We start from the raw sequence: 72,089 nt of genomic DNA, 5'->3' as shown, positions 1-72,089 counted from the left end.
ATTTAATGATGCAATTTTAAAAGTGTTTTTGTATGTTTCATTTCTGTTCATTTGAGAAAGGGAATTACCTCAGTTGTGTGGTGCTCTGTGTTGGCTCCCAAGATTTTCTCTGCCCTTGATTCACAGGAGTAGGCAGAAGCCTTCATGTCCTTTAGTCTGCACACCCCGTGGATCTGGCGTGGTCTCTCTCGTTTGGTCCGAGAATCAGATGCTATTTCTGGTCTGAAGACATTTGTTCTCAATTGCCTACACAGTTCAATAGGATTTTAAGGTACATTTGTTAGGGATTATAAAGCACCTAAAGATGTATCAAGTGGAAGGGTCAATACAAGATCAGGCTGTATTGTGTTACAGCGTGTTGCATTATGTGGTACGTCTCAATTCGCTGTTGGAAACCAGATGTGGCAGACAAGCCCAGCCTATTTTTTGAACATTTGTAGATATCTTTGAATTATGTCATCAGTGTTTAAAGATTTCCACAAAGATTTCAAGAAGTAGATTTTCTCAAGTCTTCCAATCACTATCAAAACCTCAAATTCTGGTGGGTAATTGAAACGCTCTATCCCAATTCAAAAAATAATAAGCGTAAAAAGAACGCTTTCATCTTTCATTTGTAATATATATGGAGCATGGTATGAATTTGCTACCTGTAAGGTGTATTGAATTTTTAATCATCTATATATTTATGGTAAAGAGTAACACATTACTTCTAGCACACAAAAGCTTATGGCATACGATTATCCTTAATTAATGGGTAAGTGCAAAGCTTTATTATTCAATGAAACTGATTTATTATCTTAATTCTCCGACGTTCTACTTCATGTTTCCATTGAAACCATTGTTTGCACCATGGTAACCAGTAACCACCATATGTACGTGATCCCTTTTATGACCTATACGTAATTAGATTTTATTATTTCCTTAAAGCTGAAGTGCTGCCTGTGCAAGTGGCCTGGCTCCCCACCCCTACAAACGAGGGCCGGGTCGCTTGCCGCTCTGCGATAACCAGGTGGGATTTTAGTGTGTCATTACAACCCCTGGTTGTTTTTCCCCAGCAGTCCTGCACATCCCTGCTCTCCCTCTCCCAGCACGACGGCGTGCCTGCCTCCTGTCCCTGTCTCCCGAGCCTGGCACAGCTAGTTAACTGAAAGGACGTGAGAGCAGCTGAAAGCCAGTGGGTGTCGAGCTGCCTGGTGGAGAGATCCCCAGCTAATTGCTAGTCCTAACAGGCACAATTAGCCGCTACAAGCCCTTTGAGATGGCCCTGGGCTTCTCTCAGGTAACAGCCATCACTAGATAAAGGCTGAAATACGCTGCATTTAGAGAGACACTTGCAGACAGGGATGTCACAGGCTGCCAATTATGCTCTGCCTGTACACAGTCACTTCCAAGAACCAGACAAGACACATACACCTGAAGTTAAAGGGACAAGATGTGTACTATTTTGAACTACACAAGTGTGGGGCACGTGAAGATATAACCCTTCTCAAATTAGGTCGTGTCATCTTTTCAATTATCAGTTCTTGATCAAGTTCTGCAGTGTTTTTCAACATTTACTGCAAGCAGTAAGTCCTGGAAAGCTCAGCAGGAGAGGGCTGCTTATGTTTTTTTGCTGTATGTGGTGTTACTTTAAGCAAAGTTTCACCATTACCACACAGATGAAATGGCTTGACAGGCCTCTCTTAACCAAACAGTGATGCTCTGCCCTGTTGGGACTGCAATCTGTCCATTCCTCACAGAGGAGGAGAGGCAGATTAGCATGTGTAAAGATTACTTTTGAAATTAATGAGTGTTCCCCATTTATCCATTAAAAAAATTACCTTCTCTGAGCATCAATACATTCTTCCTCTCAAAAAATGAACTTCTGTACAAAAACAGCAGCCTAGAAAGACAGCCTGAAAAAAACCAACAGATCAGATTTTGAGTATGATCAGAAGAAAATGGGCAGTTTGAGGTATCTATCACAACAGAGGACTCCAGCAACAGCATCCCACAGAAAATCATTATAGATCAGCACATAAAAATTCAAATGTTTCAAAGTTGGAGACTCTAAGAATTTCAAGACCTAAATCTAAGTTGTGGTCATTGGTATTAAAAAACAATTTCCAAGATATATATAATGAGCACAAATACTGGCTCCTGAGCCAACCTTAGTTAATCACTCACCTCTCACTTTTGCACCCATTTTAAAAGAAATTAAGAAAAACTGTACAGAAAACTTCCTCTGAAGAAAACTTTTTATTTTGTTGCTCTGAGAACTGAAATGATTCCACTGCTTACCTTCAGGTCATGTATCTCCTGCCCTTCTGATTGAACATCAGGTCTCCAACATGACTAACAGCACGTTCTCATGGTATTCATAAAAATCTGTAAAAACCACCCATAACAAATCAAATTAAAAATCAATATTAAGAGATTTTTATTTATTTCCTATTTAATATCTTTAAAATTTCATATTTATTAATTTTTCTTTTTAATAGCATCTTAAAGACCATCTTCTAAATCATATCACATCCAGTAAAGCAGGTTAATGTTCAGAAGTCAGCTTCCCCAGTTCCAACTGATACCACATAGGAATGGCTCTATATGTTTAGGAAGCTTGAAGGTTTTAAATATATATTTCTATATTTTAAGACTCACTTTAAATTTTCCCAAGAGCTTTTTGATCTTAATATGGAAAGTATGCAAAGACTCTAATTACTAATTATGGAATAGTTAAATTCTGTTAAAGGATAAAAATTGCTTGACACAGTTGGTTTCACCTCCCCAGAATTAACAATGAAGCTTCAAATGTAGGCTCATAGGTTTTGTTGAGACCTCTGTGCTCTTACCTATAAGGAAGGAAAAGGAAACCAGTGAATGGATCAGCAAAATACATTACCTGCTCTTAGGCTTTTCTGGTAATGATCTACTGATTGAAAATTCCAGTGGCAGAGTGTTTGACCAGATTCAAGGTAAAAGAACCCAGGGAACCTGTGTCATTTCCACTGCTCATTTCAGATTCTAGAGACATTTTATTAGTTTGTTACAAACAAGTTTGTTTTTCTTATAAAAAAAGAGTGGACGTCTTTGAAATATATGCAAAATCAACATACTAATATTTGATTGCAAACCATGGAACGACCAAAAAAAACTAAAAGGAAAGAATGAGTGCTCTATTATTAAAATAGTAAAATAAATAGACATACATTTTTTCCTTTTTACAGATACATTTGCAACCAAATTAGCAACAAGATCTCCTCCAGTATAAATAAAAAAGGCTTGCACTTACCTATTAATTAAGAATAATGGAATGCCATAAGCTTTTGTGTGCTAGTGGTACTGTAATTTGTTACTCTTCTCGACAATAAATATATAGCTGATTAAAAATGCAGCGTGGCTTACATACATTAAATTCATACTGCAGTGTGTATTGATCCCCTTTGCTCGTCCTGGTAGTCCACTGCACTCAGGGCAGGCGGGCTTTGACCCTCTCAGGTAATGAAGAAAAGCCTCTGGCAAGGCAGAGAGGAGCACAGATCTCCCAGGCCGAGCTCCTGGGGTGTCCTGATCCAACCCACCCAGGAGCCCCTGCAGCCTTTCTGTATCATGGGGGGACAACAGACCAGACCCTGATGCTCTCACCTGGGACAGTTTCCCAGCTCCCCCTTGAGCCATCAGCTTTGGGGCTTTTAGGGACCAAGCAGGGCTCACAGAAGTCAGATTCTCCTTCCCAGCTCAGAGGTTTGGACCATTGCTCTGGTGTCCCATCTCCACCTGTGAGTTATCAAAGGGAATGGCCAGCTGTAGCTTCTCTCCTTTCCTGCTTCCCATCCTCAAAAGTCAGGGACAAAAAGATACCAGATATATTCCATTGTAATTTGTACAGCAGAGGAGAACCAAATGTACCAAGGATAACATCCTGGTAAAAAAATGAATTAAATTTCCCAAACAAATTAACAGACATGGAACTTGTGAACTCCTCTGAAACAACAACAAAAAAATTATGAGGATCAGGTGACTTCTTATTCCTGTGAGAAACAGGATTATTGTGCACACCACTGTGTGTGCTCCTCAAACATTCTGCTGCCTATGGCTTCACACAGCATTGCAGCATTGGGGTCTTTTTACAAATTGACTAATTAGGCCCCAATCACTCCAAGTGTTGTCACATCAAAGTAAATATTCCAACTTTCCTTTTATGGTGATCACACCTGAACTCAGAAATTATTATTTACATGAGTAAATTAAAACAGATGAAATTTAAGTATACACTAATATATATATATATATATATATATATATACATGGCAACAATCTAAAATGCCATTGGACCAAATTAAGTCCATCCAATATCTTCACATTCCAGATTCTACAGAACTTGAATTTTTATTTTAAGAGGTCTAAGTCTTCACCCATGTGGCACAGAAACATCTAGATATTGGTTTTCCTATAAATGATTATTTACAGGGCTTCTTTTTCCTGCAAAACCAAATATTTAGAACACCACCTGTGAAAAACTGAACTTGTCACCCTTGCTGTAGCCTCTTTCATCTAATTTGGGTCAATTATCACTCTGTACATGTTAACACTACCTATTTAATTGCTAATAATCTTAGCAGATAAGAAGGAGAAGTGAAAAGTTGGTTCTCCTGAGAGAAATCAAAATTTGCTCCCTGAGGGAAATGTAGACGGGAAAAAGATAAAAATGGAACCAGAAAAAATTATGTCTAGAGAAGAAAACAAATGATGAACAACATGCAATATTGTCCCACAGAATGGTAAGAAATGTGATGACCAATGCCCCAGGATTAAGTCATGCTGATGCCCAGTTCAGTCCTCCCTGCCTGGGCAGTTCTGCTGTGGGCTGAGAGCATTGCCTGGCCCATGGGGCTGCCTCAACATGATCAGGGTGGCTGCTCTGACCATCACAGGGTCCTCTACTGTCACCTCCAGAGGACTGTGCCATCCAGACAAGGAACACTCAGCATGACTTGCTGTCACAGCACTGAACAGAGAATATTCACTCTGTGACTAAATAACTAACTAAATAACTAACTTTAGCACAGTAACTGCTGCATGGACAAATATTAGGTGGGGGGGGGGGGGAAACCCAAACCAACAAAACAAACCTTACATTCAGATGAAGCTAAGGTTTTCAGATTAACCATTTTCCCTTGGAAAACTGCTCATGTATCTTTACAAGTCCAAATGCCAGTTCTGTACATTAACTTCAATGCAGTGTCTGATACCAGGGTGGTGGAGCTTCTGCCCCTCACAAACTCAGAGAACTGATACCAACTCATCCACTAACAATATTTGCTGCCCTTGGACTTGACAGGTGTAATATTGACCACTCTGAATATGGTGTGGTTTGTGACACCTGATAGGATCTGAAACCAGAATGGTATGACTGTAGAACATAAAATAAGATATCAGAAAAGAGACAGCCAAGAGATAAATTCTGTGAGTCCACCTGATCAATCCAGCTGAGCAGAGTGCTGCTTTCCTGAACCCCAGGAAACAGGCATGTAAAATATCTGTTCCTTGATGGGCCTGGCAGATGTGATGCCAGAAATAATTCTACACTGATTTATTTTTTGTAGCTTTATCTAGTTCTCTATATTAAACCTACAATCCTAAAATAATTTTAGGGCCATTTATTTTTATGTCTACCAACAGTAGAGTTACCCAAATGTTAAAAGCCTATGCTCATAGGCCCATAAAAGCACTGTTGATTAGATTGCAGTATTTCAGTTTTTAGTTATCAACACTGACACTTTGGGAAAAAATTGAGTACAATATACTTCTGTACACATTGCAGTGTTTTTAACCATTTAGTCAGTACCACGTACATCAAATAGACACCATAATAAAACAGAAATGCATTAAACATACATCTGGAAGCACTTTGTAACTGACTTCTGCTTATGAAAATGACTGTACATAATTTCATCATTCACTTTAATTCAGTCACATGCTGCAGTCGGAGGAGTCAGATAACACACTGCAATAAGATTCAAGCATAGATTTCTCCTTGTGCTAAATTCCACGCTTTATCTGTCAGCCCACACTTGCCTTCAGTCGTGAGCCCATAACTTGGCACCAGACCTGCAGCAGTGGTGCTGGCACAGCAGAGACCTGCTGGGGGTCACAGGACTCACTTCCAGAGTGCCCCTGCCCTGGACAGCTCAGACCACAATTCCTGGGAGGGCACTCCTGGCAATTCCAGCAGCACAATGTGACCCTTAGGCAGCTTCACCAGGAGCTCTAAGGGGAATCCAGACCTTGCCTTCCATGACCAGGAAACAGCAAGATGTTTGCACTAGGTACCTGTTCTTCTCTCTGTTTTTTCTCTCTTTTTTTTTTCCCCTCACTGCTTGGTTTGAACCATTGCCTTACATGCACTGCAGGATGAAGAGGCACTGAGTGTGTACAGCTATTTTCATACTGTATGTTTGTCAGTTCCAGCCACACAAGGAATATTTGCAGCAATAACAGAGGCGACAGCAGGACATTGCAAAGAAGCCCCCACCTTCCTTCCATCCTTGCAGGGTGACCAGTGGGAAACTTGCTCCAAAAGGGTGTGCATCTAAAAACCACAGGCACTTTACCTGATCTACTTTTTTTTTTGTTTGCAAACACCAACTAAACCCCAGGAATGGGCCCAAGCACACTGAGGAAGTTTTAAACTGTAATGCTTGGCCCCTCTTGCAACTTTTTAACTCCCATGTCAATTCATCAGAGAATGGCTGAAATGATTAGCACAACAGATATATTATAGCTAAAAAAAAAAAAATTAGAATTTAACCGACACCAATCTACATTGTCAGTATCAACAACAAAACCCCAGCAAAATGTCTCTGGTCTCTATGACAGTGACACTTCTGTGGCTTAGTAACATTTCCAATTTTTTCTTTAACTTATTCAATTATAATATCAACTTCATATAGACTGATTTATAAAAACAAACCCACAAATGCTTCCTGGTTTAAAATGTGAAGAGACAGCTTTTGACAAAATCTAGAGATTTAGTTAAGATTCAGCACAATAGGAAAGGTTTCCAAATTGTCTACTACTCAATGATCTGAAAATACTTTAGAAATATTACATTATCTAAATTTCAGTGCAACAATCATTCATACAACAATCCAGGCAACTAAATAGAGGTATCTCTTTTGCAAGTTAAGGATTCTAAAGCACAGAAATACTAAAGTGTTAAAAGATATTACAAGACTTCTGTCCCAGTACTACAAACACACACAGATTTTTTTTTATTTATTTAGTCCAAGTCTGTTTTAACTTTCAGCTATTCTTACTTATTTCTTCCCTTTGCTTTGCTGGAGAAAACAGAATCTTCAGAGCCTTCAAGTGAAAATCCACTGCATTAAATGTAGTCTGGCAGGCTCTGGAACAGAAGAGCATTGTCCCTTACAGCCTGGCTGGCTGGCCAGTCCAGCTGGCCTGGCTGAAATCTCTTTCTTGATCATCTTGTTGATAGAATATATTTTGCTTTGGCACTTCTGCCACCTGCTCTTGTTTTCCATTGCTCCACGGCTGTGTAAGCGCTTGCCCACTTCAGTCTACACTTACTCTGACAGTGCAAAAATGTTCCCTTTTCATAGACTTCAAATCTCCTTTAGCAAATTAGTCAAATTTGCTAATTTGCATTTTTATGCTTTAAGATGAAGCCAGACAGATCACAGGGAAGCTGTGTAATGGGAAGGCTCTTACTGGGACAAAATCAGGGACATTTACCCCACAATCCACGAGCCCAAGTAGAAGTTATTTGCATTGTCACTAAAGATGCTCAGGATGACATGAATGGCAAATCCTCTTGAACTTGGGGTGGTGACTGAATGTAGACAGGCTGATAAACTCAGCAAGCAATGGAGCAATACCAGTGCCTTCAAACAGCACAGAGGACAAGAACATCCTTTACTCCACTCTCCTGCAGAGCACCTAGAAGTTGCTGCCCAGCACCAGGCAGGCAAAGCCCCATTACCTTCTCCCGGAGAGAAACAGGACACCTTCCTCTTCCTCTTCTCCAGGGTTCCAGGCCATGTGTTTCCAAAGGAAAATAACTGCAGTAAGGCTGGATGCAAATCAGCTGAGGGAGCCGCCTCGCTCTCCACAGCTGCAGCAGGAGTGCAGCAGCAGCAGGAAGACACTGGTTCAGTAAAACCACAGATTAAGAATGATTAACCTTTACTCGGGTTTGCAGTGATCAGCAAGGTTCTAGCCAAGGGGTGACATCCTTCCACCATCCCACAGCTCCCAGGGTGGGACTTGCCAACGCAGCAAACTCACACGCTCGTTTTCACGTGGCTCTGAGGTTTACTGAGCAATGCTGGTCAAAGCACCCTTATTGTTTGCCAACAGAAAAGAAAAGAAAGTTATTTTTTTCTTATCTTGAAATGCAGCTGTATTTTACTGCAAAGGAGGGGGAACTGAAAATAATTTTCTGCATCAGTATTATCAATTATCTAAAGCCCATTTGTACCATTATGACTTTAATGTTCTCCCAATAGAAATATAATTCTCATTATTTTTATTGGGTTTTATTTTTATATTGCTATTAAATGCATATCTCCAGATTTTCTGTTTTCTTAAACTGTGTGGGCCAAATATCCAGCCCAGTATGAAATTCTGGCTTTGAAACTGTGCCCCTGGGCTCAGGCATGGATGCAACATGCACAATGGTGATGCTGAAATTGCTTAGGCACGGGATCATTTGTACAAATCAAGCTATGCAAACAAACTTAGTGCTCTTGAATTTTACTGTAACCACCAAAGCATAATTGGTAGAAATCATATTTCTGAATAATCCTCTTTCTTGACCCAAAAGGACTAGTATTAGGGAGCAGGTAATGATGCCCTTCAGCACAATTCATTAAAACATACTAAGCTCTTAACAGAAAAAATCTGAAAGAACAGGAACTGTTTGAGAATATGGCTTATTTGATATTTTTCTATAGATGTTTTAGAATCAAGACACATTTAATCCTCGCTCCCTCTTCTCCAAAGGTGGAAAGGGAGAGGGTAAAATTGATGTATTCCAACAAGGGACAAATTACTGTCATGATTCTGTTGTAAGAGGTAGCAATTCTAGGCTTTTCATGCATATTTAGTAAGTAGGGACATCCTCTCTTTCACAATTCAGTTTCTATTTGTTATAGTTAATACTAAGACGACATTCTTTTTATATATTAGATCAAATGACTAGACATTACCAAAATAAACCACACTTTTTCTTTTGCAGGCATTCACACATCTCAAGCACGTACTGGATGAGCATGAAAAGTTTGCCAATGCACTTGGCTTTTTCTAAGCGTACACTCACTAAAGAAATCCAGAAACAACATGTTTGAATGCAAAACCTCTTTGGCTTCAACTCTCTTATCCATAATATTTCTGAAAGAATAATTTACCGTCTCTGACGGTAAATCCCTCTCTGGTGCATTTTGTGTCCCTGACCAAGCCATGCTGCCCCTGCAAGTTGTTCTGAGGAGCTGCTTTGGTCAGCATGAGTAATGGAGCTCCTGGGCTGAGCTGGGTGTGAGCAGGCTGGATAAGCCCTCTCCCTGGACCTGCATGATGGTCCTTAAGCAGGCTCCCAGTGTAATTTTAAACTTCACTTCATCATAATGATAGGCTACAAACGAGCCTCCTATGAACGTAATAAGCACGGTGAAAAAGACAAACTACTGTAAGATGCACTTTGGCAAACACCAACTGGAACCAGAACCTAAACCAGTAAGGCCACGTGTTCAGCTGTCCCCTGAAACTGCCCTCCAGCATGTCCGTGTGCCTGGCAGAGAGACTCACACAGCAGGCATCAAAGGGTGGATATAGATATAAAGACTCCTGTGTTATCTCATCCCTCATTTTCAGTTTTACTTATGATCCAGTGCTCTCCCAATGTATGGATTTACAGCCTTCATTGTTTCATAGAGTAATAGCTGATATATCAACCATCTTTTTTCTTTCTTTTTTTTTTTTTTGCCTTAAAATTCCAGCTCAGAGACTTCTGTTTGCCTTAATGAATTTTGTTTGCATAGTTGACTGGCATCAGGTTAAGCAGGTATTGAAATGTGATATAACAACCTAATCAACCGTTAACAGGTATAGGAGAAGCCCTGACAAGGAACAGTCTGAAACCTGTTCATGATGAGATTCTTTCTGATAAGGGAAAAAAGAGAAGTGTAGGACCAATTTATGCATAAATTGGTCACATTTTCACACCTAGCCCCCAATTATCTAAAAAGGGTTTAACATTATATTTATATTGATAAGCTTAACAATGTTGAACCACGACTCTGGGATGATCTGTTACAATTCACATCCAAAGCGACCAGAAGGAATAATTGGAAACCCTCCAGCATTTCAAGAAATAGAAGCAGCCTTGAAAAAGATGAAAACTGCCGTACAAGGTCTGGCTTTTGCTGAAATTACAACATAAATTCCGAATGAAGGATGGCCAAGAATAATTCAACAATTACAAATTCCCCTCTAAAGACACAGGGAATGCTACAAGATCAGAGAAATTGAGTCATCCCAAATGTCTCCAAATGGAAAAAAAAATCCCAACATAGTAATGACTATAGGCTGACTGAGACACTTGATAGACTGTATCACTGATTGATTGCACAGGGGTTTTAGCTGAATAACCAGTTTTTATGCTATGAATATCAATAGTTGGCTACATAAATAGAAAGGATGCTTGCCAAAAAATTATGGAAATCCTGATACTCATCACCAGTGTGCGAGTTAACCTCAAGGTATATTAGACTGTCTTTAATGGTCTACAATCATTCTGACATCTTCTCCAAGGCAGGAGCACCCATAAATGCCGAGCTGATTTCCCGCACAAGCCAGGCCAGCAAGGCCAACCTGTCACGTGCAAATATCTCAAACAAGTGAAAACTGAATAGCCACCCTTTAGCTGATGAGATTGTGATTCCTCCTAGGAAGCCTCTCTGTTTTCCAGGATCAACTCACACAGCAACGAGGAGAGAGCTCTCCCAGAGTCGTGCCTCAAGCTGCACAGAGACCTGGGTGGAGCCTCTTAAAAATGTGCAGGAAATGCAGACAGTAACACCACCTTTACATCAAGGCTGAGAGACACAGAGATAATTTATTTTTCTCCTCCTCCAAAATTTAGCTGGAAAGTACAGATGTCAGTGAATGCTGGCGCTGGTTACGCCAGCCCAGGTTTGTGGTGTCACCATCAGCCTTTCCTTCCCCATCCCCACATGCTGGCAGGGCAGCCCTTGCTGCTGGCTGACCTCCCTGGCACCTCTCCTGCCACTCCATCCCTTCTCCCTCTCTTCCTTATTCCCTCCCTTCCACGGGAGTGGTTTGACCCAGGCCAGGTCACAGGGAAGGGTGCACACAACCACGCTTGTAGATGAGGCTTCTTACTCCACAACAGGCCTAGAACAATAAAACAAACTTCAGTTGAATGAGGATAATATTTTTTTGCTCAACTTGTAAACTGAAACAGAAGAAAAGCAATCCTTAGAGGACAAAGGTGCTGTATTTATTTCAAACAATTTTTTCATTTAGATTAAAAACAAATTAAATAATAATAATTTTTTTTAAAAAAGAAGGAAAATTCAGAACAAAGTAAAATGAAATAAAACAACATTATCTGTTTTGAAAATATCTGGATAAAGTGCTAAATGAAGAGAGTGAAATAACATAGCTGGAAAACACGAGGATGAAACAGTAAAAAAAATTCAGGATATTTTTGTTACCTTTCTTATCTCACCAATCTAGCACAGACAAGAAGAATTTAACAATATTTTAGTACTGCTGGTTCTCTTTTTTTCACATACAATCATATAAAAAAGGATTAAAATTCAAATTTTTGCTCTGTTGTACATGTAAATCGACACACAGGTGTTCACCCAGCTGATCTGGAGAGGGGCTAAACACCCTCAACCAATCATTAATTACAAATCTGAAATTAAACCTCATCTTTGGAGGTGGGCTGAGGATAATGCTGAGCCCCACCCTGAAGCCACACTGAGGTATCTGTTATGCTTTTGCACAGTCCCCCAAGCTGGAAAGCCTGAGCAAAGCTATGTAGTTTTTTAGGTGCTCCTGGCAGTGGGACTGTAGTGCTCACCAGGATGAATTGGAGCACATGAACAATATCTGCCATCACTGTTCCCTCTCCCCCACTTCCCCAAGGGATGAAGAAATGGGAACATTTTTCTCCTGTGGTCCTTCCTAGTCCTGGAAGTCCCCCAGATCCCCAGTGGGCTGATGGGGTTTGTGCAGCATCCAATTAGAATTAGATATATTTTAAAACACAGACAATACTTCAGCCTCATTTTAGACATTGATTTTTCTTCTTTCTTTTGGGGTGGGTGAAGGTTCTTATTTCTGTAAAATTTTGGTTTATAATTGAAAAAATCTGCCTACTTAGAATACAACTAACCAACTTTCACATCAAAGACAGGGTTAGGGTATATATATAGGCAGCTGGGTGCCTAAGTGCTTACTTTTGCATAAACCAGTGTAATTTACAGCTGTGGTGCCAGCACCTTATTTCTAAGGGATTTCAGGAGTGTGAATGTGTGCTAGAGAGTGGGTCAGAAAGAGTGAGTCAATAATTCATAGTATACTTCTGCAGGATACTCCTTAGAGGATCTCTAAAGTGCATCACTGACATTTATTAACAGATCCTTAGAAGACTCTCCTTGAAAGGCACCGAGACAGTATTATTGTGCCATTTTATAGAGGGGAAACCTGAGGTAGGAATTCAAAGATATGTACTAGCTCACCAAGACATTAAATGAACAAGGCAAGATGGAATCCAAGCATTTTTCACTCCCAAAGTAAAACTGTACTGGAATGCACTTCTGTGCAAGCTTTAACCTACGACCAGCAGGAAGCAGCAGCAGAGGTGGAGCTCAGGCCACGTGCAGAGTGGGTGCAGTCACAGACCTGAGTGTGACCAATGTCATCTCCACAGAAAACACCATTACCACAAAGCACAGATCAGGGTCTACATGAAATTATTCAGACATCTTTATTTTCCTGTTTGGTATATGATGGGCAACATTTTCCTTCAGCAGAAAAATAAATAAGAGAACATCCTGGGTGCCCAGTCCAAGAAAAGCCTGGAAATGTTGCTCAATATCATGAGCTCAATGACATGAATTTTCAGGGTACCAGCTCTGGGCTTTGGAGGTGTTGCTGTTCCATTCATCCTTTGTGATGATGATAAATCCCAGAAACAATGCATCTTCCCCTAGAAATACCACTGCATTTTATTTATATTTTTTCCTTTGTAATTAAATATTCTATTTCTTCCATGGACATTGAGAAGAAATTGTCTGCCTTGAGTCAGAGCTGCATATATTTTAAATTACTAAAAATCCTTGCAATCAAGAAACAGAAAGGGAGAAAAGAAGGAAAGAAGGAAGAAGCCTGTGCAGTGCAGTAAGAAGGATGGCTGGCAGTATATGGACATTCTTCTTAAAGGAATGTAAAAACACATACTTTGGCATCTAAAATCTTCCACAACTCTTGGTCACTGACACCCTAAAAAGCTGACAAGTGTCAGCCAAAACTGTGCCAGCTCCCATCCACTTCCCTCCAGCCAAGCAAAGTGCCCAACTTTGCTGGAGAGGACCACAGCAGCCACCCAGCTGGAAATGCAGGGCTGTTACCCATGGCTCAGGACACGATTAAAACACAATATTTAAGCACTGCTGCTCACCTTTGAGAGAAGAAGCCACAATGCTGTATTGCCTGGACAAGGATTAGGCCCAGGTGGCAATGAGGCACTAAAAATCAAAGTTTGTAGGAGCTTTTTTTAGTATTTTCATTATAAAGCATATAGTGATTTCAGGTATGGACTTGGTCCCAGCAGCTTCTGCCTGATGATGGTGTGCAGCAAGTTTCTTTTACACTTGCAAAACATTTGTTGGATCTTTGAATAATCCAAAACTGTGAAGCAGGGCAAGACATGATGTCACTTATGTACAGACTCTTAATCCTATTCCTCCTCCAATTTTCCTTTCAAATATGTGTTTTGTATGGAGTTATCCATCAGACAGCACATTGTCAATGAGATGTGTCATTGCTGTGTGTGTACTCCGATAAAATGAACCTAATGCATATGTAAATCTGCCTTCTCAGGAAAAGTGTGCTGAAACACGTTTGACTTGAAATCTCACTGCAAAAAGATTTAAGGGCAGAGATGAAAAATCCCCAACTGCAAGAGAGAAGCTGCAGCCTTTGAGATCCGGAGCCGCAGTCCACAGAGGGCCCCACAAAAGCAGGGGTGACCCCAGCTCCTGGGGGCCCTGCAGCCCACCCAGAGGCCGTGGGGAAGGAGCAGGTCCTTGTCCCAGAGCGCTGCAGGAGTGCCTGGGGCAGCAGCCACGTAACCTTGTAGAGCGCTGGGCAGCCGCGCTAATGGAATCACGCGGCAGCAGCGCACGCTGCTCCCAGGATATTGTGCTGCTCCCAGGATATTGTGCTGCTCCCAGGATATTGTGCTGCTCCAGACTCGTCAAAGCGAGCACAGAGACCCCTGTGAAAAAACAGAAATAAATCCTCATCCTGCTAACACAGACTGAGCTAATTGTTGGGGGGATTTTCATCTTTTTTTTTTCTTTTTAAGGCAGTTCTTTGGAATGGGCTCTTGAATGTAACCATCTACAATAATTTGTGCTAGAAACAATTTAAGGAAAGGATTTAAAGATGTCATCTGGCAAATTGCTTTGTTGACAACAAATACTAAGTGCAGTTTATCCTGGCCAAAAATAGGCAGCATTTTCCCCACTTTGTGATCATAACAGGTTTTCTTTATTATTAAAGAGTTTACAAAACACTGCATTGTTTATAGATACCTGCTGAAAAAAGTAAAAAATAGGCATTAATGGAAAGTTCATCAGAAACTACAAAAATGTATCCATCTTACAGGTAACTGACTCTTACTCAATATATACAACTGATTCAAAAACAAGCCAGTAAAGTTATTAGTGATGCCCAGGGACATACGTGTATGGACCTTACCATCAATATTTGCAGAATTTGCAGGAAGAAATACAAGGATCCAAAATGTGGAAGGAAATTTCCTTTTTATACCAACATGTACCTGCCGTTCTAAAACCCAGTGTTACTTAGCTTTCAACCCAAACCCCAAGTTTATATATACCATATCTTAAATGTTACAGACTACATACACATAGAAAGGTTTTCTGCTTTGCAACAGCAGCAGTGGATGGCTCTGTGGAAATCTGGTGCCTCTGAGAGCAGGGAGGGTTTCCTTTACAGAAGAAAAGTGAAAGCCAAAGCTGTTTTTATAAAGTATTTTTATGAGGGAACGAATTCCTCTTCAGTTGGAAAGTACAAAATACAAATAAAAGACCTATGTGATTTGAAAATATGGGACTTTTTAAGCTGCACCTTTTAAAAGAATATCTCAGACCCTGAAAACCTGCTGCTGAATTTTGCTGTTTAAAGTAACAAGGTGCATCCTTCTTTACAGCAAGTAATATATTGAATCGCTTGTGCCACATATCTCTCAGAGGATGTTGTGCCTGAGTTCAGGAAAAGGCTTTGTTTTGCTTTCTAAGTGCTTTCTTGTTTATTTGAAATGGCAGTATTTACATCTCATAGCTTATTAACTCTAATCACCCAGTTCAGTAATTAAAAAAAGGCAGAGTTGTCGACTGACATTGATCACAATACAAAAAGCTGTAGTACAAAGACTCTAATGAAATATTTTTGTAAATTGTAAAAAAGGATAATTATGAGAACAGGAAAAAGCACCCAAACTGTACAGCTTCTTTTAATGACATTGATATGACATCGCTCAATTAAGGCAGAAAAGCAAAGCTGGAAGATTGTGATGTTTGATAGGACAATGACAAAGATATTTATCCTTTTGCAGCATTCAGGTGATTTCATGGGATGACACCTGAGATTTAAAAGGAAAAAAAAATAGAATTTAATTCTCACCTCTTTATATGAAGAGTTGGGAAAGAAAAGGCAAATGAGCCACTTGATGAAAATGGAGCAGGTGACACTGAAATCTATCCACCAGAAAAGGTGACTTTTCTTCATTCAAAGGAACTTATCCTTTTATTGATAACCATCTGTTGAACATTTAATTTTATTAGATTATTTTCAAAACAGAAAGTCCCTTTATTATGTCTTTTCCTATACAAATAGTATTGTTGAAGTTTCAAAATACACTATCTTTGATAACTAACACTTAATGCTTACTGCCCTTCGCAAAGTATTCTGGACAGAAGGTTAGAAACTGACATTTCCAGTTGAAAATAATGCATTGTCAAACAGGAAAACTGCAGGCTATAATTTTTAACACATGTATCTATTATTTTAAACATGAAACATTGCATCAATTTGACATTAATTTATATAATAGGGACAGAAAAGGATAATGCAATTTTCAGGGGCTATCTACATTTAATTAACTAGCAGCAGTCGCCTGTAACAAAAGAAAACTCTACTGCAAAAAATAAAGCCTGTTTGTATACCTTCTATCATGCATTATTGAAGCACACAATGTCATTATATGAAATAATAAGTGCTTAAATAGAGACAGCAACTAATAAATGCAGACACAAAACTTTCATAAAAGTTTGTAAATACAGTATTGTATGGAAATTCTGATGCATATTAGCTCTCATATGCACTGTAAAATGTTTTATTATGAAAAAAGTGGGTAAGATACTTATCTTTTAAATTGGAGTTTAATATTTTATTAGTGCCAGGCACATAATTCTCATCAAATGGCAGGAAACTCTTTTTTGTACAGATATAAATGTCTAGAGTTTAATATTTCAAAGATAAGTACCTACTACTGCATCTATCACACTGCAGCTTAATGGAATTTACTTTTTCTTAAATATTTATACTGTATGTGTGTTTGGTTGTCAAATGATTGTATAACTACTGAGAAAGAGCTGATAAGATGGGCAATAATCTTGTAAATTATTATTTTTCAAATTTGAAATGTCTAAAATCTGGAATACAATAAAGAATACAGGATTTGAGAATTTTAAAACATTTTCTTGGAACAATAGTATTCTATAATCGAAAACCAAACAAAAAGTTCTTCCAAGTGAACCCTTGATTGCAGAAATCGCCTGACTTTCCCCAAACAAATTACATTTGAAGCAAAACAGAATGACATTAGCGAGAAATATTTCCTGAAAATCCAAAATACACAGTAGTGAGCAAATTAAACTGAGACCAGTCTTTGATATTTCCAGTGTAATGTACAGAGAGCATCATTCAGGTTCTGCAATACCGCAAACTATTTCATCAGTTCTGAGAAATGCTTTCTGATCCATGCTGATACAATTACCTAGCCTTTATTGGCAATTTAGACCTGCTTTTAGGGACATTTTAGAGCAAATGATGTTTTCTTGATATTTTAAAAAAGCAGCACTATTTGCTATACCTTTGGGATAAGGTAGAAATGGAGTTAGAGGCTCATTAAATATCTGATTGGTACAATGTGGTTTTTGTTACTGTGGACTAAACTACCAAAAATGAAGATATGTTCCTGGAGGTTCTGCTCCCCCTTGCAATCAAATGGTATTTTTATTTGGAATATTTCTGTAAAATATCAGCTGGCATTTGCTACTATTGCACCACTTACAAGAGCCTTAAAATCTGCCTAATAATTGAAAGATGTTGAAACTTCCCTAATAAATTTTTAATATGAGCATGTGTGAAGGGCACACCACATCTTTCTTTGTTCCTATAAAAACCTGATGTCCAGACTATGACCAAGTGAGCCTGAATTCCTTTTGATGTTTCTGTAAGTAGGAAAAAAAGCGAAGCAGTTCCAGAGATGAAAAAAGGAAAATGAGATACTCTTAAATGTTGGTTTTTTTTACACAGGGATCTAACTGAAATGACATCTGAAACTAGACATCAGTCTCCTGAATGACACAAAGCCCAAAAGCTCCTATCAGTTTGTCTTGCAACTGGTATAACTTAACTTAGAGTCTTAAAGACAGTCGCAGTAGCCTTAAATTTTAGACTTTAATTCAAACCTTGTTTTCATAAGCACTGGCAAAGGTGTTAAATTAGATCCTCTTGCCCTCACTGCTTTCAATACAGTCAAAAGTAGACTCAAAAGTTGCATCAGTTAATGTTTCTGTGATATTTTCAACTGTTTGCAATTCCTTCCTGCTTTCAGAAAATTCACATGGTGTTTCTGAGTTCTCTATATTACCCAGCTATTTTTATGCCATATTGGTCTGAGTAAATAAGACACAGGAAAGTGTGATAAATCAGGAACATACCATTGTGATAAATAAAAGCTGATAATTTAAAACCCTTTTAGACAGAAGTGAGATGCCTCGTGAGAATACTGGTGTGGTAAATAAAATCTGCTAATTTAAATCTTTTAAAATAATGCTTCCTGCTGTTAGTATCCAACACACAACGTAGCAAGAGAGTTATTAGGCAGCCCTGTGGAGGGTGGGATCACATCCCTGTCAGCATCACAGGGAGGAAACTTTGGTGCTGCACATTCTTCCAAGGAGAGAGAGCAAACTGTCAGTGCTGACGTAGCTGGGAAAGCAATTTGGGATAAATTAACCTACAAACAGATTAGATCCTGAAGTCACAGGTATTTGTAGACCCAGCAATGTTACAGATGCATGACTCAAATCAGTTTGGAGAGAGTTGCACCATGGATTAGTTTTAAACCAAAGTGTTTTGCTGCTTCAGTCTGAGCTGTTAATGGACAGGCAGCAAAATGATGTGAAATCTGCCTATTCTGATTCAGGCACTAAGCCATCAGATTAAGAAAGGTTTAAAAGTCCTGGTTTCAGAAATCAGTGAAACATCTCATTGACAGAACATCTTTTTTCTCCCCTTCACTGCCAGTGAAGTTTTTCTAGATGTTAAAGAGCAAGCAGCTGGAAAGCCTAATGCCATTTGCATTACTGAAAGAGAAAAAGGAAGAAAAAAGTCAAAACAAATTAACAAATAAAACCCCTCCTGCCAGAAGTGCAACCCTGCTCCATTTCTGGGGAGGCCCAGGGAGTGGCTCAGCCCAGGACATGCTCCCCTGCCCTGTGCAGTAAGAGAAAAGCCCTCCAAATTCCCCTCCTCCCTAAAAGGCAAAGCCAAATAAACAGTTGCACACCCTTCCTTTGGTCCTATTCTGTCCCATAAGAAAATGTCGCCTGCTGCCAGCACAGATGTCAACAACCAGTGCCCCACACTGTGCTCTTCCACAGACAAGCCCTGCTAATATCCCTGGCCAGGGGTAATATCCTGAAGCCACAGACTTCCTACTGTCTGAGAGAAATTTGGGTAGAATTAAAGGCTTCTTGTGGAGGGCCTGTAGCTCATTGCTGCATCACAGCTCATTCTTTACCACGAACAGGTAAAAACAAAGTCCAGTGTATGGGTCTGGTTGCCAGATCAAGCAGAGAGATATCCACAAGAAGCAAGTATACAAGGTTTTAGAACACGTACTAGGTGAGATCTAGAAGTATGGTGTTGGTTTTATTTAAAAAAATTCTTTAAAAGTGAAATAAAAACGTGTTACATTAAAAAAAATGTAGGCTACTGGGTATGAGTTGGGACCAAGCTCATCCAACAGCTTGGAGGTCTGCAAGATCCAAGAACTTCTTTCTACCACAAAAAAGTTGGTATGAGGTATTACCTTTCAACTCTGTTTTTTTGCAATTAGCAAGTATCTTCTTCTTAAAAAAGAAAAAAATAATAACAACAAATGATATTTTCAGATACTCTTTACCCACTGTGTTAGGAGAACAATTACTCATACTGTTTTTAAAAATGCCAGCAGATCTCTGGGAAAAAACAGGGGTGGCTCCCCCTTCTGAGAGAGCTCAGAATTCGGTAGCAGAAGACAGTCTATTGTGGGGAGAAACTGATTCTGCAAGTGCACATGAGCAAAGAGACCCAAATCTGCACAATTTTGAGAGGAGGGAGGGAGAGAGCAGAGCCAGACCCTGGTGCAGCAGGTCCTGGGGCTGACAGGGGGGACGGCAATGACTGCCACTGCAGCCTGGACCTGCTGCACAGCTCCAGTCACCACTGGGCTGCAGGAATTTTTCCAGAGGCCACACTGGGAGAGAAACGAGCTGGAAAGCCCAGTATGAGATGCACAGTGCTCCTGTCACCAGAAATACCTGTTTTTTTCCACTTTTAAGCAAAGGACATTCAGAGGAGTGATGCCACAGTGACCAAGGTGACAGGGAGCAACAGTGCCTGCCCTGAAGAGCATAGAAATTATCTCATGTGCTGGGCTACAGAAGGAACAGGAGGACTTGGCAGCCCTGCCTGCGACTGCCAGGGCACTGCTTCCTCTGAGGACCATAAATATTGTCACTGGACCTGAGGACCACACAGTCCCATCAGCATCTCTGCAGATCAGGGCATTGCTGCTTTAGCTAAGCACCCAGCCTGTCTCTCTGAGCAGATATTTGCCCACTACCACAGCAAAGTTCAACAAAATTTGGAGACAAAACCAACAGAGTAATTGTTTCAATGCCATACGACATCTGTATTAACATGAGCAAATTATTTTGGTAGGGATTCAATTTCATAAATGTGGCCTCAAATGCTGTTCCATACGCACTATAATGCTTTTTTCCTTCTCACCAAAATGAATAAAAACTTTATGATAGCTTCAGCACAGTACTTAAGTATTTGTTTTGTTAATTTCTTAAAACAAATTGGATTCCCAGTAAATACAAAACTTGGACAGCTGCATTAAGCAAGCAGTGGGGAAGCAATCTCATAATGATTATCATGCAGAAGCACACTACAGAAGAATTCCCAGAATTTCATCCAAACTGTTATTTGCTCTATTACAAACCTTCTATAAAACCCAATATAAAAATTCCTGAAGGAAGAGAAAGCATTTTTAAATATTTGCAAATACCCTCCAGTGATTAAAGAAATTTGTGGAGGATGAGATGTTAACAGATGATAACAGAATTAGGAGATACGTTCTTCCTCCCTGTGTTACTGCACTGAGAGGGAATCAGAGCACTTGTAACCATTTTTCCCTCCAGCTGAAAGTTTGTGAAGCCAGACCACCTAGATTTTGACCCTGAACCCTGCAGGGCAGGCATGCCCCAGGTTCCCACAGGAGCTGACCCCACACACAGCAGGTGTGGGGGTCTCATTCACCCAATGAGCCTCTGGGGCTTCAGCCATCAGCAGGAGTTGGGGTGGAAAGTACTGCTCTTGTGGTTGCAAGGAACCTGAGCAGGTGGGACTAATGGATCTGAATACAAGCCTCAGCTGCCAGGGATTTTGCATAGAGGTGTTTGTGCATTTCTGTGTCTGAATTTCTTTATCTATGGCTGGAGGGCAGGAGGACACAGGGCTGATGCTGACACTTGCCTGATGCTCTCACCAAGTGTACAGGAGCTGATGCACAGATGAGTGCTGCCGCAGCAGCACCACGTCTGTTCACCTGTTGTCTCTTACCTTTTTGCACAGATTTTGTCTTTCAGAAACAAAATAGCTGTGCACAGCAATTTTCATAATGCTTTGAGGGGACTCGTAAGCTTTCTACAGTGATGTATGAACTCACTCCCCTTGCTGCTGCCAGAAAGGAGGCCAGTGAGGAAACACCCCCAACCCACTGGGTTAGAACACACCCAACTCTAATTATCATTTATCTAACCTTGAAAAATATCCCGTTGTAAAGCAGAATATTATTGAAAAAAAATTACAAGTGGAATCTGTCATCCCATGGAGCAGCCCTTTGCGGGTTTAACAGCAAAGACAAGCTCCCAGGAAACAGGGGTTTGGGATCCTTCCAAACAAAAAAGATTCGGCCAAAAAATTGAAATCTCTCTTCTGTGAGTAACTAATTAGACTTTGACAAGTCTTACAGCCATTATCATCCCTCCACAGGCCTCTGCAGGACATGCTGACACGTGGAACTCATTTTGGTGAGCTTCACAGCCCCTGGGAAGGAAGGGAAGTGTCTGTGTGTGTGCCTTGAGCAGTGCAAAGCCAGTGCTAATGAAGCCACCTCCCAGAAGATCTGCTTGGCTTGGGTGCAACACCACACTGACACTTTCTGTGGCCAGAGATTCCACCTGGGATTGCTCAATGATTTTTGCACCTTGCTGCCTGAAGGTTGTGCTCTGACTGTTCTGGCTGTACCAGTCCCTGGGACTGAGCTGAAGACAAGCAACACATCTCTCCTTGTTACTTCTGATGTCCCCTGTGTGGTCTCTTCCAAATGGACTCCTCCAAGCTCTTGGGAAAGGAGCAATGTCCAGCTGTCACAGCCCCTCACCTGTGCAGGGGCTGAACAGGGACTCCCCCAGCCACCATCCGTGGCCTCACAATCCCAGTACTTCTGTCAGCCTTGGAGCATCCAGCTGACACTGGAAGATGCAATTTTCAACCCACTCACTGATTTAATGCAGACAATCTTCTGAAGGGGCTGTTTGTAGAGTTTGTACTCTTCCTTTGATGATTTAGGAGGACAAGGATAGGATACTTGATCACAGACTGCAGCAGAAGTAACTGTCCATAGGATGTGGAGTCCTCCATGAAACCTACTATGCTCATGTGCAGATCCTATAGAACAAAATCCTAAAGGTGTGTGTATCTATATATGGAAAAAAAAAATCTCATTTCTTCTTCACCAAGAGAATGTCACACCTACTGATGATTTTCCACATTTCTCAGCCTAGAAAAGCAGAGCAGACCTTTCTGTGGGGAAAAATCAGCTCCCCAGATTAGGGGACATCTTGTACTCCACCTCTGCCTCCAGGGAGGGAAAAGAAGGGCAAAGCCTGCCCAATGACCACAGGGTAAATCCAGGGCAATGCATAAAGTCAACATTCAGTTGCAAGCAGTATACTAATTTACCCACAGGTTAGAAGTGTCTACTGCTGTTTCATTAAATAATAATTCCTGTAAATTTGAAAGCATAACTGTAATCAACCCTAAAGGCATGGTGTTCCTATTGTCACTGTCACTAAACCACCATACTTATTTCCACATGGTACAAGATATATTTAATATTCTCACACAACATTATCTTCTCACAAATTTTATCAGAAGTTCAGGAGACTGTGCTCCCTTCTTGATGTGGTTTTGTGTCTTCAAATACGCACCAAGGCAGAAGATCCCTGTGCTGTTCCAAGCAGAGTCATGTGCTGGGGCTGCTCTCCTCCACAGCTTCAGGAGATCAGCTGCAAGCTGGGAAAACACATTTTTGGAAAGACTACAGCCCCTGAAGAGTGTTACCAGGAATAGAGGCACTAAAAAAACACCTGGCAGTTCTGCAGTTCTTTTAATGCTGGGCCTCATTCATGATGGGCTTTATGTTCATCCTGATGAACCTTTCTTTATTTTAGCAAAGTTACACTACAATAAAATGAAAACACTAGAGAGATTACTCCAATCCACCATAACTTGGTACTTCTTTAAACGTAGGGTTTTTTTTGGGTTTTTTTGTTTGGTTTTTTTTGGTTTTTGTTTTTTTTTTTTTTTTTGTTTTGTTTTTTTTTTTTAACTGTAAGAATGCCTTAAAATACCAGTGTGTATTTTTTAGCCCTGGGTCCCTAAATACCTCCTGTTTTCCATATTTCTATTTCTAAGACAGTAATTGCTACTGAACCAAACTGTCCACTCTGCTCTGTAACTCACTGGACTAGCTCAATTGTCAAGATTAACTAAATGAATAAACAAATAATTATTTCAGTGATACCTGTTTATATTTACTATTTTAAATGATGTTTTATGTTTGTTACTTTATAGCTCTATGCATTTTATAAAAAACTACTGCAAAAAGGGAAATGCAGGAGAGATGATGCATTTTGCCACTTGAGTAAAACATCTCCAACCTTGGCAGTGGTCAAGTGAAAACTGTGTGAAGAAGCATAAGAAATGAAAATGAAATGGGGAAATCTAATTTGATTCCTTCTCTCAATGCCTTCCCTCTCTCAATGCAGTGTACTTTCTGTTTGGGGATGTATTAGCCATCAGTGAAAACTAGTCTTGTATTTGAAATGAAAACAAAGGAAACCTACCACTAATGTTAAATTACAATGGTTTAATTTCTTAAATATACAGAAATTGCAAAAAAAAATTATTTTGTGTGATTTATCAGAATTATGTGTGTGGCAGTTGAAAGGATAAAACAGATGAACACTCCACGAGACACTGGTTTCTGAAGAAGGGCAGTGCAGGATTGCTGTGCTGGTGTCTCCATCTAGAATCCTTTCTTTCTGTGGACTCGTAGGCACCTCGTATTTTAAATTCCTTGCACTGCACCAGGGTTATGGTACTATGTTACAAAGTTATTCAGAAACCTGATTGGCCATGTTCCTGCAATACATTTTCCTAACCCCAAGATAAAGATCCATGCATCTCTTTACCCTTTAAACAAAAAAGCTATTGTAATAGCATGTAGTGTGATGCATGGCATGAATACCAAAACATGTACATGCACTGCTAAACTGTTTAAGTATGGAAGAAGTAGTGTCTAATAGCATCAGGAAATTGAAATTTAAAAATTTTTCTCACTCACTTATTTGATGAGAACTGGGCTGCTGACAGGTGAAGCAGAAAGTCATTTTTCAAGTTAAATGCCAAGTGGTTATATAGCATAATATTCAGTCAAAATTAACCACCTCACTGCTGCATTGACATACAGCATATTTAATGGCAACTGTTTCTGCAAAGAAAACTATAGACCCTGGGGACTTCTAAGAAATGGAAAGAAAATCTTAATAATACTTCAGTTACTTTCTAGAAACAAAGAATGATAGCGTGTCCAAACTCATGGCAGAGAGAACAAAACATAACTATTTGTCAAAATTAGAAATATAATTTTTTTAGTCTGTTCCATGTGCAGATTGCATGTTTTAAGTCAACAGATGTGCCTACCTAATTCAGGAGCCAGTTTGGATCCACAGCACAACTCAGGGACAGAAGAAAAGCTTTTTGGTGCATTTCAGAAAGTTCTTTGGAGAATCTCAGGGTCATGGTCCTGCACAATGACGTCCTTAAGCTTTTGGGACTCTCACTATCATCTCTGAGGACTTCACACAAAGCAGCTTCAAGCTATGGATTGAAAGTGTAAATCTCTCTCCAGTGAGAGATTTGCTTCCATCTTTGGCATTTAATCTAGATTTGATCCAGATTAAATTATTTAGCAACAAAAGAGTAAAATATATTCTGAATGCCTTTTGAAGTTGTGGGAGTTGAGCTGATAACACAGCTAGCACTCAAACCCAGAAGAGACAGTCTGATTGAGGGATTGCACTCTGACTCAGGAGTATTTTTCATGTATTTGTTTGCTTTTCAAAACTTGGTAACTATTCCAACTATTCCCTGCATGCAAAATCTTCTTTGTGGGATAGGCTACAAGGAACTTCTTTTTATGCAAAAAAAACCCCTGACCCCCACAAAGGAAATTTTATTTTTCAAATAATCAAAGCACTTAAAAATTAAATTCAGAGAGAAAGGAAGCATAAGTGGACAGTAAATAGAATTTTTAAATGAGAATAAACCCCTATGTATAATAGAAAAACAGGGGAAATGGCAGGCAGTGGCACACTAAAAAAAATGTATTATCCTCTTTTGCTAGCCTTCTCTCATAAAAATTTATACTCCAGGTGGTAAAATTAAAAAAGAGCAGAGCAGAAGAAAACACCAGGGAAATGAGTTTAGGTGGGATTACCAGTTTTAAAGCATTTAAATGGTATTTTGATTTTCTTTCCCAATATCTGAAGGGGCCAGGCAGGGACCCCAGTGTCTCCTCCCACCATCAGCACCAGTGTGGATGGAAGCTGGAGGGTGACCCCCTTGGGCACTGACAGCTGGTCCGTGGCAGCCTGGAAGGGATGCAGGGAGCACACAGGGTTGGTGCTGTAAGGAACACTTTCCATCCAACACAGGAACCAACAGACCCACAGCAGCTGGGCTGCCAGGAGGCCCAGGGAGCAATGGGAATGTCTGGAGGATAAGCAAAGCAGGAAAAATCAGAGATCTAACCCAAAGAAAGTCCTCTAAAACAAAGGCAGAGACAAACTCTTAAGGCCAAAGATCTGCCTGTCCCTTCTCATCAGTAAAGTCAGGCTTCATAAATGAGTATATTGTGAAGGGAGATTATTGAAGAGAAAAGCATAGATGGCTTTTTGTATATATCAAAATTCTTTCTTTTGCCTTGACAGGATCAAGCGAATAATTCCTCAAAAAGTCACAGAGCTATTCAACAGGTGAACAGCTGCCAAGACAATTTGAAAACTCCACATTATGGTCCATCATGTAACTCATGTTTGCTCAGTAAATATTATTCTCTTGGGACATCTCATGCAGAGAAACAGATGCCAGTTGATGACCCAACCTTTTCCTGGTCTTTCACTATTGTTTATGTGAAAGAAATACAGGTAGATATTTATAAACAGAAATTCCTCAAATCTCACCAAAGTGATGTTTCCTTATGTTCTGCTCCTCTTCTGTGCAATATATCTGAGGTTTTGCTGCTTGAACCCCAGGGAGGGGAGGTGGGGGAAGAAAGATTGTAGTTAACATATATGAAACTATCTGGAGGATTTATGGTGCATAAGGAAAGTAAAAACCACAGATTTGTATAATTTTTGCTAGAAAAAGATGTATTGAGCTGGCAGCAGCAGTAAGATGAAGGGAAATCACAAAATCCTTCATAGTATTGTATAAAAATTGTCAAAGTGTTGGGATACCCTAATCACCCATGAGCCAGCTGAAAATAAAGTGTATTTATACTGGAATTTTTCAGCATCTTTGGACAGTAGTTTAGCTTTGTTGTAAGTTGTAATATTCCACAAAATACTGCTTATTTGATCTTGTCATAGAATACAGTAATAAAAGAACTGTAAATGTATCTTATTTATCAGCAAGTCTGCACATTTGGGTTATCACAGGAGACATGGGTTGTTTTTCCTTGAAGGAACTGAAATGTCTGGTGGTTACTTTAGATGAAAACAGAAACAACAAAAAGCACTACAGAGATATTTCTTTTGGTGGCTGAATGTGATGCTTCTTTCCAATTATATCTTATACACAGTTATTAGAATATGGTTTAAGGGGTTTTGTGACAAAAAGAGAATACATCTAAAATGCACACCATTATTAGCAGTACCCAGTAATGTTCTGCTGCATGTTAGAATTTATGTAATAAAAATGTTAAACAGCCACTGATTGGATTTGTTTACAGGATCTAAAGAGGGGAATTGGGAAGAACCCATGAATAACTTGCCTTGGAGGAGTCTTTTCTAACTGGATACAGATGGATTGGACCTGGAAGAAGACTGATGCAAAGTGACTGTAAAACATTATTCACTTACATTATTACTTGGAGTATACTGACTATCACGAGGAGGTTTCTTCATGGTCAATCAATAGTGCCCCGGTATTAAAATATTTTTAACGTGACTCATGAAGCCTGCTCTTGCAGAAAACAGGGAAGAAAAAGAAAGAAAGCATGGGAAAAAAAATTCCACAATAATCTCTCCCTACCATGCCCTGCAGGAGTGCCAGGCAGGAGTGCCCCAGCCCTGGCCACGCTGGCCCCACTGTCCCAGGGCTTGCTCTGGTGCACCAAGCACAAACCTTCCCTGGAAGTCAGTTCTGCCAGAGGCACCTCCCTTGGGAAGACAAACCAGGAGCACCCACTGCTCCCTCTTTGAGTCCTCCCTCTGACCTTCTCTTCTCCTTCCTCACTATTTCCCTCACCAGATAAACCCAATTATGGTCCTGAAACTTAAAGGTGCCACCTGCATGCTACTGATCCTGACTTATACATGTTCTTCTCCCTGCTATACTGGTAATCAGGAGCCCACAGGATTTTCATATTTCAGTTAAGCAGCTTAAAGTAATTTCCCTGGAACTGATATTAAATTCTGTAGCATGAATGCTTGTGTGTGTATGTATATAAGGATGTGTATGCATATGAAGAATTTTTGCAGAACAATTAGCACTTATTAAAAGCAATTATCTCTTATAATTGAATGAGATAACTTTAGAGATTAAGTAACAGGGGAAAAAAGTCTAAAATGGTGAAAACAAAAACTGTACAGACGACAGTGTATTATTTAATGGCAATGCCTTGCTCCAGAGGAAATAATGACCAATTTCATCCTCCCAGAAAGAAAGGATCAAACTTTTGGATGTGTAACAGAATTTAATAGTAAGTTCTAAAAATCATATTCATTCAGCAATACTTAATGCCTTAATTTACTTCTAATGTACTTTGAGACAGTGAAATCTGTATTGTAATATCTGATAAAAACCAAAAATTAACAGAATTTTCTGTTGGCAGAAGTGTAAAAACTGGAAACATGAATTATCATAATTACTGAGTGTATGGTATATCTCAAAATAAATCTGCAATAACAATTCTATTAATTCAGCATATGTATCTGGTTTGTGTTACCTGACTAGAGATAGAGAGGTTGATGTTAATATCTAATAATTTACTTATTTATTCTTTGAAATGTTTTTGTCTGTTAAGATAGTTACTTCCCAGTGCTAATTATATCAATATCTATAAATAATTTAAATCAAAGCAAGCTTAACAGTACATAAATGTACAGAAAGGTCTTCAGTAAAGCTTTGTTTTTTCTAAGGCTAAAAATATGGAAGTAGTAAGTTACTCTCAAGAATTCACAGATGTCAACGCCAAAGCTGAATATACAATTTTGACTGTGTCCCTCATGCTGTCATACATCAGTGATGTACAAGTCTATTGATTTATATGATTATTACTGCTGGTTTAGTAGATTGCTTTAAAGATATAAAGCACTTTTGTATCAATCTTCTTCAAAAAAAATTAGAGTTTCTGAGTTGGAGGTCTCGTGTTGACCTTTCAAAAGAGTGACTGTTACCCACAAGGAGCTTGGTCCAGAAAACTCCATGCCATTGTTTTCTTCCTTTTTTTTTTTTATACAATATCTTAGATAAGCAAATCACTAACAAAAAATCTACTGATTAGCTTCTCTCCTCCTCCCTCCACCATGAAAATATACTGATTAGCTCCACCACACATCCCACTCCAAATAATGCTGCTGCCAGTTTTGATATAAGACCTGCATGTCATTAACATGCAAGCCATGATCTTGGAATTCTTAAAATTATTATACCTGGCTTACAGAAAATAACTTTTAAAATAATATGCAAAATAACCTTTTTTAACATAAAATTTTCATACCTGGATTCATGAAAATATAAAGGATAAAAGAACCAAAAGAGACAAAACCAAAATAAGCCAAGAACTAAAAAAAAAAAACCAAACCAAAAAAACCCCCACAAAAACAAAGCAACAAAACCCCTCAAAATCCAAGCAAATGCTACTGGAAAAATGGGCAATATCAAGGGTTTTTCTTCTCCCTGGAAAATACTTCCATGCTGGTCTGGCTTATGCTTAAATGAAAAGAACAGGTCAGGGATAACACAAAGTAATTTAAAGGACTTACACTGCAATACATAGGATTGCCCACAGCTACACCTTGCAATCACCCAGTTCATATTTTAGGTCCTGACATAAGAGTTCATAGTATTTTACAATTCTATGTTCCATGTCAGTGGCTGACTGTGGAGTTGAATATCAGTCCTATTTAAATCTGCAAGAAAATAGCTGCAGGTGACATAACCTTTCATGTAGTACCACTGTGTACATATACAAATAATTGAGGCTCTTGACCCTGTCTACGCACATACAACTGTAAGTACAAACTTGACATTTTGATACTGCTTGTAGCCTTTCCCGTTGTTATTTTCTGTTTCAATAATCCATTGCAGGTAGAAAAATGAAAGAAGAAAGCATGAATGATTAATGCTGTCAAGGTAAAATAATGTATTTAGAAAAATCTATAAATCTGTTATTTGTGGCATTTTAAAACTAAACACGACACTCTTCGGTGCCACTCAGCCTCTTTTACAGCAGATAAATGTAAACGTTTTGCAGAAACAATGGCAGCACAACCCTTTGAACACTGGTTTTGGCACCAAAAGTTAAAGGGATCGGCTGTAAACTTCTGTGTATAAATGAATATTAAACAGAGATGAATATTCATACAGTGTTATTAATATTTAATGTATATGTATGATGAAAAGTGAATGTGAATAAACTGCTTTGCCTATACAATCTTCCTGCCTTTATCTTCCTGACTGGGTCCACACAGGGATTGTGGCCTTATCTTTGGTAGTTTTTCCAGTTTGCAACTGTAAACTGAATGTTTGGAATGGACTGTATTTATATTTCTGAAAATATTTAGCATACCTACCTTGCTGTCAGACAGGACAATATGCCTCCGTAACCATGTGATATATTTTAGATATATATGTTCACATAAATATAAAAATATTTTGCACTATATTTAGTAGTTGACATTAAACTTTGAATCAACAATGAGACAGCTGAAGACCTGATGACTGATTTTAGATAGTTTGCATTTTCCTTGGACTATTTTTATCTTTTAAAAAAAAGAAAAAGCATGGAAGAATAAGTACCAGATTCACCCTCCTTTCTGGGACCAGCCTTGCATAGAGCCTGGTGCTTTTTTCATGGAATGCAGGTCCAGCTCTCCTGAAGCCACTGCACTCCAGGAGCTGGGCATGCACTCATACTCCCAGGCTGCAGGCAGCTCCCTGGGGATATCCCAAACTGACAATAAATTATCAATACCACTTGGAATTGAAAGAGATCCTTGCACAACGTGCAGATATTAAATTATATCAGCCCCCCACCAATCTGCACTTCTGCTGTTTTCTTTCACCTCTGAAATGACAGCCAGGCAATCAAGGCAAACGTTGGAGTATAAACAAAATATTCTCCTCTAAAGTAGTGAGGAGCCTTTCATGCTAACAAGATGTTTTCTCACTATGAAGACAAGAGCATACAACAAAGCCACAGCTATCTGCTAAAATGTCTTGGAGATGTTACATTTGTTAGGTGCTCCAGCAAGTCATTTAAAATTAAAGTTAATTAAATTAATGTGATATTAGCTGAATTGTTTCACTTGATAAATCTGTAAAGCCCAAACTGCACAGCTCAGGTTTCAGAGATGAGTGTATTAGCAATGCATGCAAATGATCAGAGTTTGCAGATTCAAAAAATAATTAAAGCAGATCTATATGGCTTGCAGCAAATTTCACCTGAAGTCTCAGCAGCTGAAGGGCTTTTAAATGATGCTTATTGCTAGATATCCATACTGCCCTTGAAGTGTAATTTCAGTTTTAAGAGAAAAGTGTCCATACTTCCCATTATATTCTGACCCATTCTGCATACATTATTTTAATCCCCACTGTGCTCCTTTCCAGTCAATTAGGATTGTTAGACCCCACCTACAGAAAGCCCTTCCCACCTACTAGATGTCACCCCGTAAGAAAAGTGGCTTTGAAATTGTTTCCCTGCTTAAATGTCTGAAGAAACGATCATCCTTAATTCATGAAGAAATCAGAATGTTCCCTAAGTCACACCAGGTGACATCTGAAAGGAACAAATATCTTTGAAAATCAAAATAAAATTATTTGACATGCAAAGCAAATAAATATCATTACTGGAAGAAATTAGTTTCCTATATAGGAAAAGTTTATATAATGAACATTTAAATTTCTCTTTCAGAAAAAAAAGACTTACTGTTATTTCTGTGATTTTTCTCTGCCTTCAGTTTGAAGAGCTTTGTTGCCCAGTACAGGTTGCTCCTCATAATGCTGTTACTGTGTTCAGCTGCTGTTTCATTTCTCAGGCCAGAAAGTGAAACTCAAAATACTCACTGTCACATATAAGGATAAAAAGAAACATAGGCAAAAATTCAAATTAAGTTTGCAGTCATAGTTGATTGGAATGCGCCTGAACTACGAAACTTGCTTAAAGATGCTCACTTCATGCAGCCAATGGGGTTTAATAATTTAAAATTAACTAAACTCTTGTAGTATAAAATATAATGGCTCTGTCAGAATCGAAGAGTAGAATGTTAATTTAGGATTTTAAATAATAATTCTGAATAAATGGAAATGTCATTAAAAGGTAGTGGGTTTTTTTTAATTTTAAGTTCATAAAGGGACACCTTGAATTAATACAAGCCATTAAAAATACTCCTAGAGTGAGCAAAGACTTACAAATGTCATAACCCTGAGTGAGCCAGAAAGAATTTAGCTCACACCTGAAATATTCTAGGTCGTAAACATGAACATGCTCACATTGAAAATACAGTAAAACTCATATGTATATTTTCCAAATCACAGAGTTCACATTATTTCTGTGGGCAGTATTTTCTCAAAGTCCCCTCCTGGAAATTCACCTCTCTGCACATCAGTGCTTGCCATTGCTTCCAGCCATTGGCCACCCTTTGTTCTCTGCACTCACACTTTTAATGTCTGCATGAAACTTGTAAGGAGCTCATTCCCTCCTTCACCAGCACCAGTAAAAGCGGGAATTAGCCCAAGTTTTGGCCAAACCTTTTCCAGCAGGGAGCAGCAAGGGTGGCTGATCCCAAGGGAACATGCTCTGGGGAATTCCGTGTACCCTGCCAGCTCAAGAGGTCATAGGAAGCCAGTCACAAGGGTTTGGAGTAAAACATGTAATTGGGCTTGTTACAGCTGTAGACAAAGTCTTTTCCTCATATTCAGATTAAATTTTAAAAAAAGGAAATGAAGTGCCAAAGGTGCCAGCTCAGCAGGGCTGAGCAGTCCCAGCAGCAGAGCTTACCTCACAGCTCTCCTGCTTGGTTTCTGATCAAAGTTCCTGCTCTGAATTGGGTGCTGCAGTAAGGCACTCTGCAAACGGGACCCCTGCTTTGGCAGCAGCACCCAGGACAGCCTTCCTTGTGTTTTAGCAAATCTGGGTTAGGGTTTCAGTCAATGTCCAGACTTAAAAATTGGTTAAACTAGAAATTACCATCCCATTAGACAGAAATCTGAGAGAAATAGATGTCAAAAGCATGACAAACCACTCAAAACACTGATTTTGCACTGCAAAAGACGCATTGCATCTTTTTCCATTGGAAGTGTAAAACATTGCCACACACAGTGGTACTCCCACCCAAACACCTGCTGTTGGTTAGCCAGAGCCTTTTCACCAGTGCAGCTCCATCGGCCTCTCCCTCATGTACCACCAGGGCTGGAAAAGTGGCCATGAATTATAAACCAGAAGAGGTTATCTTTTAATTGCATAAAGAAGGAAAAAATTCCATTTCATACAGAAATACACACACCTTACATGCAAAATAACTCACATCCCGAGTGGGAAAACTTCTGAAGCTAATTTCTTGTGACTCTGCATGTCATAATGAGACTTCCTGGCCTAATGAAGTGTGAGCTCCTGCCTGTGCTGTTGGGAGACCTCTCTCACATGTGGATTCTCTGAAGTTGGTCCCTCAGTAGGAGCACTGATTTGGATTTCCCTCTCCTACCACCCGCTTTCCTTCACATGGCCTCTGGGAGCTCGCTGCTCCTGAGGCTTCCCATCCCCTGTCAGAAATGGAATTGTCATCACAAGCCTTGGCATTATCTGGATCAAGGTTTACATGCAGTTGCTGGAGCCCAGGACAGCCTCATGTACCCTCGTGTACCCTTGCATAAAATATTGCTGAGAATCAAACTATTATGTCCACTCCATTCCAGATCTGTCTTTTCCCACAGAACCCCTCTCGGGACCTCATGGTCCCTGTCCTCACAGTTCAGGATGTGGGAACACTGACCTGACAATATGCAAATACTTTTTCCAACGTTAGCACATGTCAGCAAAAATGCTTGTGTACACCACAGATTGCTCTCCCTGCAATCAGCTCCTCTGGCAGCAGCTAATGAGCCACCACACATTGTGTGGTGACAGGAAAGAAAGGCAAAGGCTTTTGGAGCAAAAACCTGGAGGAGATGAACAGGACCTCCTGCTATACTGAAGTTTTCCTCTTAAAGCTGAAAGGAAAGGCTTCTTCACTAAGTGAGAAGAAAACCTCAGCTTGTGCCACATCCAAAGGAGTCACATCTGAATCCCATTTGTTCCAAAGAAGGAATAGTATTCGGGATTTATGTACAGCAGTGCATTTCAAGTGAAAGTTCAAGCCCACTGTACTGCACAGCGTGCATGGATTCTGCTGGACTGAAAGACAGCAGGAAACAAATGCACCCATCTGGCCACATAAATCAATCACTGAAATCTGAAGATACACCCACAGAAGGGAAAAAATGATTAATAGATCTGTGATGTGTAAATTTTTATTTAACTCTAAAATCAGACTAGAAATCGCTTTTTGAAGAACACCATGTCAAGGACATGAGGACTTTGCAATAGTGAGAATCTTCTAAATCTGTCAGAAGAGACAGCACAGATTAAAAGCACACAGTGAATCTGGAAGCAGCAGTGGGAAGGGTGGCCTTGGCCATGGTTTTGCCATTCCCACCTGCACACAGTGGCTGTGCCAGCTGGTGCTGGACACCATGGCAGGAGGGAGCACTGCCCTGCCTGTGAGACACTCCAGCAGTTTGGTTTCAGTGATTCCCGGGGACTCAGCTTCATATTGCTCTTGCTCTACATCCAGTTCTCTCAGTCAGTTCCAGTCTCACCACAGTGGGGACGCTGCTGCAGAAGCTGCAGCACCAGAGGCTCTGCTGGCAGCTGAGGATACATATGTGGGTTTTATTCGGTGCAGGAGGAAAGCCCCAAAGACAGGAGAGAGCACAGAGCCCAATGTCTCAGTTCAGCATTTTTCTCCCCCCGATCTCACGCTGCTTTTCTGGCAAAGGGTCTTATCTGGAGTAAATCCTGCTGAAAGGATACTTCTACATTGATGGCTTGGAGGAGACACTTCTGGATCTGGCCACAATCTCCCTGCCCACGTTGTCTGACACATGGGACACTTCTGCCCCTTAGGTCTACTGAATTGTCTTAAAAAAATACTAAATCTATTCCCAGGCACACAGTCACTAAAAATGCAGTGTTTTGGCTGACTTTGGCTCACAGCTCAAGTATTAGCTTCTCAGAAACCACCTACCTCAGAGACAAGCTGGGCTCTCATTAGTCACTTGCTAAACGTAGCCCTGAGAGACAGCATCACACAGCTTTTTGGGGTTTAAATCTAAAACTTTGGACAACATTTTTGTCTCACAAATGGACTTTTTCCTGCCAATATGCTGATGCCTTTTCAAGAATCTTCATGTGTCATTTGGGAAGGAACACAACCACACACCAGAACACGGATGTGACTGAATTCTTTGACATCATTAACAAGTTTTGTCATTCCACAGGAGTGGTAATTGCCTCCACAACATTTAGGGACCAGAAACAACCATCTTAATCTAAACCAGCCTGTCTTAGCAACGGGAAGGCCTTGAAAACACAGTCTTTTTAAATTGGCTGACACAAAGCTCACCCCCATCTCTATCAGCATTGCAATAAATAAATGATTACAGTCAAACTACTGCCACTATTGTTATTAGCAGCCTGCAAGCAAAAGTTGAATCAGAAGAACACTGAAGAATGAAAAAAACTTTTAATGCTCAGCTCTATTTCAAGTCAGACTAATTCCACTGGTGAAGGTGTGATATACTCACCAGCACACCTTCAGCCTTGGTTCCTGTCACTGTGGGCACCCAATTTGCAATCACCACCACATTTTTTTGTTTGTTTTTTTGTCTTCCTTTATTCACTGACTTCTGCAAACCTTTTGGAGGAGAAATGAAGACTACTATAGCAGCTTTTAAATTGACTCTTATATTAAGAATTTTATGTTTTTTATATCTGCTCTGAAAGGGTAATATGAAACTTATGAAATATTTACTAAGTGTGATGCATAAACAACAAATCACCTCTTTTCCATTAAATATTTTTTGTGAAAGATATTTTTAATAAAATACTGCAGCTTGCAATTTAATTACAATGAGTAATTAAAACTTAGAGGATAATCATTTTTGGCAAAAAGTCAGTTTTTGTTAAAATTTTAAGATAGAAAAAAGATGCATATTACGACCATAATACTGTTAGTAATTAAGATAAATGCATCAATTATTAAAGATGCAAACATGTCAAGCAAGCATAACTAATTATTTGAGCATGTTAACAGTTGTTTAATGTTAACAAGCAGTGAATTATTAAAGACCCCATGTGTCACATTTTGGACTGCATAAAATATAATGTTCTGGAAGAGTTTATGATTTTCAGGTTTTGCTTAGATCTTTCCAGTCAGATAAGCAATAAATTTAAGATAACTTGTATTTAAACTGTATTTCTAAAATAATTAGCTGTAATTGTGTAATGAAATGTTGTGTTTCTCACTGTCTGAAGACTTCCAAATTCAGTTAAAATTACCAAAATGTATCAATAGGTGCTCTAAGCTGTAAATACATCATTTCTGTATATGAGTGTGCAATTTCTTCATTAAAAAGAGATATGGTATTTGAGAAGCTTAAACTGTCAGAGCAACAACTATACTGAGATGAAAGAGTGCATTTTATGTGAACTAATGCTCATATTGGTACCTGGTTTTGGATTTCAGTGGCTGAATACATTCCAAAGGAAATATCCACAAAGATCCCCTTCAGCCAGCTCCTGGTGACTGCGCTAACACAGCTGCACTCCCATCTCCAAATACCTGTTAGTGATACCACAGCATCTGACATAAGAATGAAAGCCATCAGAATGGTCTAGAGTTGTACAAACCATCACTCTCAATACTGAGACTCAGTTTGTCTTGGTTGTGGGTTTGTGCTGAATGGGTTGTTTTGTTTTTGTTTTTTTAGACAAAGATAAAATTAGGCTTATTTCCCAGGACTTCCTTCCAGTAGACTGAAAAGTAAAATCTTTTTGTCCAAACACTAGCTGTTAAATCTTAAATTCTGGTGAGTCCCCAAAGGATTTGTTGCAAACCAGAGCGGAGTCAACATGTGACTAGCGATCTGCATTTTGGATATTTACTGCAATAGCTTTGCAGTGCTAGCTAATCTCATTTGCAGACAGACAGACAGCTGTCTCTCCTGCTGAGGCATCGTGGGGCAGATGTGCCCAGAGCCCAGCATCCCCCTGGGCCAAGGCTGAGCCCCAAAGGTGACAGCCCCAAGGCTTGGCTGTGCTCACACCCACCACGGCTGCTGCAGCCCCCGAGGTTTGTCCCCTTGCACTGTCACAGCAACCTGGAGTAACTCCTACTCTGTTCCAGCAGCTGCTGGGCCAGATGATTTCAGCAGCAACAGGGAGAAACCATATCAGTGGCCCACAAAGGGGAAGGTGAGTCTGTGCCTTGCTGAACTGCACTCAGGGTGGCTGCTCGTGGACTTGGGGGACCCAAACTTTGCTGCCAACACAACACAGCACTGGGTGGCCCCCTTGTCAAAACAGGTGACCAGCACCACCTTGGAGATGGCTGGTGTCAACTCTTGTCAGGGGGAAGAGAGGCCTGGAAGCACCAAGGAAACATTTGTTTGTTTGTTTGGTTTTAGCAACATATTAATATGAATTAATGTTTGCAAAGCTCTTTGACGTCTTTAGATGAAAGTGGAGCCGCACACAGATTAGGCTGTTAATTGGGTGGCCGGAGGGTATGCAAACAGTGTGGACCCACACAACACTTAGCTCTTTGCACTGATGTTTAAAATCTCTCCTGCCCTGCAATTAAGCAGACATTTCACAGTGGGAGGACAGGTCTCACCTCCAAAAACTTTTCAGCAAAATTCCCCCGTAGTGCTGAAGAAGAGCTCTCTCCCAGCCATCCTGCAGCACAGTGCCATGCCAGGGTCTGACTGCAGTCTCAGGGCACAGAGAATAGAGAAGTTTCTTTACCATGATCTATTTTCTAATGAAAATAACTTGATTTATGCCCCTCTTGGATAAGTATTTTAAAGCTGACTGCCTTGAAATGTAGCTGGAGTTTTTAAATCCAACCCATCACAAAAGCACAGAGGCCAAAGCTGGACTCCCCGGTGGAAAGATGCTGACAACAAAACTCCAGGAAGTTCGTAGAATGGCACTTCAAGCCCAGGACAACAGTGGTATTTCAGGTACTGGAGGACAAGCATGTCTTTTGCAGATAATTTAGTGTTCTCAAAAATACACAAAGGAAGTTTGGGTACCCTACTGGTCTTCTTTTTAGTTCATATTATTTAGTATTTCCCCCCCAATTTTTCTTCCCGTTTCTAGGTGACCTCCCTCCTGTGACAAGGTCTCCCCATTATGACAGTGAGCTCTGATGATAATGTAGGTAACATTCAGACTGAGACCAAGTGCAGCAGAAAGCCATATTTCACTCCTGACCTTCAGCTCCCCCTCTAGTGCAATGCACACATTATATTTCCTTTCACTCATAGCAGGACCAGTGAAACAATGCTGGATGAAACAAGTGAGGTTTCCTCAGCGAGATGCCAGGAATGAATAAAACAGTCTTGCCATTTTCACTGCACCTATGACACCCACCACACAACTTTGCCTGGCTCTTTTAAACATTAAGATCTCTGCTTAGCAGAGGCAGGGAGGGAAAGACGAGGCAGAGAGAGAGAGAGGTGCCAGAGCACTCCCTGGCACACAGCTCTGTGCAGCATGCCCAAGCTGCCACAGCGCCAGGGGCCTTGGGGGAGCTCCCAGTGACACCCCACAGGGGTCCCACCCTTCTCTGCTGTCCCAGCCACAACACCACACCCGCTGAGGCACAGGAAGATGTCCTGCTGCTGAGCTGCCACGGAGCCCCAAGCCCAAAATCGCAGGTTCCCTCCTCTCCAGCACCAACTGCTGCAGCACACAGTAGCGCTGGCAGAGCTCCAGACGTATTCCTTTACGTGTCAGGCCTGAATCTCCTCATATGTTAGGGTAGAGCTGCATGTACAGTACTTCCCCTACTTCCAACGCGTTTTTGCCATCTGTTTCTATTATGGGAGTTTATGGCACAGAATACCTCAGACATTACAGTATCTGTTTCTTTTCTGTGCTGCAGTTATGGTTGCTGTGCTGCTTTATGAACAGAATGATAAAACTTGGAGCCTTCTTAATTCTCTCCTTTCCACCCCCATTTTTTATTTTTTTTAGCAGGCTGCAGAAATGGAAGGATTTTTTACAGTTCGTATTATTATGATGAGAAGTGATTTGAAAGAAAGTATGGAATTTATCAGGAAATGGAAATGTGACTACAAGGCAGATTTTAAAAATCCTTTAATCATATCATGATTAAGAAGGTTTTTATATTGTTACTTCTGTGTTCTGAAATATATTTTGTTATAATCTGAAATTTGCCTTTCTTTTTAAGAAAGAACCTGCTTGGTACAGACAGTCTCTCATTCACATCTATTAAACTCCTACAGTAAAGCAGGGACTCCACAAGCAGAAGGGCTCTGTGGATTTTCCTGAGTAGTATTTCAGAGCATTTCACATCCCCAAAATCAAAGCACTTCCTTGCAGCAGCAACGTGTCAATACACCCACGTCCCCCACTGCATATTTTCTGAGAACCCTTCATTCTTTGAGGAATTATTTGTCTGTTGCAAACTTCAGCTAGACGTTTTTGTGACGTGAAAAGCTATTATTTGTCTGCAACAGCATCACATTTTAACTGCATTTAGATGGGGAATATTTGCAATCACCCTCATTGTCTCTAACCCTTGAGGAGGTGGAGCTGTTGCACACTTCTTTAAAGAATGAATGAATGAATGCAGGCTCATGGGCAGAAGATTAGATAGGTATGAATTTGGCAAAGAAATCAAATATAGACACAAAGAAATATCCTATTTGCCCAGGGCTGGTTTGATCACATGGTGACCATCTGGAATTTAGATCAAGCCTTCAATAAAATACAAGGGACCACACTTCTGCAGCACTCTCAATGATAAATTAATATCTGAGCTGGAAGTACTACAAGAAAACAGTGATAAAGAAGACAAAAGCCACATCTCACATACTCCAATTGCACTCCATTTCCTGGTGTTTCTTCACTTCCCCCCTCCCCCTGCCCATTAATATAAACATTATATGAGAAGTATAGTGAGAGCAATAAAAAATAAATGGCAATTAGAGCCAAGATCCAGAGCTAAGACAGGAGGAAAAAAGGAACAGAAACATTGGTCCTGATGGCCTTTTCCTGTTCCAATTTTTTTTAATGTTCTTCTGACCTTGATTAGATCTGCAACTTCTCATGTGAGGCTTTGAGATGAGCCCTATATTTAGATTAAAAAAAAGCAGTACCAGAAGTGAACTGCCAGGCATGTAAGAATCTCTACATACTGTGCCATGTTTTGTGAATCCCACACTGCCCCTTATCTGCTCTCCTCCTGGTAGCTGATTTACCTTTCAGAAGCAACCTGCTAACAGAATTCCAGGAGCCCTCTGAATTCTCTGGATGTTTTCTTTGCACCCACATCCTTGGGAGCATCTCCCAGAGTGCCACTACCTTGTCATGCGACCTCTGTGTTGGGAAATCACAGCAAGCAGTTTCTTACTTACTAATTTAGAGCTAATGCTACTCCCAAAATCCAGTCTGTGATGGCTTCCTGTGCAGAGGTGACCTTGGGAGTGCTGGTGGAGGTGACAGCCCATGCCCAGTGCCCCATTACTGCACAGTGCCAGACACCATCCCCTCTTCTGGCCAGCACCAGGCAGGAAAATGCCTCAAGACAGAGCAGCAAGTTGGTTCAAAATGAAGTCGAGAAAGAACAATTATGTTAATTTTTAGGCTCACTCCACACAAAGGTGGGCCAAAGGATGCCCCAGGTACAAGGAAGCCTGACTTTCACTGGCCTAATACAGTGTAGTGCCACAGATCCTGGAATCTCCTCCTCTTTGCAAATGGGAGCTATTCAGCACAGCACACAGCCCCTCTCCCTCAACCCACCATTCACATTTCTTTGCATCTTCCCACCACCATCAAGCCTTAAGAGCTTGGAAGCCAGCTCCCTCCTTTGCCTTCTCCCCAGGGGATGGAAAACTGTGCCATACCCGTGGTAAAGGCCACCATAAGGGGTGTGGAAACACAACAGCTACTCCCTGGTGCTGCTTCCAAAAATGTGGCCCCAGTCTCTGGACCACAGCAGGAGCCCCAGCATGGAACATTCCAGCATGGAATTCCCAAGGTGTATTTCTAATGCCTCTAGCACTGTTATTTCTGCCACCCCTCAATATTCAGAAAGGCAGAAGTCAAATGCAACAACCATAGCGACCTTTCCTGGCAGTATGGATCAGAACAGGCTGCACTGTGTCTTCACGGAAATCTGTGGATGAGCACAGGGTTTGCCTCCCACCACAGCAGGACTACAGATGCTCTCCTGTCAGTCTTTTTTTTACAGCTGGAAATGAAAGGTGCTCACTGCTCATGGATGGTGTGAAAACACTTCCATTTGGGTCTCAAAAAAACCATTGTGATGGGAAAAAAAGGGGGGGGAAAAGCCTTAAAATGTAAGAAAATGTATCAGGACAAAGGGTAAAAAAAAAATAGCCCCTGTGAAAAGCAGGAAGGAATACTCTGTGCCTCTCTTTAGCAAATAAAGTGCTCAGACACTGTTTTAATTCTGACTGAGAGAGGTAACATTCACATTTCCTGCAAATCCCCTTCCAGCCCTGTCAGATGACAGTTACAAGCCCCTCTGTGGCAGTCACCTCCCCCTCTGTGGTAGTCACCTCCTTCACTTCTGTCAGAGAACAGATTTCAAGAACTAAACAAATATTAAAAGTTAAAAAAAGCCAAGAGACCTTCCGTTTCCTTTGTATTCCAGGCTTAAAGGAGTAATTTTTTTTTTTGCTTGCTGTTTGGATCAATAGATTATTTCAGTAATAGAAATACTAATGTCCTTAAATCTATATTTTTTTCCCCTGCAAATCACCCAAAAGTCTCTCCCGGATTAGGCCTCCCAACCAACTGATTTAGTTATGTGTCACAGGAGCCTCCGTCTCTCATTTTTCTCTTTTCCTGGGCTGAAGGAAATACTTATTGGTACTGTACTCTAAATCCCAGCCAATGGACAGCAATGTTTCACCATCTATCTGCCCCTGACACACTTTTATGTAAACCACCGCAAAGGGAAGGGATTCACACATGTTTTACCAACTCGCTCGACTACGAATAAAAGGCATCCAAGGTTCAAAGAGTTAAATCACCCAACGGTTTCCGCTCCGCGCTCGCCCCCCACCCTGAGCCCCTCTCTTCTCTCTCAGGGCTATGCTTGATTTATGGTGTGATCCATCCCTGTTGGGAGTTGACAGTCACTTTCATTTTCTGGTATTTTTTTTCCCTTTTGCTGCCAAGGTCACCAGAGAGAGGGCCCTCCAAGTTTTCTGCATTCGTCCTCCTTCACCCTTCCACCAGCTTGGCCTCATGAATCATCCCGTCTTCGCATTGAACTCCTGATGCTTCTCTTCCACCAAACTGCCCGACTTCCGCAATTTTTCTTCATTCTCACTAACAATTTGGTAATGAAATATTGATTTTTAGTTAGATTCAAATAGATGTTATTAAGTTTGCATTGATAAATCGTTCTCTTTTTCAGGCTGGAAGTACCTCAGTCAAATTCTAACTGCGCTTTCATACCTGGTGATGTATTAATTTGACATATTTGTCACCCAAGCTGCCTGGCTCAGAGTTAGAGGAGGGTGTCCGTCCTAATTGCTGCTATTTCACAGAGAAGGTGTAATTCTAGGTGATTTCTTCCAAGGATTTTAGCCCTAAAATAAGATTTTTCCAAACATTTTCCATGGGATTTTTTTTTTGGGAAAACAAGCAAACAAATATTCTTTTCCAGAAGGGAGAAGTAGGCATTAAAAAAAAAAAAAAGAAAAGCACTGACCAATTAATGTTAAATATTTCCAGTTAAATTTTGCTAATTGAAATATATTCAATATCAATGAATTTGTCATGGATTCTGTGACAAGTGAGTAGTTCTTTTAACCCTCCTCAATGAGAGCGGACGGATAGATGAGATTTGAAATATGAGCTGCAAAATCATTGCTCCCTTAACTGGTTAAATGAAGTGAATATTCCTGCAGATGCCTGGCACCTTAACCCCTCTGCCAGAGTTGAAGGTGGGACACGGGAACACGAGGAGGCACAAACTGTGTCAGCATTGCATCATCTTTCACCTACACCAGGGATAAGGTTCCCGCTCCCAAGATTTCATCGAGGGCAAAAATTGTGATCACAGATGGAAATAAAAATAAATTACATTGAGAAAGAGACGTGCACTTTCCCCCTCTGCAATACCCAGGCCTTGTTCTCCACCACAGCACAACTTCAGAAATAGCTGCTGCTCAAGCGCTCGGTGCCCCCACTGCTGGCAGCCAGGGGAGCCTGGTGGCCAAGCACAGGGCAGAGCCCATGAAAATTCAGCTCAAACCCAACCATCAGAAAATTCAGCTCAAACCAAACCATCAGAAGGGGGGAAGGACACATTCTTAGTGCCAGTCTGTGTACACCTCAAGTAACAATTAGTTTTAAACTACTCACAACTTAGTTGAAGGTTTAAATGGGTGTTTGCAGCTGCACCAGTCTGAAGACCTCAATTTCAGCTGGATGCAACTCGAGCTACCTCTTTTCATGTGTCATTCAGCACCACTAAAATTCCACTTTCCCAGTATCCCTGCAGCAGATACCAAAACAAGTCCTTCATACCATAAGAATTAATGTCATATTCACTGTGAATGGTTAAAAACAAGTGTTATTTCTTACCCACTAAATTAAAACCTACCTGCAAAAAAGTCAACCTCCAAGTATTAAAGCAAAAAAAAAAGAAGGAAAAAAAAGTAGCCAGCAACATGTTACTAGCTGTCTTCTCACAAGTATTGAGCTCTGCTGTGCTGACTGATTTCAAGAGACAGCCATTGATGAATAAAGCTCAATTGCTTCCCATGTTCTTGTGTCACACCTTTTTATTTACAAAATAATTTAGCTTAAAAGAGGAGGTAATTCTTGTAAATTAGCTTTAAAAAGGTCAAATTAATCTACTTGGTGCCAGCTGAAAGCCTATTTTAAAAAAAATCTACAAAATCAAAGATTTTTCAAAATAACAAAACTCCATCACCATCAAGATACTAAATAATTACTGCACAAGAATTAAACTTTTTACATTTAGCATATTTGCTGTATGCCCCACATTATTCAGAGTGAAGTAAATGCTACATTCTAGTGGCAGTAGTGACTGTTAGCTCCACCCAGAGCTACCATTGCATTTCTTAAAATAAAACAAGCTGGAAAAAAGATATAACAACATAAGACAGCCTTCATTATCTCCCCTCCACACTGATACTGTAATAAGACTGTTTAAATGAATCAGACAGCAGAAGGGATGCATAGATTTCTCTACTTATGTAAGTTCATTCGTTCTTCTCACATTCCTCCTCTAACACACTTCTAGGATTATTTAGTGCAATAAGTAATTATCAATCCGCTTTGGAAAGCCATTATACATTTACATGCTCTTCAAAGCTGCTGTTACTTTTATTGCTTCTAATGCCAAAATGGGAATGTGAGAGAAGAGCCTCTCTAAGAGCAGGTTATGGCGAGTTCAGCGTGCAGAATGCAGTTTGGAGGATGCATATGGGAATGAGTCATTTCTGAGAAACATAAAACTCTGAGTTATCAAACCTTTTGCTAGTCAATTATTTTTCTTTACTACGCTAGCTAGTAATGACAACTGCTATGAGAAGGCTGCTCTGCTGTATTATTTCTGCTAACTGTTATTAACCTGGTGGAAAGCAAAACGTGGCTGGACCAAAGCATCCCACTTAGAGCTAAAAATCATGATATTCTAGAATGTAAAGGTAAAAAATTGAGATATTTTGTGGAGTCCTTCTTTCCTTATCTTCCTGGCAGACACCACAGAACATGACATGAAATGCCCCAGCAGCAGACCCCAGTGAACTGAGTAGCTGAGGGGAAGTGTGACAGACACATTGTCAGAGCATGCTACCAGCTCAATCAGATAATTGTGCACTTAAAGAAATAAAACCTACACATACAAGCCTTTTGGGACCATCATGTCCTAATAATATGGAAAACCAGCAATGCTAGAGTATCTCAAAGTTTTTAGGAGTAACTCCTGCCAGGTGAGCAGCCAGCTGCAGGGTCACCCTGCAAGACGGTTCCTCCTCTAAAAGCTTGACCTGTGGCAGTGGGTGGCTCAGGTTAGTGCAAGGCTGTTATTAATCCCAAAAAACCAAACAACCAAAAAAAAAAAACAACTCCAAAAAACAAAACAAAACAACAGAAAAAAACAGTGTGCATCTACCTTTGGCCTCCCATGTTCTACAAACCACAGTTCAAATTCCCAGCAAAATCTAGAGTTGGGCCAACCTGATGCCAACCCACAGGTCTTTAGTGCCCAGGTAACAAACCCCAGGCACTGACAGCAGTGAAAGCACATCCACAGTCTACATGATAAAGCACAAGCTGCACTTTGGCACCTGCCCCTCTCCATTTGCAATATGGTTTGTGTACAGGTGATGCTGTAATTCACCCTCACAGAGCACATTTTCCATGCCTAATGCCAGCACCAGTCCAGACACCTGAGATAAGGTGATAGAAATTGAAATACTTACAGCAGAAATGTTGCCCACTGCTACCAGTGTTCCCAGTATTTGTCTTTGCTGGTCTGCCATCAGGATGAAGAGAAGGAGCTGCTGCTTTTAAAATTTTTCCTCTTAGGTGAGATCTGGAAAGTTTCCTAGGATAAATTCCTACAAATTCTGTGAGAAAATACCTCATCAATAACACCACTGTGTTTCTTAGTGCTGCATCCCAGGACAGGGGCATGGACTGAGCCCTTCACACACAACCTGGTCTTTAGAAAATCCATGCCAGCTCAAAGGGTCATTTCCTCAAGGTTTCTACTCTATGAAATGCTGTTAAAACTGGCCCCAAATCAGTCTGCCCTAGGAATCCATTCCTTGTCTTAAAAGACTTTTGGCTTGTTTCAGAAATTAAGCAAAAAAACCTTACCATAATTTGGTAGGGACATGTTGATTCAAGGAAGCAGCTGCTGAGTGAGCCAGAGATGAAGTAAATAACGAAGCTGATAGCAGCATTATCCTGTGCCCCCTCAGCAATGAAAACACGGACTGGGCTAATTCCTGGTAAAAGAAAATATCCTTTTTCATTTTCTTGGCAGGCACTGCATCTTGGCTGCTTCAAGGCAGAAGCTGAATACTCCCACAGCCAGGGCCTTCCTTCCTGAGCACCTCATGTCTTCTGTAACAGAAACAGATTTCCCTCTCTTCCTACTGCACTGCTCCCCTTTCTTCCCCAAGCAGTTTCCCTTCTCCTTACAGCCTGCTTTTCCTCCAGCTAGAGGGGACCCTCTACTCAAATGAGAAGTAATTAAGCTGAAAATTACCCACGAGGACTGGAGTCACCCTTTGGGAAGCCAGAGCCAGCCAGACTCGTATTCACATGGCAGCAGCACTCACAAAGAAAGCAAAATACAGTAAACAGAATGGAACCCAAGCCTGGGTGAAAACTGAAGCAGTTTCCATATGAAAATGTGGACGATTTCCCTTGTGGTACCCCAGTGTAACCAAATCTGTACTGTATATCTAGGGAAGCAGGAAACCCAAGTCAAAAGTCCCCTGATAAACAAAGGTGGGCATCGAATCCCAGTCCCCACATTGTCCTGGCAGAATATCCCAATTAAGCTGCTTGGTAAAACTGTTGTCTGTTGCCCCTGTTCTAAGGCTGGCCCATATGCCAGGGAGGCTCAAGATAATCAAGGTTCATCTTTTAATTTTGCTTGGGGCACAAATTCATAGTGCTTTCTGCCCTCCCTTCAAAGCACCCCACAGAGCAGGAAACCTTGTTTTCCTTGGGGTAATGCTGGCTGACAAGGCATCGTTAACAAGAGTCTCTCCATATGAGATTAGGTTTTGGAACATTCACTGATAGGGAATGCAGCAAGCAAACTGGAGTGACCCAAGTGTGTTACACCCTTCTGCCTTTCAGGAGATCAGGTGGCAAGAGAATCTGACACTGGTTAATGGTCAGCAGGTACAAATCCCATGAAAGAACAAGACCAGCCTTAAGATCAAACACACGTTAAATTACCTCCAAAGCAACTAGTTCAGTCTTTCTGTGACTGCAATCAGAAACTAGAAAATTTATTATTCTCCATTTTAAACATTTTAAATCAAGGTGCTTGTCTTGTAAATGTACCAAAAGCTATTCTGAATACAAACCCCAAACCTATAAAAAAATGCCTAATTACTCTAAGTTTTCTATTCCTTTCTGTGACTTCACTGCCATTCCTCCCTCCTTAAGACCTTTTCTCACATGCATTTTCTTTGTTATTAGTGCTGTCTATAAAATATGAATCCCAATTCCATGATCGTCATAAAAATAATAAAATTCTATGCCTGCCATGAAAATATTACATGATTTATTTTTGTGAGAAGTACATGTTAAATCTAAGTATTGAAATGGTATTTTGCCTCCTTGACATCAAGAACTTTAAAAGACGCCCAATTTCTCCTCAACTGCTATTATGTTAAGTTTCTTTCCCTGTTTTAAAACAGATACTTCAGAAGCTATTTATAGATTGAGGTTAATATTCATATTGCCATATGCTCTACAGTATTTGCACATATACCCTCTTCATTTTTATTTTATATGACATATGGTGGCTGCATTATACACGGCATTCTCCTAATGTATTACATATGCATATAACATTCAATACAATAGTATGTATATTCACTGTGCATTTCACACCAGCAGACTGTGAACTGATGGACAACTCAGCTCCTCCCCTCTGCCCCGTTTAAGGGGCAAAGGTGTGGTCAAAATGCACTGGAGCTCTCTGCTTTGGATGTATAGATCCATACCCTGCAGGGATAAAGAAATGTAGCATAAATGAGGATAAAGCTTCTTTCCTCATCCACAAACACACACAGCAGCCTTCAGCAGCTTGGTCTGAGGGGTCACTGGATGGGGTTCTTAAACTCCCTATGAGCCTTACATCCTGCTAATAAGGAGCAGGATTCTTTCCCTCTTGTGGACACCAGAAGCTTAAAATTAATTGATTTGCCTTTAGCTGATAGGTTCTTAATCTCACATTTTAAGGATTTCCATATGCAAGGTACTGTCACTAAATATGAGCAAAATTATTCTATGAAAATCTGCCTCTCAAGTTAAAAAAAAAACAAAAAAAACCAAAAACCAACAAAACTAAAACAAAATATGAAAACAGGAAAACAGCTAGAAATTTACTTCCACTTCACTGCACCATTTGCATTGCTAAGAGCACAGCAACACTAAAAAATAAAAATCTGAGAATACCAAAGCATTTTAAACTGAAGTTTTCTTGGACATTTTCTTCCATTCTGTTTTGAAAGCTACAAAAAGAAATAAAAGTCAACAGTCAAGAAGTGGAAGAAAAAAAATTCATTTGACTGAGCTATTTATCCACATTTAGTATTGCCAAGGAACGGAAACATCAGTTATTCACACTGCTCCAGTCATCATAGCACTCTATAAAGATCAGTGGTCAGAGAGCACTCAAGAACTAATAATTAGTTTTTCTCCTTTTTAAGTGGAAAAATGTCCTCATGTTAATAATCAACAAGAATGTAAGATTTTCCATTAAACTTTCCAGGCTTTGACGCGTCTGCAGCATTCCAGTCCTGCCATCCAGGGTTTATTGAATATTTTTTTGGTGGCTTTTTCCCAGAACAGGACCATCACCAGTGCTGTGTGTGCCAGCCTTGCTGCCACCATTGTTTGCCACGCAAAGGCAGGGTTGGTGTTTCCCAGAAAATGCTCTGCTCAGTGTTTCAGAGAGGCCACTGCAGGATCACACCCAAAATGAGCAGGGAGAAAGGAGCAGGGAAAGCGTGGCCCAAGCCAAATGCCTCCCCAGGACCTGTCGTTCCATCTCTTCAAAGGAACAGAGCTCCTCACTACCACCAAAGAACAACTCCATCCTGGAGGGGCAGGACCATCTCACCCCCTTCCCCAGCAAGAATCACAAGCAGCCTTTGTCCTTTCTAATCCTGCTTCTTTGTGCTAATTAATATGAACAAACAGTATCAATAACAACCAATATTGATAAATAACAATTGAGAGGGCCTCACAATGCCTTCAACAGCGCCAAATATTGCAAACATCAATAGCAACTTTGCAGAGCCAAAAGCTTTTCCCAAGGGGGCCAGGTGATGTGGGATGGGTTCACAGGTTCCTGGTGATTCCAGGAGGAGCAAGGAGCACAACTCAACCTCAGCAGCACAGGCCAGGAGCACACCACTCAAAAGCCTTGTACATGTAAAATCCCCATTTCAGTCACTAGCAACTCCATTGGAGTAAGGTGCTCATCCTAGAAAAAACTGAATCTGTAGTTCAAACATTCAGTGAACTGTGGATTCCACTTCCAGGACCTGGGTTCAAAAAGCAGGCAAGGACAAAACCTGTTTTTCTTTGTGTACAGATGATCCCTATATAAACACATTCCCATAAAATAGTTCCAATACCTCAAATGTACTCCCTTCCCCCCATCTTCCAATCCAAATGATACTTAATTAAGCCATCTGATCTTCAGAGGCTTTTTCCCCCTTGTCAGAAACAATGAAGAAATAAGCAGATTTCTTCTAGAGCCATAGCTTTTAACTACTGTATCACGTACAGAGAACAGAAATAAAAGCCTGGACAGGATGCAGAAACCATGAAGAAAAATTATTAAAGATTTAGGAAAAAGAAAAATCAATCAAGGGAGATACACAAACCTGATTAGGAAAGAAAAGATTGTATGTTTCTATATATAAATATATATATATATATAGGCATGTTAACGGGTGGCTGCTTCTTCTAAGATTAAAGAAAATAACCTAAGGTTAAATATCCTTTTGAGTTTCTCTGCTACCATCTACAAAACTGGAAACCTGTTTGCCATGGCTCCAAGCAAAGAGCTGATAACAATATTTTTGCAGCTAAATTCTCTCTTTTTCCACCAGCTCCTGAAGTCATGAGACAAATTCACTTGCCAGAAACTGATTGAGTACAGGGGATTTTTCCAAGTCTCTTTTCTGACCCAGATTTGTGTCTTCGTGCTTTCTGAACAGATGGATAAGATGATCATTCTTTAAAGATCCCAACTTAAATGAAAATGTGTTTAGTGGTTCCAGTGCAGGGAAATACAGTAAGCCATTAAACCATGACAAATTTGACACACACAACAACTTCAGGGAAAACAGGCCAAAAAAATGGAATGTCTACCTTACCAAAGCAGAAACTGAATCTGAGTGACTAAAAAAAAAGCACAAGGGAGATAAGAAAATAGCCATGTGTCCTGTCTGGGCTCACACCCCAGCCCACTGCAGGAGCCCTGCAGCTCCTACCAGCTGCCCCCACCCAGCCCCACCCACCAGCACTGCCAAATTAGCACAGAAACACAAAACTCCCTGTTAGAGATCCAGCAAAGCTCCCTGGAAAAGGCAACGAGACACATTCTGCTAACTACTTGCCCTCAATTCACAAATGAATATGGTCAGGCTCAGCTAAAGCAAAAAAAAAAAAAAAAAAAAATGAACCAAGACAACAAAACCCCACTGAATTGTGATTTATAGTAAATCTCTGACATTTTTATGGTTCTCAAACCAATAATGCAAGAAGAAACAGCAGACAGTGAGCTCTTGGCACTGGTATTGACTTCAAGGTCACTGGAGCACAGAAACCCATTGGTTACTGATAAAATGGTCTCTCCTCCACCCAGCTGCTTCTGGTTTTCAGCAGAGAACTTCTTGGAAACCTGCAGGTGTTTGATATTTTGTGGTACTTAGCTCCCCTACTGCACTTGATAGAATAATTGCTTTGTTTAAACTTTTCAATCAACAGAATTTCTTCTTCCCTTGAGCCTGGATTTGCCTTATTTAGTACCAAGACTAGAGAAAGCAGGTTAACAGCCTGCCTAGTTATTCACATCTATGCAGAAGCCTTTTATTCTTGAATCAAAAAATGGTATTCTGCTATTATTCTTTCAACTGGTATGCAAGGGTAACATGATTGTGTCTGTAAGTAAGTGCCATACTGAATTTAATCGTGCTATTTATTTGCTTTGAATTATCCTGTATTCATTTTTTCTGTACTCTTAGGCATCGATAAAGTGGTTCTTACTATTACAGTAAATTAAATGCACTTTAAAAGATTATCTTTTACATTTGTCATAACAAGAATTTACATTGAAGTTTTTCTCTCTTTAAGTGGGTATAAAGAACTCATGTACATTTTTTAATTTAGTGTGTAGTATTTATTACACGAAGAACAATTTCTTAACTAATCACAACTCATTAAATTCACAAATTATCCCAAATAGCCCACGGTAAAAGACCTCTTGTATTAGGAATAGGAAAACAATCCAAAATTTTTTTCTGAACAAGCATAACTAATTTTCTGCTTCTTTTCATGGATGAAATTAAGTATTTCAAAATGCAGAAAGTCCATGGGAAGTAAGAGGAGGGCAGACACTGAGTGAAAAGCAGTTGTAGGAAGGATGGAGGAGAGATGTGAATGGCACAACTTTGAGCAGAGGGGGAAAATGGAGGCTGATGCTGTGTGCAGGGGAGGAACCTCCCACCTCTTTCCCTCTCTCCTTGGATCAGTCCTGCCCCTCCCTCGCTGCAGCAAAAGGTGTGCTGGGGGTTTGGTGGCCACAGCCCCATGCCCTGTTGCCTAATGACTATCACTTAATTGTTGTGTTTCCTGGAGCAGGCAGTCCCTAACGTGATATATGAACTGCACAAGAGCCTTCTTCGAACACAGGGCCATTTAAACCTTAGTTATTAAATACTCCATTCACTCTGCCAGTCACTTGCCTTTTTTTTTTTACTTTACATGTGTGGTGTTTTCCACATGTTTAGCACTGAAACAGGCATTTGTTTGTACTATACACCTCTGTGTACTTTTTTAATGTAATAAAATTGACAGATGACTTCTTTTTGCAACAGGTTTGGTAGAAGAAAATGTTTGGGTTTTTTTCCTTGATGGCTGTTTAGACAGCAGTCTTAAAAAATGACTAGTCACTAAAATTCCTCATGCTCATTTCATATTGTGTTGATTCATATTAAATTCATGACAACAAAAAAGCAACTTGAGGCACTTTTGGAAATGACCACTCTTTAGTGCTTCTCTCCTCCAGGCTCGATAGGCCCAGAGTCCATAAAGCTGCCTGCTGTCTTGTGTCATGAAAAGAAACAGCTTTGCCTGGGAATGCCATTACTGTGTAATGAGGCATGCAGCAAAATATACCTTCAGCAGCCACTTGATGAAGGCTTGCTGACACACCAGACCAGACAGAAATGTTTTTTTGTGTGTTCTTCCTTATTTTGTCCATCAATCACATCATTAGTCAAAGCAGACAGCTCTGTCAGCTGGGCACAGATGCAGACTGGCAGGCGATCAGTGGACAGGTGTTAGAGCTCTCCCAAAACAAGATCTCGAAATGAGAAAAGGAGTGAAGACCTTGTTCCAAGGGCTGGAATGTCAATATATTAAAGGAAAAAAAAAAAAAAAAGCCAAGCAAAAACCAACATATAAAAAAACCCCAGTACCCAGGAGGGGAAAAGTTCAGAGGGCATGCTCAGAGCCACTATAGAGAGACTTGGAGAAAAGTTAAAAGGAGCTGCCACTTTGCATTACATTTTCATTTCTGCCTGTATTAGCTGGTGTCGGTGGATAACGGCGACGTCCAGCATTTGCTGTTTTGAATAGAGTCTAAAGGACATTATGTAAACAGCATTGTACTTCAGTTTCATTAGGAAAATCCTCCATGGCACACGGATTTATTTGTCCGAGGCTTCTGTCATTAAGCTGAGACACTAATACCCACAACGAGCATATATACTTTCAGTTTGACGTGCAAAATGGCAGAGGGCTACACGAGGGATCTCATTTTCATTAGAAGAACCAAAAACATAAACAGAGTGAGATACATCCGAAGTGCCCCTGGTCACAGGGAGTGCTAATCAAGCGGAGGCAAGCCCACCCCTCCTGAGCCCTGACACGGGGGTGGCCCCACAGCTTCACTCCAGGCTCTCCTGTGCCAGCTTCACCACCCACCTGGGCTCGCTCTGCATTTGGCCACATACCCCATGGGGGGACCCTCGGTGCTCCTGGGGGGCTTGTGCCTCTCTCTGGGGATGGCCAGGAGGTGAACCCACTCCTCAGACCAGACAGGCTTCGCTCAGCAATTTGAAGAGCATTGTCTTCCTCAGATCTCTCAGCCGTTGGTTTTATTCCTGTAAACTGGAGCTCGTTCTCCTTCACAACATTTTTGTATGAGTCCTTTAAAGCACGGGGTGTTTCATTTCCTTCCCATCCCCTCAAGCTAAGTTTTTGTCTACAGTCACACTTTGAATTCTAGGTTTTTAATAATGAGTCTGGCTAATATTGTTTCTGAACAGCTTTGCATGCATTGTGCACTCTTTTTGAGTAATATTAGATAATTTTCCAGCTCCTTGTCACCAGGCACGTGATAAATCTCAGCCGAATCTCATTGTTCTGAGTCCCAAACCTGGGCAAAAGGGTGCTCTTGTGAGGTCCAAAACAAAATGATTTTATCTATAATGTGCTTCTCTCAATCATTCTAGGCTGGAGTTGGCCAAACTGAATTACAAGACCTTTTTATTAATCCCAGATGAACCCAGCTCCATAGAAAAACAAGCAGCAAATCCCCAGCTGAGTGGGTGAGACCAACCCTTTGGGAGCAAAACTCTCAAGCAAAGAATGCCAATCAGGACCATACAAAAAGGGTAAAGATGTTCATGATAAAAGTCTACAAATTGAACAGCCCAGGCAGGGATAACACCTCCAACTGCAGTTGTTTTTAACCTTATTTTAGCAAGAAAGACTGGCATGCAGTGATTTGAGTCCCTGGAGTGCAGTGATTTGAACAGAAAAAATCAATTAGTGATAATTCCCAGGGAAGTGGAACCAACCAAAGAGCTAACCAGCTTCTTGCTGACAGAAAACAAGTTTGCCAAAACCATGTCACTTTTCAATTAAAAAAAAAAATACAACTGTTAAACTAGAAAACTTCCCCTTTAGAAACAGAGGTAAAGTGGTTTGGGGAAAGGGACAGCAAGTCAATTGAACAGGAGACATGTACAACCCACAGCTGCAAAGCTGCACTGATAATTAAGGTGTCTAGGTAGGATCATAGGTTTTGCTTCAACTTCTGCCTCCTGCCCATTGCAGCTGTCTTTAAAATCCTGCAATTACTCAAGGCTTTCCTATTTCCCCCAGGCTTTCACTGTCCCCTTTCTCACTTTGCCCCTTTGCTCATATTTACACTCTGCTTCCTCTGCTCTATTTCAACCCTCACTAACCCATTATCCTCTCTTGCCTCTTCCCCTGGGCTTTATTCCTTCTACTTCTTCCCATCTTTAACCAGCCCAATCAAACATCAGTTTCTTGGTATAAAATACATTTTAAAGTGAAAACACCTCAAACATACATATCTTGCATTTAAATGCACTCATCTACTAAAAATAACATAGGATCTCCCAGTGCAAGACAGAGAACAACCATACCGAGAGCTCCAAATTTTGCACAATGGGATTGCCCTGAAAAGAGGAGGTTCCTGGTGAAATATCAAGATAGCCTGGATTTTAACTTGTCATCACTGGTTTTGGTCACTTATTTTAGAAAATATTTGGGGGAAAAAAGAAAGGTTGGGGGAAAATCCTTTCCACTTCAATAAATAATAGGCGGGAAGGAGGGTGGAGAGAAGAGGAAAGGAAGAGAAATTAGGATCACTGAAAGGTCAGGTGCCTTTATACAGCACAAGGGAAAAGGAGCAGGCATTCAGATCCTACCAAGAGCTGACCTTTCTGAAGATGTGCTCAGCATGAAGGGGGTAGTACCTGATACAGAGCCGCACACCTACCTTTAAATAAGAATTCAAGCCAGCTAACTCTGGAGACACCATTAATCTAAGGAGCCTTTAGGGGTCACTGTTGTGCCAAACAGGCCCGGGTGGGACACATTTGTCTGGTAAAAGAAAATAGTGGAGTAAAGGAGCATTAGTCCACCCAACATCTAAGCTTTGCGAATAAACTCTGCTGAACAGTGATTTTCCTATAGAATGGGGTGTAAGAGCCATTAATAAATTAACTTTGTTACCTACCTTTCAGGTGTGTGCATATTGACTTCAAACCTCCTGGGCAGCCCAGAGTGAAAAATGTGAACACGGTCCTTGTGCCAACCCCTGCCAGCAGCCAGGACTCCTATGGAAATTATTAAACTTAAAGATCTCAGGTCTCATGAGCACAGAAGGAAGAAAAGTAGCATGAACTTGACTCAAACAGTAGTGACTTGGTTTTTCTCAAAAGAAAGAGATTTCTTTTGAGATTCTGAACAAACTACTTCTTCCCCATTTGAAAACTGGAAATAATTTGAGGTTAGTATATAGCTGAATTGATGTTCTGGAGTATAGACCCTTCTATGTGATGGCAGCTGGGATCACACAAGGATTTGGAGTGAATTCCTTACGCGGTAGGTGAAATTCCAGAGATGAGGAGGTGCACTGGAGTTTCCAGGTTCACACAACATAAGCTTCAAGCTTATGTTAAGTCCTCACTGGGTTATAGCCCTTGGTGGCTTCAGCTTGTCACTTCTTCCAAAGTTCCTGATGAACCCAGGCCCTGCTGTGAGAAGGCACCTGGTGAAGTCAACCTGGCAAAAGGACATGAGCAGGAAAGCAGGTCCACTCAGAGTGCATCATTCCTGCTATGCTCGTGCTCCAGTGGCAGCATGCAAAAATCATATAGCATATCCCCTTGCTTGTGCAGCCTGGATCCTGTCTCTGCAGCATTGTCATCGATCTCTTTCTTCTACGTTAGGCTCCTAGGCAGTCCATTGGGGCCAATTTGTCAATAATTTCAAAGGTTATTCAAACGTTCAAGCTTTATTGTGATTCTTAATGGATCATCTCCATAGAGCAATTTAGAAGAGTGGGAGAAGGAAGGTTATGCAGGAACAGAGGAGGGACAGTGCCTGGCTGGTGCTGCTGTAACTTTTCCCCACAACACCTCACATGGCAGAGCCACTGTGCCAGACCCTCAGCCACGTTAGATACATCAGCACTTTCAAGGAAGGCACCAGTAGTTATGATGATTCAGGAAGAGGAAGAACACCAATTAGTAGGAAACAATGCAAGCAGAAAGGCACCATCAACACCACACTGGAATTCAGCTGATTTGGATTGTTAGCAGTCTTATAAATAAAGGACAGTGCTTGTCATCCTCAAACCTGCCTGTTAAATTAAAAGCATGAGATTCAGGAAGAAAATCCCTCAATTTAACATGAACATGCCCTGTCCTTTCTTGAAGCATGAAACAAATGTTCATAACAAATATCAAACTCCTGGCTCCAAGAGCCTCATAATTTAGAAACAATCCTTAACAGGGAAATACCTGACATATTCCTTTAACATCTTCCTTTAATATCTTCCTCCCACTCCCTGACTAAAGATGCTACAAACATTTGACCTATTTATTGTGCCAACTTATGTTTTTGAAGTGAAAAATAACCCCAGTGATGCCAGTGGAATCAAGTTCACATAAACAAAAGGTGGTTTTGTCCTACTGGGAGTGGTGTAAAGACAAGTTACACACAGTTGGGAGGGGAAGGAGGAAAGCTGAGGGCACAGTTGGGAAGCAGGAGCAAGGTGAAATGCCAGTTCCCTGCCTACCCAAGTCCCTTCAAGCAGGAGACTTGCCATAGCTCCTGGCCACACTAAGGCAGTGACAAAACTCTCACTGAATTCATCTGTTCATCCAAAGTGTCAGTCTCTTTTTCAAAGTGGTCTTAAACTAGAATATTTCATGAGCTGAGAGCTGCCAGTTATAACAGTTACGTTAGGAGGAACTGCAGATTTTATCTAAACCATACAATTACCTCTAGAAAATACATTTTTAAAGTCTATCTATATCTGTAGAGTACACCCAACGCACCTGTCAACCAGATATACTATATGTCAAAGTCATCACAGAATATCAAGTAGATGTCAATCAAATTAGTCTTTAAAAGTAAGAACTTCTATACTGGAACCACTGAAAAGAGCTATGTGATTACTGCATAGAAGTACACCTATTTTATTAGAGCTATCACATTGTACTAATTCCTGGGTTCACAAGAAGGGTTTTATAAGTGCAAATATAGCCATGTCTAAACTAGGACACGGCTAATATTCTCTTCTCAAATAAACAAGTCCAGTAATTTTCACATTTTAGATGGCAGCATCCCATTGATCAGAAAAGTTTTAATATGAGAGCAGCAAGACAATATATTCGGAAGTAAATGTGCCAATGGAGCACAAATTACTGCATGTATCCCATAACCACAAATGACTTTTCTTGGGTCAGAACTCCTCATGTGAGCAAAGGTGTCAGGAAAACAGGACCTGTTAGAGGCAAGGATTAAATTTTCAGATTATTTGCATCATAATATAAATCTGCAGTGTATTTGGCAGTGGAATACTCTTTTTATACTTTCATTCCCGATGTGCTAGGAGGAAAACTCCTCTCATGTGAGGTACAAGAAAAGTCTTGTGAAAAGCCATGATGAAAACTTGAACTCTCAAATGTATTAATGAATCAAAGTGTGAAATAAAAAGAAAAATGACCCTGTACAAAACAAATCATCTATTCATTTTGAAGCACTTCATTTCTGTTTAAATTATTCTAGGTTTCTAAATAAAAATCCTTTTAACCTCAACTACAGACATACAGGTTGTCATTCAACCAATTTTCAGATTTCCTCCAATATTTCTGAGACAAATAAATTTAAATTAACTTTTATCTATAAACAGGCTAGCTTTGATGAATCAGCATTTTCCTATAGGAAAACGTTTCATCAGCAAACACTGAACCAGCTCTACAAATTAATTGCTACTTCACAACATGAAGAAATTTGCGATAGATCTTTCTTTTGTCATTAGAACAAACCAGTGAGATACAGCTTGATTTGAATTGCATGCTGTAAAAGTACAAAAATAATAATAACATTTATAGGGAACTGACTTTACATCTCAAAGGATTTTTTTGTAATATTACTTTTCTCCTTCCAAGCAGAAGCAGAAAGATTAAAACAATCCTAAAAAAAGCCATAAACCCCAAGTATTCTTTAATTACTTTGCTTAGTAAGAGCTACAAATCAGGGACAGCTGCCTGAATTTTCATGCCATTCCCTCTGGAAGATATAAGTTCCAAAACTGGTTTCCGGATTGAATAATCAGTAATGGATATTTTTGGAAGAAAAACCTTGGATCAGAAATTTATGATGACACCAAACACTGCTAGTTCCCTATCACAGATGCCAAAGCAAGTTCTCCATCCCATTTTGGAGAATTTGTAATTCCTACAGTCCAGAAGTACTGAATTTTTATCAAAACAGCTCAGCACTATCCTTTTACTTACTAATGTCAATACTGCTTTTTACCTCACTTTGTTCTTCTAATTTACAGAGACAATTTAGTCAGGGTAGTTGTACTGGGACTTTTAAGGGTTTTTAAAACACTGGGACAGCAAAGTGAGATCTATTACAGTGGTGGGAAGATAGTATGAGTTACAGCACAATTACCACCATTTGGAGCAGCATTGTCATGTAGCTACGATGTAGCTTACATTAGGTAAAACAGCTCAAACACTGAATAGAACAATGTGCCGCCTATAAATCTCCACACGTCTTCTATTATTAGGAAAACTTCTTAAAATTCATACTTGATAAAGTAATAAACTTGCTTGATGTATAAGACCCCACATACCAACTGCTGAAATACAATGAGGGCTGTTAAAAGGATAAACCTGTTGAATAAATCTGCTATGTAAAAATTTATCTCAATGTTATATATAATGAAACCTTTCTTAAACAAAAACCTGATAAAACAATAAACCTGTTCAAAGATTAAATTTGCTGCACTCTAGGGCTATACTTCTCTGCTGTATTTGGAGCTGCCAGACAACTTTCAACCTGTTTAATTTCAGCAGTCCTGTTTTAACACCATTTTTTTCCTATTCTGTTTCAATCACCCCTGTGCTTGTAAAGTCTGGGAAGAGTCCTGCAGTTTGAGTACAATCCACTATAACATTTCTGCCAATGAAAGTTAACAGATGAACTTTTTCATTTTTTCATGCTTTCATTTTTCTTGATACAGACACATCTCTAGGCATGAGTAACAGTTGTCCATTAGCTCGTTATAAAGGCACGGAAGAGAGTGGAGATGGAGAGAGATCTATGATGCAGAAACACTGGAGAGTGCCTAGAGCAAATGTTCATCCCACCCTGGACTGCTGAGAGAGGATCTGCACAATCTGTCCCTGTTAGTAATGATGTCCCGGAGGAATAAGACAGTGTGAAGAGGATTTCAGTATTTTTGAAGAGGCAACCACCACTCTGCAGCATTAGACCGTAAGACTGGTTCTTACTCATGAGATTCATGGTCTATTTGCTTGAACAAAAGCTCACAGATTTTGGCCTGGACTCCAGAAAACAATAGTGTAGGCAGGCTAGGAGCTCTGCTAAAAAAAATTTCAGAAGAACACCCATGACTATATCAAGCATCTGGAGTGTTCTTTAATAGTGAGTAATGATATTTCTTTTGTCAGGCAGCTGGCACCTTCTGCCTCCTGACACCCTCTAACATCACTCTTACTTTGAAGGCCTTTGTTAGCTCTCAGCACACCTCCCACCACTCTCCAACTTTCTCTCTACCTCTGTATTCACCTTGTGAGAAATGCAAGAGAGCTGCCACCACCACCCAGGACTTGCCACCATCCAGAAGCTGCTTTCACCTTTCAAGGGCTGGTTTTGCACCAAACCACCCCTTTTCAGCTGAGAGTGGAAAGAGAGTTAGAACAGGAGCTAGATATCCATTGGTTATTTCATCTACTCCCATAGCTAACACATGAAGATCCCAAAAGCCTCCAGGCATCTCTCAGGTGTTGCAGCCTTTCAAGAGCAAGCACCAAAACACTTCCTCTGGCTGCTGCTGGCCCAGGAAGGGCAGCAACTCCTTTTCTCCTCACTGCTGAGGGGAAAACACCTCCCACCTTGAGTATCAGTATAACCAAACCTCACCTGGGTCAGCAGGGTGTCTGATCCCCTCTGCCAAGTGTGGATGGGGATGTTATCCCACCACAAGGATGAAGCTATTCTGGTAATTCCTGAAAAAAAATCTTTTCCCTTGAAGAATTTTGTTTTGCTCTCCTAGTTACAAGTGCTGTGACTGTAGGGGAAAAAATTCTTAAGTAACATTTCACCTTTGCTGTGTAATGTTCCTTCACCCCATAGACATTTTCCCACAGGAGCCATCTTCAGTCTCAGATGCAGACTCGCATCTGCCCTGACAGAGTGGTGGGTTTCAGCTGAGCCCAATTCATGCCTCCCATGTGAGGCCTGGGGGAGCTCAGGACACTTGCACCTGTGCTTCCCATGCTGATGGTCAGCTCAGGAGGAAAACATTGACAGCTGGGCATTAAACTCACCGAACGTGTGCGACGGAGGTGCAGATAGAAACGAACTGCTCAAAAATTGGCATGAGATGCTGCCAGTAATATTCAGGATTCATCATTTTATTTTGGCAGGGATTTGTTTCACTGTAGGAAAGTACTTCCAGAGTCATCTTCCACTGAAAAATGTGAGATACTTCCAGAAACTGCAGTGAGCAAACCAATTAATCCTCTCTCAACTCCTTACAAGGGACTGTAACGAAAGGCCTAATTCCTAGAGACAAGGTCACTCCCCAGGAGCAGTTGGGCTGGCAGAAAACCCTGAAGTGTAGGGGAGGCATGTTCAATGCTGTCTTTTCTCAAACTCTGAGCCAGCAGAGCTCCTTACAAGAACTGATCAAAAACTGCACATTAGAGGAGCTGCAGGGACTGCTCTCCCTGACTGCAGGCACCAGACTCCTGTACCTGAGCTGAGTTGAAGTCCCAGATCTGCCCTTCCATCCTTTCACAGGAAAGTTCTGGCTTGATCTAATCTGTCTTGGGCTTTTATTTTAAGAATCTCCCTTCAACAAGACAGAGGAGTTCTGTCATGAGCAACACAGGGACACCCACTCCTGCTGGTGGGGTTTGGTCACCCGTGGGGATGCAGAAAGGAGAATGTTTGGGAGGTCTGCCCAAGGCAATGCATTGACAGTGGGGGACTGGCTCTGCAGAGCCACAGTCAACTATCTGCTACACTAAATGAAGAGATTTTAACTACCTCTTTTTGTTATTAATGCACTGCCCAAGTCACCTCTTCCTTTCCAAAAGGCCAAGGTGTACCCAAATAACCAGTGTGAGGTCACTGTGGGCAGGACCAACTCTAAAAACTTCAGACTTGTGAGCATTGGGAGATAAGCACAAATCCAGTGTGTCTGTGGTAAGAAATAACTAAGGCAAAGCTGTCAGATGCTAAGAACCACAGCTTAAAAGATGTAGAAACTGCATTGTGCTCATTGACACGACTAAAAAGACAACACTGGTGATGGTAAAAGGACAAATAAAAGGCTGCAGGATGATGCTACCAGTGATGTGATACATTACACACTCTGTTCTCCAACAATCCTGCTGGTACTAATAAAAAATAGATGTTAAAACGTAGCATTGAAATTATCAAGAGCAATTAGCAATAATCATATCTGTGGGTCTCCATAGCAATTAGGAAATGAATTGGATTGCTGTATCACTGTGCAGGACTCTTTTACCTCTCCCTCCCTGTGATCCCCTCGCATCCCAAAACACAAGTAGGTGCATGCACACCTCTGTACACACACACACACACTCGGGCTCTGCCTGTTTGTTGCTCACCTAATGCTTGTTTGTTTTTTTCTCCCCCTTTCCGAACAGTCGCTGGACTCAGCTCAGGCACAGTGATCTGTAATCTCGCAGCCATTTTTCTGAACATAAGCAGCTTGCATTTAAAACTCTCCTGCTCATCTGTCTTCATTTGAAGACTGGGTTAAAAAATAAAATTAATGATTGCTATCAGAGAGAAGATGAGCAGCATCACCAGTGAAAAGTAGCACTGCCACATTTTACCAAGGCTAACATTTTTCACTGGCTGGAAATGGCTGGATATACTTGTAAACATTATTAAAAATAATAACTTAATGTTTCCTTCCTGTGACTAGCTAGCATTAGCAAGGTATTTTCAATTAGCATTTCCTCCAAGCAATGTAGGTCTTTTACTTCATTCTATTTAAAAAGGGATTTGTTTTCTAATTTTTTTACTTCTGCTGTTGTCAATAATAGAATTCAGTGGAATGGCTGCAGGTTTTTCCTCCCATCACTTACAGTTTGTAAACCACTGAGAGGGAATGTATGTGTTTGATTTTATTTGCTTTAGCATAGCTGTCCAATGAAAGAAACAGACATAAGTATGCATTTCAATCTGCTGTATAATCTTATGCAAGGCTCTAAAATACAAGTAAATAGCATCACGCATTTAAATCAAGTCATTTTATTTTTAGGGAAAATAAACAAATAATAAAGTGATAAAATAATATAGATGCCTTTGCATCTCTTTTTGTAAGAAAACATGCAATATGAGTAAAACCACTTTAATACACTTCACCCAACATTTAACTTACCTAGGTTGTGGAGACTTTTGCATTTCCAGTCCTAACAAGCCTCTCCTTGATGGACTAATCTTAATTCATTACAAAACACTATTTATATATATTTTTTTTTAATGTGAAATAGGCAAATATTATTGCAAATGCAAAGTTGTTTCATGGGTTTAGCAGCCTCAAGATGACAATTTCCTTCAAGTTCAACACAAAGTTTTTGACTATTTCAATTAATTGCATTGGGCAATTCTCCATTCATTTAATCAGATTAACATAAAAGTTGCATATCCGACATCAATTTCACATGCTTTAATCCTATAATGCATAAAATGTTGCACTGCTGTACAACAAGCTCCTAAAAGTACTGTGTCTGTTGATAAACTTTTAAGTAGCACATACATGCACATACAGATTTGACTAGGGTAACCAATTATCTGCTTGTATGTATAGATAACAACTCCTGAATATATAAATGTATCAATTCCTTATCTGGAAATAAAGGTCCATGCTCTACATTTAACATATTCATCAATTCCAAGAGAAAAAAAAATCTCTTCTGTTTGTGCATCTGCCAATTAAAAATTTACTTTTTAAGTACAGTGTGAAACCTTCAATGTCCTCTAATATTTCATACACCTCTCATAGTAAACCTCAGTGACCCATTCAGTAGTTTGTAACTGCTTTTGAGATAGGCCCTGATTTGGAAGGTGCCAAAATGCTGACATTTCATTGACTGGTCACAATTTCTAATGTGCTGGTGAGAAAACAATCCTGGAGTACAAGAATCATAAACTCTATGTATCAATCCATCATTCAGAATTGCTTTCATAAGAGAAACATTAATGTTTCAGTCATCTACATACCAAGGTAACACCAAACAGCCTTTCTACAGCTGGAACCAGTTATATGAGAAGTCAAAGGGTGTTTAACCATGGTTAAACATATTTCACACAATAGCAATCCCTTCCCAAGAAATAAAAACTTTGTATACCACAGTTATCAAATGTTAGTCACAAAATGAACATCTAAACACAAGCTAAAATGGATTCACTACAACACCCTAGATCCATAGTTATTCCATGGAAATGGAAATATTGGCATATTAAAATTTCAGATTTACTGCACACAACAAAGACCAGCCTTCCCCTTGCAATCCCAGAAGGAAAGTCTATTGCAGTAATGCTGAGATCCATTTAAAGAGCTTTTGTATGTAAAGGATTGGGCCCTAAATCTGGACAGACTTTTACTTTTATATGCAGATAATGTGCTATATGGAGCCAATACAAAAAAGTCTTAGCATGAGACAAGGCATAATGAAGATGGGACAGCTAGAAGATGAGTGTATCTGCATACGAAGTATCCAGGTTACCAATGCAGTCTTTCATTGTTGCATCAAAATTCACCAAAATTTGGGGTTGAAATTCAAGTTGTTGAGCTGCTGACCAGCAAGGGCATTCCTGAGTTTGCAGTGAATGTGTGACATTGAGCAAAGTGAGTTGGACTCAGTCAGGAGTCAATCATGCTCTGGCTCCTGCCAGCTCAGAGCTCCTACCTCTTTTGCAATTAGCCCTGTTTGGAGATACATTTCTGTAGCAGGAATAGCAAACAAACTTTTTTTTTTTTTGTTTGGAAATATGTTAAAAATATATGTGTGTGTATGTAATGTGCATGCACACATTTGTTTCCACACTTGCCATAGAGAGGAAACCATTTTATGGCAAGTATCCAACCCTTCACATTATTTCTCTGGCAAACGCTAAAATGTCTGTCAACATCGTGTAAACAGGCTGGCAGGGAATTTTGAAGAAAGAAAATGAAAGCTGCCATTTATTCTGTGCATGACACCATTTAAACATTTTTCAAAACATTAAATGTTGAATTGCCATTTAAAATTTTGAATCATTCATCAACATGACATAAGGTGGCATGCATGTCCTTATAAATTCAAACAGATCAATCCCAGAATGACCTACTAAAAAGCAATCAAGAACCTCAACGCATGTGAAGGTGCTATAAACCATGGCAGATAGCACAGGGATAAGATGATGCTGAGCAGCACATCTGGTCGTGGTCTCTACACAAAGCACGGTTTAATTTTGCAGAATTTAAGGGTGCACAATTGCAAGTTGTCAGGATTTGCTCAGATCGGCTCTGGGGTTTTATGAAGAAAGCTTTTCACCCTGCAGACATGTTTGCAGCCTCGTGTGGCTTCCAGGTCAGTTTCCTGGGAATGGCCCCATCCAGGAAGGGGTGTCAGAAATGCTGTGCTGCAGCTGATGGGATCTCAGCAGATGCTGGGGGAGGTGTTTCCCCACTGCAGCGTGCCCACCCTGCACTCTGAGTCCTGGGCTGATTCCACCCCGACACACACAGTCTCTGAAGTTTTGGTAAGAACTTCAGCAAGGAATAACATCATTTAAACATTCCTTTGAATACATCCTGCTGATCCCAGTGATTTGTTGGGCACCTCACTGTTTGTTGTGTGACAAGTTGGACTTTGGACAAGGTCAGCTCTTGAATCTTGATTATGTTTTTTTCCCCTTGAGCCAGAAGACATTGATTTGTACATCTAGTTTACCTTGTTTTCTTAGCCATTTGTGACACAGTACAACAGTTCCCATCGAAAAAAGTGTCATGTAAATAAATTACAACTTAGGACGTATACATTAAATAATTTTATAAATGAACTTTAAAAATGAAGGAATAAAAAATGCCAGTCCCAACTTCTATGGCTGCAGTGATTATTCTGATCATGTTGTCATGTGTAATGAAGCACAGTCCCATCATTAATCAAAAGAACCAATCAGATAACTAATTTAGGCAATATTCTTTACCACAGGACATGTCGGTCAGTAAAAATGCATTAAAATAGCAAAAGATCAATAGTAGACACTAGGGACTGTGTTTACAAACCAGTCTTAAACTTTAGGGTATTATATTCTCAGTCATACTGGGCATCTGTTTTTTTTAAGGATAAAATAACATTTAAGATAAATGCTGAGATTTTATTTTCAGTTAATAATGTGCATTAGAAGCTGTCTGCTGCAAACGTATGAATTGCTGTGTTATTTAATGATTTCCACAAAAGTGTGTTTAGCTACTTTCTAAATACACTCTAACTAGACTGGAGTGACACTGCACAGGAAAGAGTTGGCAGGTTCAGGATTTACCGATGTGTGCCTTCAATACCTTATGTGGAAGCCCACATCAAACACTGTGCCTGGCAAACACTATTTATGTTCTTCCTTGGGCAGCCTTGTGTTTTACATAGTCAATACCTTTATTTAAATGCAGATTGAAGGGACTTTGTTGCAAGCAGAGGCATACTTATACATTTTCTAACTTGGATCCTTTTATTCCTTAGGAAAAAGACCTTTTTTTTTTTTTTTTTTTTGCAAATTGTTCCGATAATGAGAAAGTGCATCTCAGATGTGAAACATTTCCATTGGGTTTAGTCCTTTCAGGATGGTAAAGGGAAAAGTAGAACAGGGCCTTAGAATAACTGTGGCACAGGTAAGGTCTGCTGCCCAGCTGCACATGTAGCATCCCCCTGCTGATCTGTGTGGAGAGCCACTCCCCCGTGCCTGCACTGCTGCTCCCAGCCCCAGAGCCAGCCTAGGGAGCCACTTACTTGTTAATAGTAGTGTAAAACCACAGAGGACTTGTAAGTGGTCTCAGTGTTTAAGCAAACCCATCGTGAGCTGCATCATCCACCTTTCACACGCAGGACTCATGGACAGAGGCAGTGCTCAAACACTGACAGGACACCTTCAGGGGTAGGAACAGGATATTAGGCAGATTCAACATTTATAGGATCTCTGTTTGGAAAACACATCTCATTTTCAAAATACTTAAGGAGCCTCCCATCCTGCAGTAAACAAAGCAGAGCTGTTAGCAGCAGCGCATGGGGAGAGACAATTGGCGCCTTCATCAAAGGTGCTGTAGTTAGGTTTGAACAGCTCCACCAGCCCCACCTTGCAGCAGCCTCTCCAACACTGTCCTGTGACCACATGGGAAATGAGGAATGGATGACTGAGTCATACTTTGCTATTTTCAAAGAAAAAAAAAATCCTACCATTTGGAAGTCTAAACATACAATCACAGAACCACAGGATGGCCTTGAAGATCATCCAGGTCTTGAAAGGAAAAACAAAACAAAACAAAACCATCCCAAAACTAAAACAACAAACCCCAAAAAGGGCAGCAGGGCCTGCCTACAGGATACAGCCATGAGAGGAGAACCTGCAGACCAGCCAGGCCCTCGTGCTGCCCACGGATTTGTGGCAGTCATACCTGCAGCTGCATGTCTGGTTGCACTCAGTGGACTACATGCACTTCACATTATTGAATTCCTGGTCCAATTACTCTTATTTCTGGCCTGCACAATGTTCTGTGTGCTGAGATTCTGTGCTGATGGGTAGAAAAAACTCAAGGGCTTTTTTTCTACAAGGAAGTTAAATTTTAAACCTGCTGGTTTTTTACAAAACACCTACTAGGTCTTGAACAATCCTTCCCACCTCTCAGTTTTGCTCACCTCTGTCTTATCTTCTCATGGCCATCTCTTTTCTAAGCCAAAAAGTGCAGATCTATTTAATCTTTCTTCACCCAGGAAGCTATTTGGTGTCTTATGGGCTTCCTCAGAACCTTCTGTAGTTCAGAGATAGATCTGGTGTCTCTAAGGTAGCCTATAAACATGGAAATAGTGAGGATGTCACAAAAAGAAATAAAAAAAAAATCACAATTTACTCCTGTGCTCCTGGCATGGGGACCAGGCACCAGCCAGAACTGTCCCACAGAACACTTTAAGCCCTTGGTTAGGATGGGTTTTAATGCTCGAGTGCTTAACAGTAAGCATATGCTTAAACATTTTAACACCTGACAGGTTTGATAAATGAGCTGATCGGAGGCTACTACTGTAGTCAAAAAATACACCTAGTAGTACTTTCAGAGAAGCATAAAAACATCTGAGATATTTGAACTGCCAAAGACCCTTGCATTCTGTTTTTTCAAGAGATTTTTATGAGATAGTATTTGCTGATGTTTTTTCTTAAAAACACAGAACCTTATTTTATTTTGCATAATTCAATTACTTCTTTCTATCCAATAAAATAAGCTCATTCAAATAAAATCAGAATTACTTCCCTCTTTTGGCTAGGGTACAGCATCTTTTGTACCCAGCTAAGCAATCTTCACAGTGCTTGGCAATAATCCTGCTTAGAAGGGCAGGATTTAGAACAGATGCAGACTTCTCCATGTTGGGGTGCTACCAAGTTCTCTGTTGATTAGTAGGGTGCATAATTGGGTATGACAGAATATAGATTTCTGGCAGAAAATAATTTCTAATGGGAGAAGCCACTTGCTGAGGACACCCACTTCAATTAAAGGTAGACCAAGACTCTAAGTTAGGATGTTAACCCTATGACTTCTCCCATTCTCACTATTCCTGCTTTTAGAAGCTGGGATTCATTGTCTGGTTGTATGATTAACAGAAAAACAACCATGAAAACAATGTACAAGCTTAGAAGTGGAAACCAGGATTCACCTGAAAATAGTTTGCTGAATCTGTCTTGCATGCAGTAATAACCTTTGATCATAGAATACTATATAAATATTATGCAAACACTATATTCTGATATACACCAACTTCCAGTTAAGCGAAAGATCTCAAAAACATTTGTTTTTTAAACTAATCATTGGTGGGGAGGGGGAAAGTTGCACTTTTGTGTACAGGGTCACCTCTCTGTGCATATTGTCCTTGGGAGTGCCTTCCAAATTGAAATGAAAGGAGTGAAAAAACAAATTCTGACTCATCACAGAAGTTCTGAGGAGATAAGGGTCTGTTTAGATGTCACGAAATGATGCCTATTAGAAAGCCCTCATAAGTCACACAGAACCATTCTATTGGCTTAATTTTTACCTGTGTTTTAACTGAAATGGGTCTCAAAGCAACAAGTCCTTTTTGTTTTAATTCCTTCATCTGCTTAGTTTGGACCAGACAGCATGTTCACCTCACTCTAAAGCTAATGAAAGGGTGAAGCAGCCTGTGTTACAAACAGACATGGGGATATGAGGCTGCCATGAACCAGATCTGAGTCCCTGCTTTAGCATGTGTTTATCTCCTTGAAATCAGCAATAATCCTTATGTGCTTAACGTAAGGCATGTGCTCAAGTGCTTCATTTGATTAAAGCCTGACTGATTGGGTAAAGGCTTTTGATCTTGGCCTCTTCTTTGGAAAGAAAAAGAAAGAAAACAGAGATCAGTCCTAGACAATCCTATTTACAGCAGTGTGTGTGCCACTGTAGCTGCTCCAGGGGGGCCGTGAGCTCACCTGCCACACAAGGAACCCGCCTGGCCCTGCACCTTCATGCATGGGGGTCCCATGTGCCAACACAGACCCCCCAGCTGGGCCATGGGGTTCACATTTGGTGACACAGACCTGGTAGCAGGGCCATGGGGTTCACATTTTATGACACAGACCCCCCAGCTGGGCCATGGGGTTCACATTTGGTGACACAGACCTGGCAGCAGGGCCATGGGGTTCACATTTGGTGACACAGACCTGGCAGCAGGGCCATGGGGGCTGGCTGTCAGTGCTTTCCTGCAGCTGATGGAAGGGGCACAGGCTGGCACTGGCACTGTGGTGTAGAGCTTTGTCTGCACCAGGGTCACTCCTGGGCACTCCACACCCAAGCCTGGGGCTTGACACTGCCCTGGTCCCTGGGAAGGTGTGCAGGATCCCATGCAAAGCACAGCCAGGGAATTGGCCAGGCATGATGGTGAGAGACCTCAGCCGTGCTTGGCACTGCCAGCTTGCTCCTGGGCTACCACACTTTCCCAAAGGAGTCTCTAAAAAGCCACCACCACAATTCCCATGGCTCAAGCTTTCCTCTGTGCCACACCCTGTCTCCTGGGTGGTTGGGAATGCCCCATAAGGGTTAGAGATGCAAATGGAACTGCAGGGAGGAGTGCAAGCACAAAGAGTTATACAACTTATGCATTGCACACTTACACAAAACTTCTGGAGCTTTTCCACAATGTCTGTATCAACTTTTTCTTGCACAAAAGGTTTCACTCTGAGTCTTTTGAAAAGTGCTGGCCTGTGATCACAGACAAGGCTCACATGGAGAATGCAGCAAAAGTAGAGTTTAAAATGTCAGCTGCTTAACGCTGCACAGCAACACTACAAACCAAGATGGGAAACATATCGAGCTGGAACTGCAGGGCAATTTCAGGCATAAAATGTAATTGTTCAAACTGGAGTTTAGCCAGCACACCAGGATTCACACCCCTGTCCTGCAAAAATAATGCAATGAGGTGTGTGAACTGCAAATAATCATGACCTCAAATTTATGACTAACAGACATCTGAGCATGGTTTTTCCAGCAATACTGTCCTCTCCCAGCACCATACTGGGACATTTGGTTTGTGTTGACTCAAAGAGAAGAATATTGCCCACTGATATACCAGCACCACTAGACAAAGTGAGTGAGTCTCTTTGGAGGTCACTTACTCAAATTATGATGCCTTGCAGCTTGTGAGATTTAAGAACATCACAGCATTAATTGGCATAACTGCAACTGCTGCACAAAAACCCTGTACTTCCCAAAACACTTTCTTAAGATATTAGCATAAGCTTTTCATCAATGATACCAGATATATTTTATTGTACTTTTGAACATTACAGTAATAAACACAGATTTGTAAAAAAATCTGTAAAATTTGGAAAGTATGAAGAGAGATACAGCAAACCATTAAATTCCTTATTACACCTACATTAAAATTTGTGCCCCAGGAAAAAAAAAAATAAAAATCAATCTTAACTGTCATGATTTCCTTCATATTAAAAAAGATTTTGTGGTACCACAGGTCTAACATTACCCATCAAAAGTTTTTCAGAAAAAATCACATTTATTCTGTGGGAAATGTTTCAAAGAGGTATTTCCTTTTCTTAAGGAATAAAATAATATTAATTATAATTTTAAAAAAGGTTGGGAAATTGAAGAATCAAAATATATCATGACAGAGAAAAATACTCTCAGAAAACCTTTAGGAAATGTGGTTATGAGAAATATATATATATATATATAATGAGGATATGTGTTTGTCCTCTCAAGAGAAGACAGAGGTTCTTGCTCCTCCCCCAGTACATCCTAGAGTGACTTGTCTCATCAGAAAACAACAGGACAACAAGAGGCTATGCCCAGGGTAGAAGATACTGCCCCAAACCCTTGGGCAGCTTTGGCTGTGGGCCAGGCACAACACCCCCAACACAAAGAGCCCCTGCAGTAACACAGACTGGCATTCCATTTCTCTCTTGGTGTACTTTGGGGATCTAAATAAACCAAACAAGGCATTTATGACTAAAGAATTTTTTCAGTTGTATTATTTGAACAAATTTTATTATCTAGCCAATACCTTAAAATATGTATTTTTAAATACAACACAAATGTTGCAGCTCACTGACCTGTAAAACAGCGAGAGCAAAAAGAACAGAGAGGTTTAAAACCACTTTAAATCCCTCCAGCTCTCACTAATACACTGTACCGGGAGAAAATACAAGGGGATACATTTACACCAAGTTCTGTCCTCATTTTTAAATGATTCCATAACATGTACAGACTCCAGCACATTGGATAGTTATTTTTGATCTGTGCTGCATTTTAAACACAACAGTTTTTAAAGGAATCTGATTAACTCAGTGTTACAACTGACAGAAAAGTGACAAGGTCCAGCAGAAACAGATGTTCCCTGCAACTTGCTTCTTCCATCCCACGTGTCTTTTAAGCAACGTTCAGATTCCATTTGGCACTTCTCCCAATATTTTTTCTCCATCTTTAATGCAATTGTAGGAAAATTTGACGCTTATCTCACTGCTATAAATTTAATAGCAATATTAAAGAACATCACTCACATTAAATCTAAGAAAGTGAGACCATGATAATGTACATAGTTTTATGCTAATCCCTCAGCAGTACTCTTGTGTGCTCTCTTTTGCTTGCATTAGTGCTCTGCTCAAAGTAGATTAGTCTGTGCAAACCTGCCATGGCTGCTGCACTCTGCCCAGGGTCTCACCCTGCCCATGGACCGGCACAGCCACACTGAGCTGCCACAGGCAGCTTGGAGCCCTAGAGCCAGGAGTGCTCCTGAGGCAGCTGGAATCTGGGCCTGTGGTTCATACCTGCACTCCTTACTGTGCTAGTTCTGTCCTGCTTTCAGCTGCAGAAGAGTTCATTTCCTTCCAGGAGCTGTTACAGAGCTGTGATTCGGATTTGGGATGAGAGCAGGGATGGTAACTCGCTGGTGTTTCAGCTGTGCAGAGCAGCTCATGCTGCCCTGCTAGCAAGGGGGCTGGGGGCATGTGAAGCTCAGGGGATGCAGCCAGGACAGCAGACCCCAGCTGGCCAAAAGGATATCCCATAGCACATGGCAACATGCTCACCAGAAAAACTGGGGGCAGAGCTGGCCAGGGTCCACTGCTTAGGAACAGGCTGGGCATCCCTTGGTGGGAGGCAAGCAGGTGGTTTTTATCTGCATCACTTGTTTTTCTTGGGTTTTATTTCTCTCTATCTTTTTATTTTCCCTTTCATTATAATTTAGTATTATCATCATCA

At 40.5% G+C, this 72,089-nt stretch overlaps 3 long non-coding RNA genes across 11 annotated transcripts in view; all 3 read right to left on the bottom strand.

Moving 5' to 3' along the window:
- The window catches only part of LOC135279660 (uncharacterized), a 12,001-nt gene extending 3,762 nt beyond the window's left edge, over positions 1-8,239 (bottom strand). The window contains exons 1-6 of one of the 6 annotated variants that reach the window (XR_010346880.1): positions 7,985-8,239; positions 3,625-3,756; positions 2,763-2,831; positions 2,281-2,367; positions 1,821-1,895; positions 1-246 (exon numbers count right to left, since the gene is read on the bottom strand). The exon at positions 1-246 is cut by the window's left edge and continues 3,762 nt beyond it. This is a non-coding gene — a long non-coding RNA (uncharacterized LOC135279660). The other 5 variants (XR_010346881.1, XR_010346882.1, XR_010346879.1 and 2 more) reach the window with 5 other exon arrangements.
- Positions 8,240-35,545: 27,306 nt separating this feature from the next.
- On the bottom strand, positions 35,546-38,429 carry LOC135279733 (uncharacterized). Its single transcript, XR_010346926.1, has 3 exons — positions 37,632-38,429; positions 36,466-36,578; positions 35,546-35,651 (listed from the first exon to the last, which is right to left on the bottom strand). It is a non-coding gene; the product is annotated as an uncharacterized LOC135279733 (long non-coding RNA).
- A 194-nt stretch (positions 38,430-38,623) lies between these two features.
- LOC135279580 (uncharacterized) lies at positions 38,624-59,906 on the bottom strand. Of its 4 annotated transcripts, none has more exons than XR_010346792.1 (7): positions 59,645-59,906; positions 55,047-55,146; positions 54,807-54,910; positions 45,884-46,014; positions 45,484-45,630; positions 43,394-43,526; positions 38,624-42,352 (listed from the first exon to the last, which is right to left on the bottom strand). It is a non-coding gene; the product is annotated as an uncharacterized LOC135279580 (long non-coding RNA). The 4 variants fall into 4 exon arrangements; XR_010346793.1 differs by having other exon boundaries at positions 43,394-43,550; positions 45,484-45,621; XR_010346791.1 differs by having other exon boundaries at positions 45,484-45,621.
- Between the last annotated feature and the right edge of the window lie 12,183 nt (positions 59,907-72,089).

The sequence above is a fragment of the Passer domesticus genome, chromosome 12 (assembly GCF_036417665.1).
Source record: "Passer domesticus isolate bPasDom1 chromosome 12, bPasDom1.hap1, whole genome shotgun sequence".
NCBI lineage: Eukaryota > Metazoa > Chordata > Aves > Passeriformes > Passeridae > Passer > Passer domesticus.
Note: the sequence above shows the minus strand (reverse complement) of the source record. Positions and strands in the feature narration are given on the sequence as shown.